General features: G+C 38.9%; 5 protein-coding genes across 5 annotated transcripts; 1 reads left to right on the plus strand and 4 right to left on the minus strand.

Moving 5' to 3' along the window:
• Nucleotides 1-1793: 1793 nt before the first annotated feature.
• On the minus strand, nt 1794-13286 carry LOC121523978 (major histocompatibility complex class I-related gene protein-like). The gene is made up of 6 exons (XM_041809111.1): nt 13136-13286; nt 12487-12750; nt 10200-10478; nt 9783-10091; nt 7497-7598; nt 1794-2810 (listed from the first exon to the last, which is right to left on the minus strand). The coding sequence occupies exons 1-6, from the start codon at nt 13182-13184 to the stop codon at nt 2266-2268; spliced, it is 1548 nt and encodes a 515-aa protein (XP_041665045.1). The 5' UTR covers nt 13185-13286; the 3' UTR covers nt 1794-2265.
• Nucleotides 13287-14450: 1164 nt separating this feature from the next.
• Nucleotides 14451-22727, minus strand: LOC121523961 (major histocompatibility complex class I-related gene protein-like). Its single transcript, XM_041809070.1, has 6 exons — nt 22621-22727; nt 21738-22001; nt 19854-20132; nt 19457-19753; nt 17220-17327; nt 14451-15411 (listed from the first exon to the last, which is right to left on the minus strand). The coding sequence occupies exons 1-6, from the start codon at nt 22667-22669 to the stop codon at nt 15368-15370; spliced, it is 1041 nt and encodes a 346-aa protein (XP_041665004.1). The 5' UTR covers nt 22670-22727; the 3' UTR covers nt 14451-15367.
• A 1501-nt stretch (nt 22728-24228) lies between these two features.
• LOC121523509 (major histocompatibility complex class I-related gene protein-like) lies at nt 24229-34467 on the minus strand. Its single transcript, XM_041808427.1, has 7 exons — nt 34419-34467; nt 29286-29549; nt 28707-28985; nt 28288-28599; nt 25080-25178; nt 24896-24913; nt 24229-24272 (listed from the first exon to the last, which is right to left on the minus strand). Exons 1-7 carry the CDS (start codon nt 34465-34467, stop codon nt 24229-24231), a joined length of 1065 nt encoding a protein of 354 aa, XP_041664361.1.
• A 3071-nt stretch (nt 34468-37538) lies between these two features.
• Nucleotides 37539-42851, minus strand: LOC121523510 (major histocompatibility complex class I-related gene protein-like). Its single transcript, XM_041808428.1, has 7 exons — nt 42830-42851; nt 42515-42778; nt 40455-40733; nt 40038-40343; nt 39253-39354; nt 38541-38558; nt 37539-37582 (listed from the first exon to the last, which is right to left on the minus strand). Exons 1-7 carry the CDS (start codon nt 42849-42851, stop codon nt 37539-37541), a joined length of 1035 nt encoding a protein of 344 aa, XP_041664362.1.
• Nucleotides 42852-44713: 1862 nt separating this feature from the next.
• On the plus strand, nt 44714-54787 carry slc39a7 (solute carrier family 39 member 7). The gene is made up of 8 exons (XM_041809755.1): nt 44714-44848; nt 47706-48273; nt 50725-50893; nt 51013-51084; nt 51659-51793; nt 51941-52051; nt 53643-53839; nt 53914-54787. The coding sequence occupies exons 2-8, from the start codon at nt 47713-47715 to the stop codon at nt 54166-54168; spliced, it is 1500 nt and encodes a 499-aa protein (XP_041665689.1). The 5' UTR covers nt 44714-44848; nt 47706-47712; the 3' UTR covers nt 54169-54787.
• The last annotated feature ends 16396 nt before the right edge of the window (nt 54788-71183 follow it).

Below are 71183 nucleotides of genomic sequence, written 5' to 3' on the forward strand. Positions count from 1 at the left end.
ATTTCACCGCATCAACCCCGTCCTACAGCAGCTCCACTGGCTCCTGGTTAAAATCAGAATAGAATTCAAAATCCTTCTGTATGCATTCTAGGCCACCCACAATCTCACCCTCCCTTATCTGTCTGATCTCTCCGTCTGATAGCCACCTCCTCCCGCTCCCTCAGATCCTCCTCCATCCACCACACTGTGCCTCCCGCCCGCCTCAGCACCATGGACAGCAGAGCTTTCAGCCGCTTTGCTCCCCAACTCTGAAACTCACTCCCACCAGACAACTGGGACATTGACTCTCTTCCTCTTTTCAAATCCAGACTTAAAGCCCACCTGTTCAGGTTAGCTTTTTTATTGCAGTTATTTTGTCCCATTTTATACTGTACAAAGCTTTTATGTCTTGTTTTATTGTAAATGTTTTTGTTAAATCTTTGGTGTTCTTGAGTGCTTAGAAAGGCACTTACATATAAAATGTATTTACATATAAAATGTATGCACACAAATGAGCCTGTGTACAGTTTCGAGCAACAATACGTTTTTACATGTACAAGAACAAAACCTGTGCAAAAACTTACAACTATGTAGCACTGTTTACAACAAGAACAAATGATTTGAATATGGCCCAAACAAACGCATAACTACTTCGTTACTGTTTTAGTATATACAGCTCTGTGGGTATTGATAGCATGGTTGTAAAAAGTGTAAAGAGTGCTAGAATGATGACTACACATGATATGAAGAATGCATTATGTAAGGGTCGAGGCACTTTTAGATGAGATAAGATCCTTCCATTTATTTTATTAGTGCAAAATGTGCATAAATGCGAGGGGGCCTTCTTACAGTGTTTGAGTGACAGTGAAAATATTCATTACTTCAACATCTGAGTCCAGCACTGTCTACAAGAGAAGATGAGTGAATATTTATAATAATATGATATAATTTATAAATAATAATATTTGGTGTTATTTCTAGTTTCACTTACGTGGTAATACTCACATTGAAAGTGTTTGGGAAGGTCAGGGCTTGTTAGAAAATCTACAGAGGGTGATTGAAGGAACATTCTGTGTCACATTCATGATGGGCTATCAGAACTACAACTGACATAGTGCACATGTGCTATGTTATTTGTCTTGTGCAGTCTACCGCTGCCTTAGATCATGAATGGTGGATTTTCAAGTAAAATGGATGCCAAGGCTGCTCAGGAGACGCACAGAAACAACTTCTGCACTAAGACAAGCTTTCGGTGCCTTTGATCTTGTTTTAAAAAGAAATGTAAGCCAGTTCCGATTAAACTGGCGCTTTTCTACAGCTACATCCGAGCTAATGGCTACCGCAGCGGCATCCCCTGGATACACCGGAAACCCCCACTGTAACAGTTGCAAACCCATGACAGAGTGGGAGAAGAGTGAAAACATCTCTTCTGTCATGGAAAGCTTTCAGTGTTGTCCAGTTCTGACAAAACTGCCTGTCTAATTCTGAGCTAATCATTCCACTAGCAGCCATTGTATACAACCACTCACAAGAACTAACCCTTTCCCCCATAACTAGCACACACTCATGCCCAAAAAGATCTGCAGAAGAGTGAAAACACCTTTCCCAACATGAAAAGCTTTTAGGGTTGTTTTTATCCTTTATCTTATACAGAAAAATGGTCCAGTTCTAGTAGTTCTAGTACGATTTTGGAAAATAATCTAATTGTGATTTTTTTCCCAATATTGCAATTTTGATTTGATATGCGATTATTCCGTACCTGTCTTTTATTCCTAAACAAGGGCTGAACAATTCTTTAAAAGTGTCTAGTTCTGATGATTTTGACTGGTATTGCAAATTGGATATGAGTTATTGCATTGAAGGGTTTTTGTCATTCTTTTATTTTATAAGAGTACAAAAATGAAGAAGGTTGGATTTTTGGAAGACTTTTCTAAATAAATGGCGCCTGAATGGTTGCATGATACATCATGCATAACATCTCTGCCAAAAAAAGAAAAAAGTTTAAAACTGGTATTTTGACACAAATTTCAGGTCAAAGAAATATTGCACCTTTTGCAATTTGAAAATTGCAGCTGGCCATATTACGTTTTAATTTTTGATTAATTGCCAAGCCCTAGTGCATCTCTGTGTGATATGGCTCTGAAAGTAGAGCAGGTCACTCAGTCAGTCAGTCAGTCAGTCAAACACAGACAGACCTATTTGTAGGGCCGACCTGAACGGTCAGCCAGAAGGGGACTACACCCATGGTGCTATAGCAACCTGGGGAGCACTCATGGGTGCAGACTGTCAGACTGTCAGATGTTGTGAGAAGCAGATCTCACGTAAAATATTTTCAGTCAACATTTGGCAAACCCACCTCTCACGACTAGCTGCATCAAGTAGGAATATAGATCCTTCATCCCAAGAAATATTGACATTGTTTACAAAAATAAATTTATAGGTGGTGCAAGCGATGCAGAGCTCGGTGTTTACGTGCGTCACCCATGCACTGCCGCTGAGTGCGGGTATGGGGCCTGAGATAAAAACAGTCTTTCCTGTGTCCTTTAAAACTTGAAAAAGCGAGTTTAAATTCATTGTAATTTCTTCTGTGCAGGTGGTGTCATCAGTTCCAGCATGAAGCACAATCCTGCTCACAGAGGGGGGTAGTGAGGGGAGAATTTTCAGGAGTTCTTCCTGGATCCTGGGGATGGTGGCTCCGGAGAAACCTTTAATGATGGCTTTCGAAAGATGGATCTTCTCTATTATTGAATCTCCGATGATTAAGGTGTTATCGAGGATGAGAAGGGGAGTAGATGACGGAGGCTCGGTCCGTGATGATGCCTGCGTCATCCCTGTTGAGGTGAGTAGAAAGGATGGAGGGAAGACATGAATCAAACAGTTCCAAGACTGGGAGCCAATCCCAAGACTAGTGTTGAGAAATACAAACTGTCTATGGGTACCTGCTCAGCCTACTGAGCTAACTAGCAATAGCTCAACTTAAACAATTTGTTTAGCTCATCAGGCATACTTACATTGGTAACTTTATAAGAAAAATGGCCAATAGCATTTTAAAAAGTGAGGGTTTCACTTTTTAAATGAGCTACAATTTTGTTAAGGCAACAATAAATTAAACTTTTATGCAATTTTTGATGTCCTTGCTAACCCCCATGAGCCCCCTGTGTACTAGGCCCTAGAAAGCTTTCCCTTTTTTGTCCCCTGTGGGGAGCCTTACTTTACATACATGAAGTCGTGTACCTCCGCACAGGCCTGCCCACAGAATTGGCCAGGCTCCTGAAAAACCCAGAGAATGGGCCCTTAACAGTTTTATTGATGATATCAGTGCATGTGTGTGTGAGACCATCAGCACTGGTGCTAGCATCATGGCTAACAGTTTCTTTATTTTGGAGCTGAAAAGTGTGTCAGGCTATTATTGGGTACTGATGTTCATGCTGCTTTTAGACCCCTTTTCATCACTGTCTCTGCCAGTTTTCCCCTTTTAATCATTTTTACAACCAACATTTGCCTCTTTGAACCTGTTTTTTATACTTTCTAACCCATTTTCACTGCTGTAAACACTGATTATTGGCCAGTCTCCGCACTGGAACCCATTTTTGCCACTTTTTGTGTTTTTTAGGACATTTTTTGCTGCTGTTATCCCATCTTTGTCTTTCTTAACCCATTGTTGCCTTAATTATTCCACTTTTAACCCATTTACATCCAAATTCAACCACTTAAACCTCTAGTTGCTACTTTTTAACCCCTTCACTACTTTGCACAATTCCTTTAGCCTTTCTTTGCCCCCTTAACTCAATTTTGTCACTTCTGACTTCCTGAGACCATTATTTGTGTCTGTAATCCCATTTTTTGTCTATTTTTTGCAGCTTTTTAAACCCCTTTTCACTGTCTTTTTCCTACTGATTATAATCCCTTTTTTTGCTTTTTAAGCCCATGTTCTTTACACTTTAATCCATTTTTCATAGTTTTTGTTACTATAATGCTACTTTCAATCAATTTAGCCTCTTTTTAACCGCTTTTATGCCAATTTTTACCCCTTTTTTGCTTTTCTTGGCCATTTTTGCCACACTTCCCTGTTTTAACCCATTGTTTCCTCTTAAACAACTTAATGCCAGTTTTACTCTATTTCTACTAATTTTAACCCATTTTCACTATCTTTAATGCTAAATTTTGGCATTTCTTTGCCATGTTTTACAATTCTTAGACCATTTTTTGCTGCTGTTGTCCTATATTTATCTATTTTAACCCCTTTTTGCCATTTATTTTTGTCAATTTTCTACCCCTTTTTGCTTTTTTAGTCTATTTTTGAAACATTTTCCCACTTTTGGCCCTTTTTAAGCCTCTTACAACCAAATTTTGTCACTTTTGATCTGTTTTGTGACTTTTTAACCCCTTTTCACTACTTTAAATTATGATTTTTGGTGTTATTCTGCCACAATTTTAAACTTAAAACATTTTTTTTTATTTTATAGGATAGGACAGGGGATAGAGTTGGAAACAGGGGAGAGAGCGGGGAGAGACATGCAGGAAATAGTGCCATGGGCCGGGTTTGAACCCGGGTCGCCTGCGTATGTGGCATGCGCCTTAACCACTCGACTACCGGCGCGCCAACTTAGAGCATTTTTTGCTGCCTTATCCCATTTTTGCCTTTCTTTGACCATTTTTGCTGCTGTTATGCTTTTTTTTTTCTTTTTTTGCTGAAAAACACTCCAATACTGGAGTTTCTATGTCTAAAAACCCCCTCTGTTTTAGCCCTGCTCAGAACAAGCTGTTTCTATGAAAACAGATCCATGTTTAGGTTTGTTATATGATAGGTCACTTTGTTATAAACCCCCAGGTCAAATAAAACATCTCTAAGTTTATAAATTTAAACTTCAAAATCATGAAGGCAGTAAAATCTGCTCCAGGATGGTGTGAGTGTGTCTATTAAATGAGCTGAAGCCACGCCCATTCAGAAGAAATATGATCCTCTCAAATAAAAAAAAAAAAATCTACAATCTGAATTGAGTAAAGCACTCACACCATTAGCCTGCCTCTTGACCATTTGTTGACCTTAGAAGGAGAGACAAAGTCTGTTTTCTGTCCCAAATCTCTGTTATGATTCTTTAAATGATCCCTAGGCCACTGTGGTCCAACATTTCTAGAGTGTTAAGACACAGATTTTGGGATTCACTTTACAGGGTCTTTAAACTTTCAAAGTCGATGAATCAGCCAGATTTCATGGCTGTAATCATCAGACAGATCCACCCTGCAAGACTTCAATAAGAAACACTTGTTCTTGGTCATCACCAGATTAATCAGTACCATGAGGAGAGAGAGGCAGTGGCTACAAGTGTGTTTTATCTGAAGCAACTCTATGCATGTAAGCATGGCGAGGATGCAGTTAGCAACTGTTTTAGACCTGAAAAAACATTTTTTTATTACAGATGAGCGAAGAACCTCACTTAAATACATACACACACACACACACATATATATATATATATATATATATATATATATTATTGAGTAATGCAAGAAAGAACATGACAAGTGAGGGACAATATATTTGCAATTAAAACAATACATACAGTGGAAATAATACAAGACAAAGACAAGCAGGAACTCATAATGATGTGATGCTTTAAATTTGAGGGTGTGAAAGGCTATGTACGTGTGAACATGTGTGTATGTTTGTGTGTATGTATGTGTGTATGTATGTAGGGGTGTGTGTGGGGGTGTGTATGTATGTGTGTATGTATGTATGTATGTATGTATGTACGTATGTACGTGTGTGTGGGGGGGGTATATGTATGTGTGTGTATGTATGTTTGTGTGTAGGGGTGTGGGTGGATGTGTTTCAGTGTGTGTAAACATTTTTGCACTATAACAAAGTTTACCTATGAGAATAACACATGAAACACAGAAAAAATGGTATGGTAAATGATTGTCATCAGAGTAGAGGACGGGTTGGGGGAGGGGGAGCTGTTTGTAGGGGTGAGCAGAGGGCTGTGTGTGTGTCTAGCTAATGAAGTAAAGAGAGAGTACAGGAGAACATGAGGGGGGTTAGAAGAGCCAGGGGGTTTTGTCCTTATCACGGTATAACTGTCCATCAATGTAAAGTTTGTCAAAGGAGATGACGGCCTTTTTCCCTTGCTGTATCATGTGTTTGCGGATGGGATGAAGTTGTTTACGGCGGAACATGATTTCTTTTGGAAACTGGTCGTTGAGTCCATAGTCTGTTCCTTTGAGCTGTCTGCCTTGTTGTTGTACCTGCTGTTTCTGTTTGAAATTATCGAATTTTGCAACAATTGGACGTGGACGGTTGTTGTTGGCATTTTTCTGACCCATACGGTGAACACGGTGGAATGTGATGTTTTTGACGGTGTCGGGGGAGAGTTTGAGCTGGAGAATCATGAAGTCCTTAACAGTTTTTTCCGGGTCGTCTGTGGGGTGTTCTGGAATGCCGGTGAAAACAAGATTATCCCGCATGCTGCGTGCCTGGAGGTCTAGAATGGCTTCTTTCATGCTTTTATTGTCGGCGGTGATGGAGTTGAGCTGGGTGGTGAGGGTATTGACTGACTTTTCGAGTGATTTGTTTTCGGTGGTGAGAGTGTCTATTTGTTTCCGACTGTATTCAAGGCTCTGGCGGAGTGACTGGAATTCGCGGTGCAGTACTTCAATGAGGGCGGTTCTATTGTCGTGTCCGGTGAGTTTTTGTTCTATGGATAGTAGAATGTCGCTTACCTCGGAGCAGCAGGGGTTTGGAGGTGAATCTGAGCTGGAGAGTGGAAATGGCCAAGATCGTTCCTTTTCATTACCTGAGGTGGAGGTGGAAGTGGAGGTGTAGTTGGGTAAGTTTTCATCCATTTTGCAAAGTCTGTAAAAGCACTCGTCAATGTAATCCTCAAGGAGCTCCAGGTCAATATTCAGGTTTTGTGAGAGGGAATGTACGGTAGGGACGGAGAGAGAAAAAAAAAAAGAAAAGATTTGAGTTCAAGGAGAAAGTTTGAGTCGCGTCGAGCAGCCGGTTGCCGCCATCTTTGGTCTCGTACTGTCTTGTGAGACTTGGAATCACAGCAGCATGAGCGCCCTCACAGCCTCATATCTACTTAACACGTTAATGTTTCTCTTTTAGCACAATATTAGGTTTATGCTGACATCTGATATATTGATATTTACAAAGTAATTTTAGCCAATACTGATATCAATATTTAAATGTAGTTCAGATTCAACCCTCCTGTTGTCCTTGGGTCAAATGACCACTGTGTTTAAAAGCAGTGAAAAATCTTCTAAATTGTATTTTTTCAACCTGAAATGTACTGTTCTTAGATTGACTCCTACATTAGAAAGTGAAGCGCTGCCTTTAATCATATTTCCATGTACGCTATGAAATATATGCATGTAGAATAGTTGATTTGGGGTGGAAGGTTACAGTATGATCACAGATTAATTCAGTTATTTGGAACACATAATTTCCAGTAGTTGAGTTCAAGACTGTGAAATTTTATATCAGAAGCTGCTAAGAAGGACGTGTTCCTCACCCTTTTTCTTTTTTCTCCAGATGAGAAATCCGAAGAGGCAGACTAGCAGGAGAACAGCAGCAAATCCAGGAGACACATACAACCAGTAGTCGAAACCTGCAACTAAAGAAAAAAGTTTTCTTCAAACACTGAGTTTATCGACAGCATTATAACCTATCTATAACCTTGCAAAGCAGATGGATATGCCCGTTTCCATTTTTCGAAGTGGTGAATCCATCTTGCAAAGCTCCTGTCTGAAAGTGACAGGACCAATTAGTGGTAGTGGGGCAGTACATTCAGGCGCGGCGGAGTCGTGACATAAGCAAGCAGCAACAAGAGGCCAGTGCAATTATGGCGTAATGCTGCTAAAGCGCCAGTTTTATCAGAACTTGATGACATTTCTTTGTTTAAAGAAGAACAGAGAACAGCAGTGAATTGTTTTCTTTTGAAAGACGACAAAAGTCGAGTACTGACATGTCTATAGTTGCCATGGTTTGCGATATGTAGTTCTCTATGGAATTTACTCTTCACTAGGGGCGCAGCTCAGTATCAGCTATGTCACGTAATTTGTTGCTCTGATTGGCCTGTAAAGATATGACAGACAGAATCCAATCACCCTCCAAGTTTTTTTTTTTTCTTTTTCAAATCTCCTGCCCTTTCCTAAACGCTGTCTATGGAAGGTTTACCTGATGAATGTGCGAAACAAATCCATCTGGCGTGTCAGATTAACCATCACACCATGCTGCATGATTCTAAATACAGGTACTTGAAATCTTGTTTAAATTTACTTTAATTTTATTGGTTATGAGCATTCAAGGTATAAACAGCACTGTTAGTTATACTTGATCAAAAAAATGGGCCGTAAATGACTTCAGTTGTTTTTGATCACAACCGAGCTACCCATTTGTGAGCACATCTAGAGCTGATGACGGAGTGTTTTGAGCCCTCCTCGATATCTCTACACTGTCTGATCTGATTTACTTTAGTTGATTTAAAGCAAAATCAAACTGTAGACAGACATCTCTGCACTATCTCTCTCTCTCTGTCTTTTTGTGATTAGTAGACAGTAATTCACACTTATCGTCAAAAGGATTCAGAGGACTTTCCCGCATGTACATTAAAGAACAGCATTGATTTGTGGGTCTCTAGAGAGCAGAAAATGAACACAATCATATTTTTGGATTGGGCGGTGAGAACAGCATTCTTTACTAGCACCAGTTAATAAACTAGAAAAGCACTCAGATAGCGCAGACCTCTGCCATTAGCCCTTCCTCCCAATAGTAAAGAATCCTTTACTATTGGATCCAGACGGTGATCCGGATCACTCCCAAAATCTAATCAGTTCTTCCTTACGCCATTTCTGACATTTCCTGAAAATTTCTTCAAAATCCGTCCAAGAGTTTTTGAGTTATGTTGCTAACAAACTAACAAACAAACCCTCCCAATCACAAAACCTCCTTGGAGGAGGTAATTAAAGATGGACTGTCATTGGCTAAATGATTCAAACATCTCAAGCATTTTATCTTTTAAAAAATCTATATATTTATTTGTCTATCAGAAGGGGAAAGGGTCAAGCTTTAGTTATTATTAGGTGCAGAAAAAGTTGTAATCCTGGATCTGCACCTGGTCCTTTCTGATTCAACTCATCAGTGTGGGAAGCCGCACCCAACTATCGGACCGTAGTATGAGCAGAAAAAATCAGGACATTGGACTTGTGTCATAAATGTTTAAGTCGTGCTGTGAGTGCTGTCGTTAGACTATTGCTGTAACAGAGTAATAGACAGCTGGAGCAGTGGCGGAATAAAACATCACGCTTGGAGGTTGGGCTGGCTTGCAGGGCCATCTGAGCGCGACACGGCCAAACAGGTGATGGAAAGCAAATCATCACGGGTTGGCTTGGCGCGGCAAAAAGGCGTATTGGAAAAGCCCCAGTAGTGGCATTAGCCTTCAGTGATTTCTGTGAAAGTTTCCCCCATGGTTCTTACGAGCTCAGAGAGATCTGAGGCATAGTGGCTGTAGATGGGATCGTTTAATTCACGTAGTTTAATGAGTTTTGCAGAGAAATGGGCCGAGAAAATACTTTGGCTAGCCTGTATGTTGTGTTGAAAACGTACAAAGCAGTTTGTTTGTAACTAATAAAGAAATAGTTCGAGCTGGCACAAATCGTGTATTTCATGTTGTAGAAACTTGATTTTTGATATGGGACCTAATGGGGATTGCTTTGTCTTTTTTAGAGCCAGCCTCAAATGGACACCTCTCTGTTTGAGTAGTTGAGTAGACTGAAGATAAATCTAACACTAGTCTTACTATTGGTATCAGTATTAGTGAGCGATGGTTTGTCCAGTCTGCTGATGATGTCCTCCTCTACTCCAGAGAGCTGAAACACACAGTCATACTTCTTCCAGTCTTTAGGTTTCACTGATGAAATGTTCAGGTCAGCACTCATCTGGAAGGTGTGATCATTGTTTGGGAGGATCTCTCCGTGCTCCATGCCCTTATAAATCTCCTCTCCATCTTTCCTCCAGAACATCACAGCTCTGTCAGGGTAGAAACCTGTGGCAAAGCAGCTGACTGGAGAGGAGGGAGACTTCTGGAGGAGAGACACTGAGGGAAGCACTGAAGGAGGGAAACAGAACAATTATTATATTGTAAATTTTCTATCATTTTCTTTTGAATCGTCTTGAGAGACAAAAAATCATCAGTGCATTGTGTCATCTAATTTACCTGTTCGCTGGATAAGCTTTCTCACATAGGGCACATACTTTTTCAGTTGAATGGGGCAGTCATTGATGTAGAAGCGTTTTATGTATTCTAATCGATGATTGTAAGTATCCCATACGAGTTTGGTAGACAGCGCCTCAGGTTTTAAAGCCCTCCATGTCAGCTGTTGTGGGTCCAGTGCCATGAAGTCCTCTCCATCATAACCATACGTCATAAAACTGGCAGTCTCTTCATTCTCCTCATCCCACTCACAGCCACCCCTCATCTGTAAAATGTGCACACCTGAGAGACAGAAGGACCAGAAATAAAGTTACATTTCAACAATGTATGCTGTTAACATTATGCCCTTTATTTATCAAAGTGGTGGAGAAACCAACAAAGGAAACATCTTCTAAAATTAGATATTTTTAATTAAAGGGAATCGGAAACACTGCAAGTGGAAAGATATCTCTGTCATCAGGCAAATCCATGTTGAAAAGCTAAAAAACCATTTGTGCCAAACCAAAGACTGTTCAAGCCAAACAGCATCATCGAAAAGAGAAAAGGTGGTATCTCTGGACGGGGTTAAGTTGTGCTCAAAGCAGTGGCTTCCTCCAGTGTGGTGATTCTCTTGGATGTAGCTTTAACGTAGCATCAGTTTTACTTGAACCAGACCATGTTTCTGTACAACATAAGGCATAAAATCAACACTAAAAGCTTTTAAGAAGAGGTTTTTGCTCTTCTCCCAGTCTGCTTCTCCATGAGTCTGAGATCGTTACAGGTGGGGTTTGCCAGTGTGTCTATTGGCTGCTGCCTAGACAGCTGTTAGCTCGGATATAGCATAACTTGTGCTAGTGCTAACAATGATAGCTGGACTTTTGACATGCTTATACAAACACATGAAGTTGCTTTTCCATTATGTTGAAGAATGCCAGTTGAGTCATCAGGTCAGTTTAGTGTGCTGGCCTTAATTGTGTCACTTTATGTGCAGTCTGAGTGATCAGATATTAACCCCCTCTAAGTATCTTGCGACCCCCAAGGGGGATCCTGACCCCACGTTGAGCACCATTGATCTACATACAGTGCTAAACAAATTTATTAGACCAGCTGGCATTTGGCAAATAACAAACTGAAACAACTAAATAGTCCTTTTTCACACAAAATAACCAACAAACTTCTTATTATGCTTGGCCTCCTTTGGCCTTGGTAACAGCTTGTATTCTTGCTGCCATTGTTTTTATGGACTTTTCCACAGTCTCTTTTGTTTTTGAGTTCCAAATAGTTTCTAGTTGTTCCCACAGACTTGCTTTGGATGAAACTTTTGTGCCATCAATCTTTGAATCTACTAAATCCCAAATTTGTTCAAGAGGATTCAAATCCGGACTTTGACGTGGCCAGTCCATCTGTTATGGTCAAATAGTCTCTGCACAGCTTTGAAGTATGCTTGGGCTCATTGTCTTGTTGGTATATGAACCCACGACCAGTCAGATTCAGTCCAGAAGGGATTCCATGAAGCACTAAGATGTTGTGGTAGACGTTCTTGTTCATGATACCGTCCATTTTCATTCATTTGCCCACGCCGTATCCACGAATGGAACCCCATACCATAATGGAATCTCCTGTTTCACTGCTGGTGCAGTGCATCTGGCATCAAAACGTTCTCCAGCTTTTCTGCGGACATAAACACGACCATGCTGACCCAAGAGTCCAAACTTTGACTCGTCCGTCCAGAGTACCTTCTTCCAGTCATCATCAGTCCAGTGTTTGTGCTCCCTGGCAAATCTGAGGTCTTTCTGGATGTTTGCAGGCCTCAATAATGGCTTCTTAGCAGCTGTTCTTCCCTTTAAGCCTTGTTCCGTTGTTTTTTTTGTAAATCAGTAAATTTGAAAATTCATGGCATGTCAGTTAGAGAAATTCTTCATATTGGTGTATTAACCATTGCAGAAACATAAAAAATGATTTTGGTAATTACCAATGCCGTTAATTTAGGGCAGCTGTGGCATAAACCTTACTTTGGGTGGTTGTCTAATAAATTTGTTAAGCACTGTACATGTGCAGGCTTACACACAAACACACAGCCACAAAACACACTCAATCACTCAGCAGTGATGTTAATGCAGGGTGTAAACAGGGTCACAGACATTTGCTGGTGAAACAGGTTAGGAGGGCGGGGGAAGTGTTGAGGCAGGATGATGGGGGGGATCAGAAGGATAAAGGATGTGTCAAAAAAGAGAGTATTTGTTTTGGTCTGTAAATCTAGAGAAATTAAAACAAAAATGAAAACCTTTTAAAGATTATAAACATAAAGTACCTTCACTTTGATTTAAGTGCTGCCTGATGTCGCCCATGAGAGATCTGAAGTCATACTGATTCTTCAAACACTCCCTTGAATACCACTGCAGGTGATCTGGGTTGTCTCTCATGAATTCTGTCATCCAGTCATCTGTCTTCACTGTCTTCCTGTTGCTGTCCCAGTATGAGAGCTGAACTCCATCAACCATCAGAGCACCAACAAACTCTGGAAATTCCCAGAGTCCATTGGAGGAGGTGAAAAGATATTCCAGGGAGTGTTTCACTGTAAGAAAAAGACACTTTCAGCTCGAATATTTCTCTTTTACTTTCTATGGAGGTTTCTTCAAGTGTAACAACAAAATGTAATAACCATATCATTTATCGATTACATGTATTTACTCTCAGAAGGCCTAGTTATGTAACACAAATGTGAGGCCTCCTTCAGTTCATGTTGAGTTGGCCCATATTTCATGGAGTCTTTGACAGACTCGTGTATCACCTTCTATTGTTAAGAATAGTTTGGATAAATCCAGATTTTAAAAACGGCTTTTTCCCAAGAACCGTTGTAACTTAACAAATTATTTAGCTTCACAAAATGAAATAACAGCCTGCAGGTTTTAACTACAAGACGTTTTACAGTAACAGAGAGTGTTTCAACACAGTCTTACCTGTAGATGCAACATGACAAAAAATAAGCAACAGAAAAACAGTCCTCATAGTGTTTCCATTTGTAGACCCTGGGCTTCAGAGCTGCAGTCACTGTCTGACTGGTGCCCCTAGCTCTAAAAGCTGTGTCTAGAGGCCAGGTACTCTCTATCACCTGTCATAGTATAATCAATTTTGGTTCAAAGGTTGTGGCTGAGATTAACTGCCATCAAGTTGTAGTGATCAAATAACCATAGAGAGCAGCTTTCCAAAATACACCGTACAATCTTTAGCATAAATACAAAAGCCCATTATTAATACAAATAGAAAACAAAAACTACTGCAGATAATTGTCTTCTAGCAGCAAAGACATCAGAGCTAAGTAGACCCTGGGCTTCAGAGCTGCAGTCCCTGTCTGACTCGTGTTCCTCGCTCTAAAAGGTGTGTCTACAGGACAGGTACTCACTATAAACTTTAATAGTGTTATCAACGTTCCAAAGGTTGTGGCGGATATGTACTGCCATCAAAAAAGGTCATAAAATAACACAGAAAGCAGCGTTATAAAATAGATCGGGCAATCTTTGGTTCATGAATATAACAGTTAACACAAACAGAGCAGAGAAACTACTGCTGAAAGTTGACCTCTAGCTGTAAGAGCTTTTACTAAAATATCCACTAAACACTGTACAGAGCAAGAATTCTGATTTAAAGCCAGATGTGTGATTTCCAGATGATTCCAACATGAATTTGACTAGAATGATTCACTGGGAAGTCAGGCTAACTTTCGGGGCATCTTTTATTGTATACAGAAAGGTTTGACAATCAACCATGATCAGCTGCTCCTGACTGGTCAGATGGATTTCTGTCATGTTTGATATATTGATCACACAACTGCAGAGCAGAGCCACGAGCAGATTCCCCAACTTTAGGGGCATTTTTCCTTGTAAACTGAAGGACAGTGCCTCGGATCACCATGACAACAGCAGGCATGCCTGTATGATGTGCATTCCCCTGCTATCATGACAGATAAACAGAATAGAAATACCTTGTTGTCATTGAAATCACCTCACAATAAAGAGTTGATCTAAACTTCACTCTCTTTGTCCATAGCATCGGCTTTGTCTCAGTAGTAAAAGATGTTTAGATAACAAAAAAAAAAAAAAAAAAAATGCAGTGTCTCCAAGCATTCAAATTCACTTCACTTTACTTGAAGTCTGATGAACCTGACTGTCTTTGGTTATGTTTGCTGACTTCATTCACTGACTGATATTTCCAAAATAACTCACTTGAATAACGGTCACCTGATGTTTTCAACAGATCAGAGAAAATGTTTCAGGATTTATTAAACTGAATTTATTGAAGGATAACAGAGCACATTAATAAACATAGAAACACATTTAATTGTTATCTTTGATGCAGATGCCAACAACAACAAACTGAAGACAGCACAGAAATGATCAAAGATTTAGTTTCAATCAAAACAGACATATATGTCACAATTTACAGACCCACTCTTATTACCCAGTGACCTCATTACTGCACATGAATTAGATAAAAAGAACTTTCAAAATAAAGCTCAGCTCAGTCTGAGTGAAGGAAATTGTATTAAAAACACAAAACAACAACAGTAATAATAACAGTAAACATGATGAAGACAGACATTTAAACAATAAACTGAAAATACCTTTCATAATATTTTCTTTATTTATGCTACGTAAAACAGTAAAATTCTTTTCTTTTTCAGACAGCTTATTTGTTTTCATAAATCTCTCTTCCTTTAAGAGCAGTGTTTTTATCATTGACCTGCTGCTGTCTAGAACAATAACACACCTGTTTAATCTGAGGAGGAAATGAACAGGTGAAAATAAGACTGACCTCTAATAGAGGAACTTTGATCCACAGATGTTGACGCCCTCCAGGGGAAATACTTTACAATAATGTGAGCTCTTTTGGTCTGCCAACAGAGGCTCAAAGACTAACAATAAAAGTTATTAAGAAAACATTTTTTGCAGTCATGGGGGTTGTCATCTAAAATCTACAATTAAAGTAACCTCATGTCTAACATGCTGCAGCTTCAGTCAGCTTTAATAAGTTGGTGCTTCTCGCTGACTTTTTGCTGTCGTCTCAGATCACTCCAGCTCCTGAACTTGACTTTTCTTTTATTCTGTAGAAACTTTCATAAAATAGTAATGGTTGTACTTAGATGTTATTTATAAAATGACTGTCTAAGACATCTCGATAGTTTTATTGACTCCTCACAGGCTGGAGTCCAGCACCATCTCTGGATTATTCTGTTCCCCTGTGAAGACAAGAAGCCAATAAAGGGGCATTTCACTCATACTGGTATCAACATTCAGCTCAGAGATACACTCCCCTCCAAAAGTATTTTAACACTGAGGCCAGTTCCTTTATTTTTGCTGGGTTTGACATCAAAAGATGAATGTGAGACAAGAGATCAACATTTCAGCTTTTATTCTGGTTCCAATACTTTTGCTCACCTAAAAATTTGGTGTTCTGTTACAAATGATGCTATCTTCTAAGTCAGGGGTTCTCAACATTTGGGTCGTGACCCCACTGGGGTCACAAGACACCGAGAGGGGTTTCATTATGTCTTTAAAAAACTTTGAATATTTTTTAAGTTACTGTTGCAACTTTACCCCAATTTTGCCAAATTTCAACCCATTTTCATCAACTTTCCCAACAATTTTAACACTTTTAGCACTTAAAACACATTTTTTGGTCAATTTTTAATCCTTTCCACCTCTGTTTTCTGCCTGTTGTTGTCACTTCTAAACCAAACCTTGCCACTCTCCGCCTATTGTTGGCTCTGTTGACCCTTTATTGCCACTGTTAACGCCTCTTTACCACTTTTTACATCACATTTCATAATTTGATATGCCCATTTTGACCAGTTTCTGCCATAGCTGACCTTTTTTTTTTCCAGTTAATCAATTTTTCATTCCATTTTACCAAATGTCCATCTATTTTTGCCAGTTTAACACCATTTCAGTCACTTTCTAATCCCTTTTACCAGTTAATATGCCTGTTTTTACCACTTTAACCCATTTTTTCCATTTTTTGGTTATTTTTTGCCACTTTTATTATTGTTGGCACGTCCATTGCTGCTACTTTTAAAATCCAATTTCAACACCTTTTCCACCATTTTTTGCCATTATTAACCCATTTAGTTATTTCAACGTATTTTAATCCTGTTTTTACATTTTTAAGAGGGCTACTTACAACACAAATGAATTAAAAAGATATTAGTTTCGTTGATAAGAGTGGTAATTACTCAGGTTAAACATAAGATACCACAGCTTAACTTTACAATGGACCATGACTTTACTGACCCGTAGTTTGGCTGGGCCCCAGAAAGCTCGTCCATTTTACCCCCTAATGGTCTAAACATGACTATTCTTGAATGTACATGGCTGTGGTCAGCCACCTTCAGGCGCAGTGGGGGTTCGTGGTCTCTGGCACCTTTATTTTGGGGGTCCCAGGCTGAAAAGGTTGAGAACCACTGTTCTAAGTTGTCTATCAGATTTAGATGTAAACTCCTGGAAATCAAAGCTGAAATGTTGATCTCTTGTCTCATATTCATCTTTTGATGTCAGACCCAAAAGTTTTCAGTCTACAGCAAAAATAAAGGATTCAGCCTCAATATTCAACACTTTTGGAGAGGAGTGTAGGCACAGGTCCATTTGTCTTTTAATGAATAACAATCAGCATTATTTATTTGTTCTATTAATTTTCACAAGCAGAAACGATGCATGAATGAAATGATTATTTTCAACACTGCTGAAGAAAACTTTGATTAATTTAGAAGAGAAAAAAACAAGATAAAGCTTTTTTATTAGATTAACACAGTGTTTGTGTAACTGTCATGTTAGACATCCAGACTTGATATTAAACATAATTTTATTTATGTTGAACAGCCTTGATCCCTGAAATAAAAATGAGAAATCCCAAAAAGATTTATGACAGGAGGACAAAAATAAGGACTGAGAGCCTCATGATCTCTAATCAACTTATCTAACAGAAAACATAATCACTGTGGCAGATTTTTGTCTTTGAACCAGAAGCTGCTAGAAAGGATGTGTTCCTTACCATTTTTCTTTTTTCTCCACATGATGAATCCAGCGATGGAGACTGACAGGAGCAGCAGTCCTGGAACAACACCACTAACAACAGGAACCCAAGGAGGAGAACCTGGAACTAAAACAAAGGTTTCTCAAACACTGTGAGTTTATTCACTATTATTATCTTTACCTGAGTTTCTGTTAGGCAGTATTTGTCAGTTTTTAGTGAGTTTCACAGGCAGAAATCTTGTAGATAAAAATTTACAGTCAAAATGTCCAGCTGAAAAATATGCCAATGACCAGATCAGTAGTGAATAATTACATGTTGGGTTGCCTTTAAGATACAGTGCTTAACAAATTTATTAGACCACCTGTCATATTTGTCTCAGAGACCATCCAGCATCATGAAGTGCTTTAATGTGGACTCTTCATTTTCAGTGAGCTCTCCACGTTTTACCATTTTGAACAGGAATGAGGGATTTCAAACTAAATTCACCCAAATCTGAGCCGGCTCACTGGGCTTCTCTGAGAAGTCAGAAAGGAATCAAGCATAACATTCAACCACTAAAACTCATTTTTCTGTTCAGGAATGCAAGTAAATAACTATAATTTGACAAATTAATCAAGAAATTTTAATGTGCTTTATTATTTTTTCTTTTTTTTTTTTTTGTAAATCAGTAAATTTGAAAATTCATGGATAACAATAATAATTCTATTTTAGCATCAAAAATATCATTTGGGTTAAAGAGCTTCTACATATTGGTGTATTAACCATTGCAGAAACATAAGAAACGATTCTGGTAATCACCAATCCTGTTAATGTAGGGCAGCTGTGGCATAAACCTTACTTTGGTTAGGGTTCGAGTGGTCTAATAAATTTGTTAAGCACTGTATATTGTCAAAAATCCTTTATTAAAAACTCAAAAGTAGTTTTTCTACAACCCACCCTCCCAGCCTTGCTCAGTTGTTTATCTACTTAAAACATCACATGGCTACATTACGTGCTGAATATTCATTAGATCAATGGCGATAACATCAAACAAAGCCCATCTCTGACAGACTTTAGAAACTAGAAAAGCACTCAGAAAGTGCAGACCTCTGCCATCAGTCCTATCTCCCAATAGTGAAGAATCCTTTAAAAAATGTCTGGATCTGTCCCCATGTGCCCCCCACCACGGCATTCGCCGATTACTCCCTTCCCAGTGGGGTGGAAACACAGTGAGGCAAAGCATTGGCTTTGCTACAGGTGGACTGTCATGGCAGAGGCATTGCCAAAATGGCACAGCCAAAATGATGCTAGGATTAAAGTTACTCATGTCTGCCATCTCCTGGTGTAAAGTGGTAACAGCGCAGAGCTCCTATCTCCCAGTAGTACAGAATCCTTAAAATAATTCCTGGATCCAAACAGTGATCCAGATCACTCCCAAAATCTAATCAGTTCTTCCTTATGCCATTTCTGACATTTCCTGAAAATTTCATCAAAATCCGTCCACAACTGTTTGAGTTATGTTGCTAACAAACAAACGAACGGACCTGATCACATAACCTCCTTGGCAGAGGTAATTATGGAGGAAATTTTTGCCAGGACACTCTTGACAAAGAGATTTTTATTCCCAGTGAGGATTTCCTGGTTAAATAAAGGTTAAAGATAATTGACGGTATGGGAGGATTTTGAATTAGTCATGGCTACAGGTAATAAAGAAACAAAGGGAACAGCAGATACCTGAGCAACATAAGCACCGATGCAGAGACAAGGACAAGTACATTTGTGGTGGACTTGGATGTGTGGGTGAATCTACCTTTGACCAGTTCTGCAGTGTGGGAAGATCCACCACTGAGAGGAGGACTGGACTGAACTATCCACAGTGGAAGCTTTTGCCTTTCTTCAGGACTACTCCAGATAAACAAAGATGTTTGGATTTACTGTTTTAGTGGAGGTTACAGTTGAGATCATCAGTACCTGAGAACTGATATGGGACAACTGACAGAAAGACTAAATTTTCATTTGTATTGTGGAGTTTTAACGTGGTATCTACTTAGCACTGGCTAGTCATTTGCTGGGACAATTTGTTGATTTCCTGTTGTCTTTTGATTTTGGAGCCAGTCTCAGGTGGGCAGAGGAACTGCAGTTATTCTGCGTTAACTTTACTTTTCCACACCAGAGGTGGTCACTTCTTAATATGAGAAAGGATACACTGAGTCAGTGGTTTAGCCCTGACTGCCTTCATCAGTAATGACCAGAACTAACTGTAACACCAGTCTTACCATAAGGGATCACTGATTTGTCCAGTCTGGTAACGATGTCCTCCATCACTCCAGAGAGCTGAAACACACACTCGTACTTCTCCCAGTCCTCAAGTTTCACTGATGAAATGTTCAGGTCAACACTCATCTGGAAGGTGTCATCATTGTTTGGGAGGATCTCTCTGTGGTCCACACCCTCATGAAGCTCCTCTCCATCTTTCCTCCAGAACATCACAGCTCTGTCAGGGTAGAAACCTGAGGCGAAGCAGCTGACTGGAGAGGAGGGAGACTTCTGGAGGAGAGATATCGATGGAAGCACTGAAAGAGGGAAACAGAAACACAATGTTCTAAATTTTCATGTTCATTTTCTTTTGAATCTTTCTTGAGAAAGATAAAACCCATCAGTGCATTTATTTACCTTTTTGCTGCAGATACTTTCTCCCATTGGCCACCGTCTGCTTCAGCCAAAAGGGGCAGTACTGGTTGAAGAAGGTATTTAAGTATTGTAAATTACCTTTGTCAGATTGCCCTCTGAATTTGGAAGTCAGTGCCTCAGGATTTAGAACAGTCCATGTCAGTGTCTGTGGGTTGAATGATACTAAGTCCTTTCCATCATAACCCACCCTGCAAAAACTTCCAGTCTCTCCAGTCTCTTCATCCCACTCACAGCCACTAACTGACTGCAAAATGTGCACACCTGAGAGACAGAAGAACCAGAGAGGAGGCATTCAAGAACAGTTGACTATTAACAATTATCATTATCTTTTTCTTGCATGCCTAAGCTAAACTATAAATTTGACAACAGGTTTTGATTGTCACAGTATTAATTTTTATTCCTCAAAATTGCAAGTTTAAATAATATACAAAGAAAACCGAAGTGTCAAACAATACAGCATACATCTTCAAACAAAAATAACCTTTAAACAAATGATTTTTAAATAAAATGTTCAAATATAGACAGTATCAGCATTAAAATATATGAACCAGGTGGTGCAAAGAGACTCCTTGGAGGGCAAATAGAAAATCATTTCAAACAGCAAATGAATATCAACTAGGTAATGTAAAATGGTCCAATGCAGATAACAATTTGTAGTGAAAAAAAAATATATATATAAAAAAATCAATAAGAGTACTAAGAAAGTTAAATAAAGTGCGATGAGCACAAAAGGCTTAATAAGTGCAAGATAAGACAAAGGAGAGCTGTGACTGCTGAGTGGTCATCAGGGTGACTCTGTGACTGTTGAGTGGTCATCAGAGTGACTCTGTGACTGTTGAGTGGTCATCAGGGTGACTCTGTGACTGTTGAATGGTCATCAGAGTGACTCTGTGACTGTTGAATGGTCATCAGAGTGACTCTGTGACTGTTGAGTGGTCATCAGGGTGACTCTGTGACTGTTGAGTGGTCATCAGAGTGACTCTGTGACTGTTGAGTGGTCATCAGAGTGATTCTGTGACTGTTGAATGGTCACCAGAGTAACTCTGTGACTGTTGAATGGTCATCAGAGTCACTCTGTGACTGTTGAGTGGTCATCAGAGTCACTCTGTGACTGTTGAATGGTCATCAGAGTCACTCTGTGACTGTTGAGTGGTCATCAGAGTCACTCTGTGACTGTTGAATGGTCATCAGAGTCACTCTGTGACTGTTGAGTGGTCATCAGAGTGATTCTGTGACTGTTTAATGGTCATCAGAGTCACTCTGTGACTGTTGAATGGTCATCAGAGTAACTCTGTGACTGTTGAGTGGTCATCAGAGTGACTCCCTTACTTTTCAGTTATCAAGAAGAGCTATTGGATATCAGAGAATTAGAAAGCACAGATATGCAAGCCCTCATCTAATATCACTTATGACTAAACACCACACCTGATGAAATTAAGATAATATCCTACAGCTTCAGCAAAATGAAATAATTAATGTGACTGAGATACCCTTGTACTTCAATATACAGATTTTGCCTCCCAGTATGCACAATAAGGTGCACTTTTTTGACAAAGGAATAAAATTAATAGAGGGTGGAGTTGTTGTAGATTTGTGAAATTCTGTGAGCAGATGCGTCTTGTGAGGACGTATAAAAATAGGGGGGACCATGTCTCTCCAACGGCATATCTATAATTTTTAATACATTTTGTAATTTTCGGATCTGCCTAAAGGTGTAGTTTGCATTCTGAGCTATCAGATATTAAGTTGGCAACAGTTTGCTTTCAGGGACATTCAAAACCTGCATTCAGGAAAACACTTGATGGCCAAATACTTGGCAGGGATGTTTATTTAAGGTGTAAACAGGGTCATAGATGGATACAGTACCTTCACTTTGGTTGAACACTTTCATGACGTCCACAGTGACAGAGCTGAAAACATTCTGATGAATCAAACACACCACTGAATACGAACTCCAGTACTCTGGGTAGTTGTCTGTGAATTCTCTTGTCCATTCATGAAATTTTAGTATCTTTGTCTTGCTGTCACAGGTCGCAAACTCAACTCCATCAACCACAGCTGCAGCCACAAACTCTGGAAAATCTGGAAGTCCATGAGATGCCGTGATGAAAAATTCCACGGAGTGTCCCACTGTAAGAAAAAGATGCTTTTAGCTTGAAAGTTTCTCTTGTGCTTACTGTGAATGTTTGCTTATGTGTAAGCGGCAAAAATGTAAAAATATAACAACACAAACATGCGGCCTCCCTCTGCCTGCTTGAGTTGACCTGTATTTCTATATTTATCTTTAAATCTTTAGAGTAAATGAAAAGTCAGCCCCTATTCTGACTTTAATCTCAGAGTTCTGATGTTAATCTCAGAAATCCAGCTAATATCTCAGAATTCTGACTTTTTTCTAAACCTGACTTTAATATCAGAATTCTGACATTAATCGTAGCATTCTGACATTTTAGTCAGGATTCTGAATTTTGCCAAAGAATTCTGATGTTAATTTTATAAATTAGATTGTGATCTTCACTTTTACAGTAAACTTTAAGGAAACAGAGCACAGGATCAGTGAGTTCAAAAAGTAAAATCAGAAAAGACAGTTTCACTGAACACATCATTACTTTCCTTTTACATTCTACAAGCTTCACTGGACACTAGTGTAAACTCATCACTTCATAACACTTAAATACAATTATATCAGTAAATAATAAATACATTTAGAAATTTAGTCATGAGATTACCAAGGTGTGATGTATTGTTTTACCTGTAGATGAAACACGACAGAAAAGGAGCAGGACAGAGAACGTCTTCATGTTCTCATGAGTCACCTCAGGTCTGAAGAGCTGCAGTGAATTGATTCAACAAGTTCCCTCTGGCTTTATATAGAATGTAATGGGATATGTCTATTCCTCACAACTTCCTCATACTGATACATTAATACTTTCCAGAGGTTTAACCCCTTAACACCAGTCACATATTTGATACATACTTTTATGATACCTCTATCTAATAAATATACTTAAAAACATCCTCAAAAAAAAAACAACTTCTGAATACAATCTGATAAATGATAAAAATGCCATCAAGTGGATTATCACTTACCAAAAACACCTAATAAATGAAATGAGATACTAAAAATATATTTGTTAAATTCTATGGAAATTTGGATTTTAAAAAATTTCAGTAGAAAGTTAATTGAACATTTCAGTCCCAAAAAATAAAAAATTTCTGGCTCTTATTTGTGTTTTCAGGCTCTAAGGGGTTGAACAATAAGTTTCAGTGATAAAAAAAGCACCTACATCAATAATTCCTAAAAACATGAGTCACAAACAGGTGTGATAATCTTCTTCCATTTCTGTTCTTTCATTCTGTCATTTGAGCGCTGTATTGTTGTTTTTAAAAGTATTTACAGAAGACTTAAAGAATCTCGAACACAAAATTGAATTAAAAAAAGATAAAGTGTCAAAAGTCTTCTTCTTCTCAGCTATCCATCTGATCTCCTGATCATGTGGTATTGTGAAGTTAAGTTCCCGAATACTTGGGACAGGGGGAAGAAAAGACTGGGAAGGTTGTGGGATGCTTAAGAAACACCTGAAACTTTGCATAGATTCATAGGTGATTTTTCGACAGGTGATAAACTGGGTTTAAAAAGATCACTCATGAAAAGCTCTGTTCATGATATCGTCACCAGATTATTAAAATCTGCACATAAGAGGCAAGACTGAAAACCAGCAATAAATGCCTGTGACCTTCGTCATTGCGATAACAATATAGTACATACATAGTATGTCACTGCATCAACAAATGTCATTTAACCCTTTGAGGAGCAAGAAACCATGTAAGGGCACTTGGTTGTTATTGATTTTTAGCATTTTTACCAAAAAATAAATAATACACTGTAGGTGACAGTAGTAAAAACAGTCATGGGATGTCCACAATAATATTCTATGGTTTAAAATTTGGATTTTCAAGTATTTCAATGAATGTCCTGTAAGGGGTTAAGTTTAGCACGTTAAACTGATGCCTGTTATCAGTCCAGACCTGTCTCCTGGGAAAATGTAAAACAGAAGTTCTGCTCTGTTGAGCAACTTTGGTTGACGTACATGAAGACAGAATGAGGAAATGAATGTCTGTTTTGTGTTCTTTCTCCTTCATCATTAATAGGAAATATCTGTGGATGATGTGTCATATATAAAATCAACCAGAAAAAAAATCATCATAATTTCCAACATGCTGATTCAAAGTCAGCTTTTATTACATTGTCTCTTAAAGTTAGTGCCTCTAGCTGTGGTTTTGGTGACATCTGGTGGTTGTGCTTAGATTTTATGTACAAGATGACTGTCCCAGACATCTGAGAAATTTGACTGACTCCTCACATGCTGGAGTCGAGCGCCATCCCTTCATTATCCTGTTCCCCTATAAAGACAAAAAGCAAATAGAGACCTTTTACTCGTACTGGTGTCAGCAGTCACAGAGCTGGGCACACATCCATTAATCTGTTAATGAACAATCATCAGCAGCAAGTTAGAATAAGATTTGAATGTGCACTAAATTTGGAAGATGATTGAAAGCCTCAACATTAGTAAAATTTTCTGAGCATGAGCATAGAGCCAACTATACTGCAAGCTTATTGAATAATCAGTCAAAATGCCTCTATCTCATCCTGTTTCTTTCATATTTGAATCTGTGGGTTCATCTTTAGCTGGATTTGATCCCTGATGCAGCAGAGGTGTGATGGATGTGTAGATTGTGGCTGCAGCATTGATTGGATCTTAAAATGGTCAAAATCCCAAGAATCAGAGCTGTATAGAAATGTATGGCATGATACTTCAACATGGCATTGGTTATGTTCTGCCTCTGCATCAACACCTGAATCTGCATCACTATGTATCGTGAAAACACCACTTAGGTTAACTTCCATTCATTTAGAACAGAGAGAACAGAGGTTAGGGTCTTTATTAATAGATTAACAGAGTTTTTGCGCCCACCTCTGGTTATGTAAGACATGTAGGCTTTATACTTAACAAGATTTTACTTACATTGAATAACCTGAAGCCCTGAAATAAAAAAGAGAAATCACAAAGATTTATGACAGGAGGACAAAAATAAGGAATGTGGGCCTCATGATCTTTAATCTACTTATTTATCAGAACAGAAAACGTAAAGGCATTAACAGGTGTTCGTCTTTAATCCAGAAGCTGCTAGAAAGGATGTGTTCCTCACCATTTTTCTTTTTTCTCCACACGATGAATCCAGCGATGCAGACTGACAGGAGCAGCAGTCCTGCAGCAACTCCAATAACAGCAGGAACCCGAGGAGTATCTGGAACTAAATCAAAGGTTTCTTCAAATACTGTGAGTGTATTCGCATTGATAATTTGTTCCTGAGTTTTTTGTTAGGCATGCATTTGTCGGTCTTTGGTGGGTTTTCCAGGCGGAAATCCTGTACGGCTGAAAAATATGCCAGTTACCAGATAAATGATTAATAATTACATCCTGTACATTGGGTTACCTTAAAGATATGTTGTCAAAAATCCTTTATTATATAATACAATTTAATTTAATATAATTGTAGTTTTCTATGACAAACTCTCTATGCTGTGTGAGCAACATAAATGCTGATACAGCGACCAGGACAAGTAGAGTTGTAGTGGATTTCGATGTGAGGGTAAATCTACCTTTGACCAGTTCTACAGTGTGGGAGGAACTATCAAAGACAGGAGGACTGGACTGAACTATCCACAGTGGACACATTTGTCTCTCTTCAGGACTACTCCAGATAAACAAAGATGTTTGGATTTACTGTTTTAGCGGAGGTTACAGTTGAGATCATCAGTACATATGGGACAACTTACAGTAATATGGGAAAACTGACAGTAAGACTCAATGTTAATTTGTTTTGTGGAGTTTTAACGTGGGGGGTATTGCACAAAAGTAGGATAAAGACATCCAGGATAAATGAGCAGGTTCAGCTTGACCAAGCTTGTTGGCGCTTTCTTGGATTAATTGGTTGCACGTTTGCCGAGCCAGGATGAAAAGACACAGCTTAGTCAAGTCAGGTGAGGATCTTTGGGATAACTGTGTTTTCATGGCATTCTTGAGAACACCGCGAGATCGATCACAGAATCACTGATGGAAAAATGGAACACGGATGCGCGTCGTTCTTCACAGCTGCTGAACAAGAGCTGCTTCTTCAGCAATATAAAGAAATGAAAGCCATAATATGAAAAAAGGCAACACAAGAGCTGTAAAAAAGGAGAGGGAAAAGCCTGGCAGACAATAGCGGACCGGCTTAATGTGTAAGTAGCCAAAATATGTACAATTAATGAACTGTACTCCACAGGAGCTGTCATAATTACAGTTAAAGGATGCGGAGCTGATGACTTTTCAAGTCCACTAATCAACAGTTGTGTTTTTTTTTTTTCTGCTACATGTGGCCCATAGAAGTACATGTTACTCAGGTTATGTAAAGGATAATTAAGTTCAAAGAAATGATCTACTCTGTCAGTTTTATCTGTTGAATCAATTTTTCCCATGTTGTGTTCTCTTTCATCCATCATTCTTCATAAAGAACAAACTTGAAAAGGACCTGGCAACAGGTGAAAACCAAATATAAAAACATTCTGCAGTCTGGTAAGTTACTTTAGTGCAGCCTAAAGAGCAATTATCAAATGAAGTGATAGATTTGTTGTCTGGTGACAATGAATTTCTGTACGATTTTAGCGGTCAAGATAAAAGCACATAGAACTAGCACAGGGGGTGGCCCACCAAGCCAGGACCTGAACCCAGCAGAGGAGCTGGCCATTGATTTAAATAAAGGGAGGCCAGTGATAGAGGGGATCCAGGGAGGGACCATGATGGACTCAGTCCTTGCAACTGAAAGGTGCAGCTTCTTACAAGGTACATATTGCAGTTCCACTGCAGATTAAACACATTTGACGATATTATACTGTCTGGCTTTGAATTTGCTTGCAGCGTCTGGGGACACAGTTGTGCTTTTGGAGCCACCAGAAGACGATCCAGTTAATACTGTACATTTAATTAATATTACAGGCTTGGCATGTCTTTTCAAATGTGAATATGAGTTTTCTTAATTCGTGTATGTATATGGCAGGGGGAAGGCACATCTGCAGCTGTGGAGTGTACCTCTGCAGATGAGGAGACACTGTCACTGGACTCCAGAAGGCTTGAGGTATCATGTCAAATTTGTGGAGATATACTCTGTTTAGTCCAAAATGAATAGAAAGTCAGTGATGTGGTGCTAATAAAAATGTGTTGCAGGACCTAGAGACTGCACCGCCTCAAAAGCCAGCTGGTAGCATTGTGAGTAAACTGTCTGCTGAAGTAAATCTACATGAGGCACAAATCCTGTTGTGCTAATTGACAATTCTTCTACAGAATTCACAAACCATCAGAATCATGTATGCCAAACAACTGCAGTAACAGGCAGAGCTGGCAGAACTCCAAATCCAGAGAGGGAAACGAAACCCGACTGAGCTGGACATTGGTATCAAAAGCAGGAAGCAAAGGAAACTGGAATTAGAGGTTCCAGAAATTGGAGCAGGAGGTGAGTATTGCAGTGCACACTGTAACCATATTTGTGATTGAGTGTGTTAATCCTTGTGACTTTTGCTCTCTCCACTCCAGACTCAAAGCTAAGAAACAGCAATTGCAAAATAAACAAAAATTCCAAATAAACCGTCTGACCTCTTACTATTGCTCAAATATTTTTTTCTTTTTATATGTGCTTTTTGTCTTTATATAATCTATGCAAATAATACTAAAAGTAAACCGCCAAATGAACTGACTACAGTTATAAAATTTGGATGCAAGATGATTAAATGATGTAACGTGTAGAAAAACCATGGAAATACTGTCAGTCACACTCATTTCTCACAGTACTGACAGCAGAGCCACCACAGGATTAATCTTAGCCTGGTTGTTAGCCTGGTCTGGAGCAGGCTAGCTGCAGAGAATAAATCACCATGGTTACTTGCAGGATAAACTTGACCTGCTTTCGTGCAACCGACTTGAGGCTAAGTTCATCCAGGATAGCCAATATTTACAGGCTTAATCCCTTATCCTGGTTTTGTGCAATATCCCTGTGGTGTCAAGTTAACTGAACACTGGTTTGTTATTTGTTTTGACAATTTGTTGATTTCCTGTTGTTGAAACTGGCAGACTAATATGGGCCCTAACTGGGCTTCTTTTGTTTTTGGAGCTGGTCTCGAGTGGACTCGAGGAACAGCTATTCAGCATTAGCTTCATTTTTACACACCAGAGGCGGTCAGTTGCTGATGTCAGAAAGGTTACTCTGAGTCAGTGGTTTAGCTTTGAGGACTCTCTCTTCATCAGTAAAGACCAAAACTAACTCTAACACTAACAGTCTTTTTGTTAGTAATGCCACATCTGACCAGATTTATCCCTGATACCAGATTTGCCGTTGTTGCTTCTGATCACTGATTTGTCCAGTTTGGTGATGATGTCCTCCTCCACCCCAGAGAGCTGAAACACACACTCGTACTTCTCCCAGTCCTCAAGTTTCACTGATGAAATGTTCAGGTCAGCCCTCATCTGGAAGGTGTCATCATTGTTTGGGAGGATCTCTCCATGGTCCACGCCCTCATAAAGCTCCTCTCCATCTTTCCTCCAGAACATCGCAGCTCTGTCCGGGTAGAAACCTGTGGCGAAGCAGCTGACTGGAGAGGAGGAAGACTTCTGGAGGAGAGACACTGAGGGAAGCACTGATGGAGGGAAACAGAAACACAATATTTTAAATTTTCTTTCATTTTCTTTTGAATCATCTTGAGAGAAATAAAATGCATCAAAGCATTTTCTTGTGTAAATGTACCTGTTTGCCCCAGATATTTTCTCCCATAGAGCAAATACTTCTTTAGCCAAAAGGAGCATTCATAGTTGTAGAAGCTAGTATCGTCATGTAATGCAAGTTTGTCAGCATCCCATTTGAGTTTAGCAGTGAGGGCCTCAGGTTTTAGAGCAGTCCATGTTGATGCCTGCAGGTCCAGAGCCATGAAGTCCTCTCCATCATAACCAAGCTTCAGAAAACTAGCAGTCTCTGCGATCTCTTCATCCCACTCACAGCCACTAATTCTCTGTAAAATGTGCATACCTAAGAGACAGAAGGACCAGAAAGGTAACATTTGATTTAGCAATTGACTGCAAGTAAGTAGGCATGTTCACACTTTCCAGTAATATTTACAGTAAAGGCCTGAGCTCCAAACTCCCTCACCTACTTTATGTAACTAACAAACCCACATTTTCATACTTAGGTTTTGCAACTGTTGCACATATACAGGAAAATGTCCTGGGGGGGTGGGGTGAAGGAGTTCTGTCCAAAGAGAGAGTTTTGGTTTGCAAATCAAAAGTAAAACGCCTTTAAAAGAATAATATACATATAAAGATACAGTACCTTCACTTTGATTTAAGCCTTGCATGACATCCACAATGAGAGCCTTTAAGGAGTACTGATTCAACAAACACATCTCTGAATACAACTGCAGGTAGTCTGGGTTATCGCTCATGAATTCTCTTGTCCAGTCATGAAGTTTTAGCGTCTTGGTGTCGCTGTCACAGTACCCCAACTCAACTCCATCAACCAACAGTACGTACTCAAACTCCGGAAAGTCTGGAAATCCATGAAATCCAGTGGCAAAAAATTCCAGGGAGTGTTCCACTGCAAAACAAAGACACTTTTAGACTGAAAGTTTCTCATGTGTGCACTATGGAGGTTTGCTTATGTGTTATGTGAAAATTAACACTGTCACTGGGAAATTGTCTATTATATGAGCTGCCATAAGTACTTAGGAGTGAATTTTTATTAGTATTACAGCGAGCTGATAATATAATCTGAATTTGTAGAGAGTTTTCAGCCTGATACATTGGGAATATATATATATATTGATCACTGAAAATGGCTTCATTTTCTGAATTCCTTTTAGGAAATTCAACATGCCAGGCTTACTATTGACCTGAGGCTTTTTCGTAGGTCCCGTTATGCTATGTGGTGGGGGAGCTAATTTTTGACATTTTATAGGGGATGCCACTGAGCTATTAAGCTGCACCCACTAACTTGGCCAACGTACATTGACATTGAGGCCGGTATGATCTATTTATTTTATTCCATTATGCATCATCACAGCTTTTTACAAGGCACCAAATCCCTGTAGGAAATGACAATCCCTCCATCATCCATGTGTGTTGGCTCTGTGCCTTTCAAAAAAATAACCCAAGAAAACAATAAAAACACTTGAGAAGTACCTGCCTATGCTGATCCTGCTCTGTCTGACAGCAGCATAAACATCTTGGACTTTTTTTGTGCCAGAAATCAAAACATCTCATCGCTGATCTTGTACTCTCAAATAAATAACATTTCAAACTCACCACTGCTCTACAAATACTTCAGCTCATTTTCTGTTTGAATGTGTTTTTGTTTTTTTCCTAACAAAATAATTTATTTCTGATAGGAGGTAAGAGGCTCACATGGCAGCAGAGTCAGGTATTTGGCATGATGTATTTAATTTCTAAACGTGTTTTATTCTGAAGTAGCTCATAATGAAGTCCTACCGGATCCACGGCACATTGTTGTTAACCCCTTAAAGCCTGTTGTAACATATTTGATTTACTTTTATGATACCTCTATCTACTCAATATGATCAATAAATTACTCAAAAAAAAACTTATGAATAAAATCTGATGAATGCTAAAAATGCCTTTAAGAGGATTATCAGTTACCAAAAAAACACCTAATATATCAAATGAGACACACACACACACACACACATATATATATATATATATATATATATAATTTTATGGAAATTTTGAGCTTTTTGGATTTCAGTATAATGTTCAATAATCATTTTACAGTCATGGACGAAAGTATTGGCACCCCTGGAATTTTTCCAGAAAATACACCATTTCTTCCAGAAATTGTTGAAATTACAAATGTTTTGGTATACATGTGTTTACTGCCTTTATGTGCATTGGAGCAACACAAAAAATCTGAAGAAAAAAGATAAAATTGACACAATTTTACACAAAACTCAAAAAATGGGCCGCACAAAATGATTGTCACCCTTTTAAAATTGTGGGTAAATCATATCATTTCAAGCATGTGATGCTTATTCAAACTGACCTGTGGCAGTAACAGGTGCCGACAATCTAGAAATCACACCTTAAGCCAGTTAGAAAGTATAAACGTTTTGTGTTGTGTGCCTGTGTGTGTCACACCATGCATGGAGAAGAGAAAGAAGGGCTGAGATTGTCTGAGGACTTAAGAAGCAAAATTATGGAAAAATATGAACAATCTCAAGGTTACAAGACCATCTCCAGAGATCTTGAAATTCCTTTGTCCACTGTGCGTAATATAATCAAGAAGTTTATAATCCATGGAACTGTGGCTAATCTCCCTGGATGTGGACGGAAGAGAAAAATTGACAAAAGAATGCAACGCAGGATAGTTGGAATGGTGGATAAACATCCTCAGTCAACTTCCACACAAATTCAGGCTGTCCTGCAGACTCAGGGTGCGAAAGTGTCAGCTTGGACCATACGTCGTAATCTGAACCAGATGAAGCGCTATGGCAGGAGACCGAGGAGAACCCCACTGCTGACAAAGAGACATAAAAAAGCCAGACTGGAGTTTGCAAAAATGTACCTGAGTAAGCCTCAATCCTTCTGGGAGAACATTTTGTGGACAGATGAGACTAAGGTAGAGCTTTCTGGAAAAGCACGTCATTCTACTGTTTACAGAAAATGGAATGAGGCCTACAAAGAAAAGAACACAGTACCTACAGTCAAACATGGTGGAGGTTCAAGGATGCTTTGGGGTTATTTTGCTGCCTCTGGCACTGGGTGCTTTGACTGTGTGAAAGGAATTATGAAATCTGGAGACTATCAAAAGATTTTGGGCCAAGTGTCAGAAAGCTGGTTCTGCATCAGAGGTCATGGGTGTTCCAGCAGGACAATGACCTAAAACATACCTCAAAAAGCACCAAGAAATGGTTTGAGACAAAGCACTGGAGAGTTCTGAAGTGGCCAGCAATGAGTCCGGATCAAAATCCCATTAAACACCTATGGAGAGATCTCAAAACTGCTGTTGCAAGAAGCACCCTTCAAATCTGAGAGACCTGGAGCAGTTTGCAAAAGAGGAGTGGTTCAAAATTCCAGTTGAGAGGTGTAAGAAGCTTGTTGATGGTTATAGGAAGTGATTGGTTTCAGTTATTTTTTCCAAGGGTGTGCAATCAAATATTAAGTTGAGGGTGCCAACAATTTTGTCCGGTCCATTTTTTTAACATTTGGGTAAAATTATGTCAATTTTGTCTTTTTTCTTCTGATTTTTTGTGTTGCTCCAATGCACATAAAGAAAATAAACACATGTATACCAAAAATATTTGTTGATTGCAACAATTTCTGGGAGAAATGGTGTATTTTCTGGAAAAAAATTCCAGGGGTGCCAATACTTTCTTATTGGTAGTCCCCAAAAATTAGAATTTTCTGGCTTTAATTTGTGTTTTCAGGCTTTAAGGGGTTAATATTCTGGGATACCCACTAAGGACTGACTGGGGTGAAAAGAGGAGAAATGAGAGATGTAGAGAGAAATAGCACCAGTTTAATACCTGGTTTCATTTGGTGTTAAAATGAAGCACTTTTACTGCCTGTTGCAGTTAAACCCTGGCTTTTACGGATTACTGTCTGTTTGTAATGAAGCTGATTTACATCCTCCTCTTCCTCATTTAGATACAGTGCATATAAATGGGACAGGGTGCTGATTGCTTGGCTGAGCAGTTTGCATGCATTTTATATGAAGTTAGCGTGGGTTTTCGTTTTGAGTCTGCTCTGGGATAAGACAATATGTTTTGAAATTTTCACAGCTAAAACTGATGCAAAAATGCTGCGCTGTTCTTTAGTGGATCTACCCCATAATTCTTGGGAAATCTAAACCAGCAACAGACTTTTTCCACCTTTTTTTAATTAAAATTTAATTGATTTTGCCTCTTATTAAACCAATTTTATCCTCTTCACAGACACTAAAATTATGAATGCATTAACTTTTCCTGTAGAATCACATCTCAGGACTTGTGCTGACTCTGTACGGTGAAGGAGTTAAACTCCACATGGTGGCCTTTCTGGAGTCAGTTAGATTCTTGTTGAGTAAACAATCCCTCATGCCGTCACCACACACAGTATTTTAAATTCACTCAATAATGCTGCTGTAGCTCACTGAATCAGACTATTCTCACCTTTACCCAGGAACTATGAGTGATTGTGTTTTCAGGTTTGTGAACACTCACTTTTAACATTTTAGTCTACTAGGACTTTGATTTCTACTGTCGTGCCTCATTACACTATGTTTTGTCTTGTTTCAATATTGCCTTGAATTTTCATTTTTATATTTTATGTTAAGTAGATTCAACTATTTTCAGCTGACTGAACCACACTGAACCAGGGAAATTTAATGGAGAAGTCTAATCTAAGAAGTCCAACTTAGAAATGACAGAGTTTCCTGAATGCAGTACTACTGTCCATTTAAACTCTCTAAGCTTTACTGGCATGAACATAACAAGGATTACACTGTAGACTCATAATTTCATAACACTACAATACAATAATATCCATAAATTAGTAAAAGCATTTAAAAATAAGCTATGAGATTAAGGATGTGTGGTTTTACCTGCAGATGAAACACGACAGAGAAGGAGCAGGACAGATAAAATCTTCATGTTCTGATGATTTACCTTCGGCCTGAAGAGCTGGAGTGAACTGATTCAACAAGTTCTTTTAGTTTTATGCAGTGTGCTGTGGGAGATATTTATTTATCACAATTTCCTCATACAAGCAGACTATCTATCAGATGGTTAAACAACAAGCCTCCAAATAAAAAAATGTGTTGTGCTCAGAAATGTATAGCAGTACTTGATCTCAGCGAAAATATAAATGCAGCTAGTGAAAAAGGTTGTTATGGTATTGGCGTTTTCCTGGACTTATCTAAGGCGTTCCTCCCAGATCCTATTTTGAGATCCTATCCCTTTTCCATGAGATGCAACGACTAAAACTTCCCCAGAGAGAGAAGAAAGAGAAACTTTCAAACTAAAAGTGTTCCTCTGTCACACTTTTAGTTTGAAAGTTTCTCTTGTGCTGATTGTGGAGGCATGCTTATGTGTAAGTGGTAAAAATGTGATAAAGATATTTTGTTATTTAGAAGTCTCAGTCCTGCAAACATGAGGCCTCCCTCAGATTACTAATGATGGCCTGTGTTTCTACATTTATCATTCAATTTTTAAAGCAAATGAAGAGTCAGTCCTTCATCAGCTGGCCATCCTGAGAGGGAGCAGTGCTGAACGAAGTCATGACAGAGAAATAAAACATCTGAACATGAGTACACATGGAAAATGAAGGAAAAGGGACAAACACTTTGGTTTATCATCTTACTGTGTCCCAGATCACCAGTGAATAATGCAAACAGCACTGAAGAATGGATAAATGCATTAATAAATTCAGAAATGAGATTACTAAGAAGTGACAGAAGGATTTGTGGTTTTACCTGTAGATGACACATGACAGAAAATGAGCAGGAAGGATAAAATCTTCATATTTTTCTTAGAAGTTACCTCAGGCTTCAAGAGCTGCAACAGAGATTTAACAAGATCTTTATGCAGTGTGCCATGTGATTTGTTTATTTTACAGACGTGCTGGGTTATGATGTAACCCTGGTTCTCTGAGACATTTACCCCCAAGGATTACCAATCTACATGTTGGAACCCTGGGCTTCAGAGATCACTGGTGGTAGCCATGAGACATGGACAGGTTATCCATGTGTCCACTCCAAAGGCTAACTAGGTTAAAGTCTGAACCTTAGGCTGCTGTGGCTCAGATATTTATCTGCCCAGAGCCCCTAATGTATCAGGGTCTCCTTCAAGCCCTTGCAGTAGTGACCATCCAGAGCCTGCTGCAATGGAAAAGAGCCGAACACGCTCCAAATATAGCCAAGGGGTAAACTGGTATCATAAGCAAGCAATCTTGATCATCCTGGCCAGGGAGGGTTTGAGACAAACACTGTCCATGGTGTTTTACAACCAAAAAGGAAGCACATGTTTCTGTGCTGCCATAGTGGAGGACCAGTCATCTTTTACCCTGCCGTACCTGCAGGGTACGGCAGGTGGCTTGATAGCCAGGATAAAGGGGCACCTGCACCGCCTTATGGGTGTGCCTACTTATCTGCCTCTGGTCTTGATGAAAGGTCCAGAGGAGGGACAAATCCAACCCTGGTTGCCCTACCCATCATCACTGCCGGTTAGTATGCCAATAAGGTGCTAGCCGGCAGCCGTTGCTCCCTGTGCACACCATGATCTGTAGAGGAAAAGATCCGTTTGGCATCATCTTCTGCCTCGTCATCCTCCTCTCTGACCCCAGAGCAGGGTGACATATTGACCACTTGTGTGCTGCAACCAAGCATCTTAAATCAGGTAGTAGGGGCGCCTGCACCGCTGCTGGGGGAGAAGCCATATCTGTTCCCATGGGCCCCAGATCCTAACCCACTGCATTTTGTACACTTTTCAAATGTCTGTTTTCATTATATTCTAACATATGACATCATATTAACTAGAACATGTAAGCGATGGGTATAACCCTACACAATTACTGACATAGGGATCATTTTGAATTCAATCAAAGAGTCTTTGTGAAAAATATAGAAATCTAAGGTGACTTGTGGTATTTCTCAGGGGTCCTGATTAAGGCAGATATATTAGCCACCAAAGCACCTGTGACTACTCTGAAAGAGCTACAAGCTTCAGCAGCTGAGATGTGACTCTGCATACAACAACTGTTGATCTTCATCAGTCATAACTTTATGCAAGAGTGGCAAAGAGGAAGCAACTGTTACAGAAAACTCAGATTAAATCTGGACTAGAGTTCACAAAAAGACACGTGAGGAACCTCATGGTCAGGCGGAAGAAAGATCTTTGGTCTGATGAGACCAACAGGGTGCTTTTTGGCCATCAGACAAAACGCTGTGTTAAAAACGGCACATCACTACAAGCACACTGTCCCCACTGTGAAGCATGGTGGTGGCAGCATCATACTGCAGGGATGATCCTCAGAAGTTGGCCCTGAAAAGCATATAATACTAGAGGGTAAAATGAATGTGTCAAAATGAAGGAAAATCCTGGAAGATAATCTTATTCAGTCTGCCAGAGAACTACATCTTGGGAGAAGATTTATTTTCCAGCCCCACCATGACCCTGAGGCATACAGAGAAAGCTACACATAGTTTAAAGATGACAGGGTGAATGTTCTGGAGTCACCCAGACCTCAATCCAGTAGAGAATTTGTGGCTGGACTTGAAAAAGGCTGTTCACACCTGATCCCTAGGCATCCTGACACAGCTTGATCTAGAATGGAGTAAAAATACAGATGTGAGGCCTGATTGAGACCTATCCACACAGACTCAGTGCTGTGATTGCAGCCAAAGGTGACTCTACTAAACACTGACTGGATGGGGTGAATCTCCATGCAGTCACTTATTTTACACTACATATTTATATTTCACTGACACTGCTTTGTAGAAATATGTTTTTACACTGATATTTAAGAGTTTTTTTTTGTTTTTGGTCACAAAAGCAAAATTATATTGACTATGATAAATTTAAAAAATCACTTAAAGGGTTAAACATCCAGGAACTATGTCGTGGTTTACATCCTTTTGGATGGCTACGCCTTTTTGTTCAGAAGCATTCAGACTCAGTTCACTATACTGCCAGTCTGATAAACATATAGCTCAGGTTATATTCACTAATGTAATGCATTTAATGAATGTTTAACATTTCTAAAATCTCTTTCTTCAATAATGATCACCTGAGGGTTTTAACAGATCAGAGAAAAGGTTTCAAGACTCATTCAAATGATTTTATTGAAGGACAACCGAGCACATCAACCAACCAGTAAAACAACAATTATTTCTACTTAAAATTTCATCCTCATTCTTAATGCAAAAGCTTAAAAACACAAAAGTCAGAAAATAAAATTTCACTGTTAGCTTTAGTTATAAACAAAACACATTTGTTACATTTAACAAACCCACTGTTTCTAACCGGTGACATCATTACTGATAAAAAGCACTTTCAAAATAAAGCTCAGCTCAGTCTGAGTGTAAAGAAATCCAGTTACAAACAACAACAATAACAACAGTAAACATGATATAGGATGACACATTTAAAAGAAAACAAACTGATAGATAAATGTGTTACCCAACGTGTTATTTTCTATATGCCTTCTTCAAAACTGTAAAATAATTATTTTCAGACAGCTTATTGTTAAGAGCAGTTCTAATAGAGAAACTTTTATCCACAGATGTTGATGCCCTCTATTGGTGATACTTAAAAGTTATTAAGAAACTCACATACTGTACAGTCACGGGGGTTGTCATCTAAAATCAACCATCCAAACAGCCTCCTATCCAACATGCTGATTCAGTCAGCTTTTACTAACGTTGGTGCTTCAGCTGACTTTTTGGTGTCATCTCAGATCATTCCACCCCCTGGACCTGACTTCTCTATTATCTGTGTAGTTTTAATGCCTGAAGAAAAGTTTTACATGATTATAGTGGTGGTTGTGGTTAGATTTTATTTACTTAATGATTGTTCTTGGCAGCTGTGCTGACTCCTCATGTGGTGGAGCTTGGCTCTGTCTCTGGTTTATCCTGTTCTCCTGTGGAGACAAGCAGCAATAAAGAGACATTTACTCACACTGGTATCAACATTATAGACAGAGACACATTCATTTGTCTGTTAATCTTTAATGATCTGCATCAAGTTATTCAGAAGTTTGTGACTTAAACAAACAAGCAAACAAATTCAGCTTCAGTTAAAGTCATTTTCTGAGCAAGAACACACAGAAGCGTAGATTGTGGCTGCAGCATTGGCTGGTATTTTAAAATGGTCAGAATCACTACTTTCTAAGTATAGGGTATGATGCTTGATCATGCTGGATGATCATTGGTGGCTCAGGGTCAGACTTTCAAAAGGTTTAACTAGGGTTGTCAGCATTAATGCATTAACTCCAATTAACTAAGGTCCATAATTAGTGCACTAATTTGTTTAATGGTAATTAATCCCATGATTCAATGCCCCTGTCAGCACACTTTGGTTTAGTTACTGCAGCGTCTCCCTACAGTCACAGTGATGTAAAATAAGTCCTCCTTAATGTTTCATTAAACTTTACTATTTCCTTAACAATCCATAACAAGTTCCTTTTTCTGTGGTTAAGTTCACAACAAACTTTCCACTCTACCTGAGGTTCCTTGTTTTCTTTCAAAATAAAAGCAGGTATATATCCAAACAGGAAGTCGATTACCCTTAGCTTAGGAAAGTACAAAAATGCAAAATGAAACAAAACTATTTTAAGTACAAAACAGTCAGATTTCAAAATGCACCAAAAATGGAGATTAATCGCAAGTCACTTCAGGAATTCGGAGAATAATCACCATAAAAAACTGAAGTGTTTGACCAGACTTATTCTATCCTGTACATTAACTTCTGATAATTTTCAACTGAAGTAACAGAAGTTGGTTTCTCTGCTAATGAGCTAACAGACTTAATTGTTTAACTGTGTTCACCTGTGATTATGTGACACATGCAGGCTTTATATTGAACAGGATATCTCTTACCTTTAACAGCCTGGAAATCTGAAATAAAAATGAGAAATGACAAAGTTAAAAACTGAAAAACTTTCAAATTTATGACAGGGGAAACACATGGATATGCGCTTCACAATTACCGGCACTGAAAGCTTTTCTTGTTTGGAAATATGTTGTCGCTGTTCTCCTGGCAAGCTTGTTTAACTGCTGCAGCATCAGGAGAACCCAAAATAGATCTCTCATTCAATGTAAACTTAGCACAAAACGTCAGGAAATTTGTGTTTGGTACATTATTCTTTGTTGTAACAATGTTTCTTGGCAGTAAATCTTGTACTGTTGGAAAGCCTGTTTATTTCCCTTTCAAATGGTGCCAGTAAGGCTGAGATGATGAGCAGCAGAGCTGAGTATGTGGGTTGCGCCCATGAAAATATTTGCCAAATCTTCTCTGCCAATGCCTTTTCACCTGTGTTAGCAACTGCTGTAACCGTTGTTCTGATTGGCCCATGACAGAACATTAGTCCAATCATCCTCTGAGCTTTGGTTAAAGATTCTGCCCTTCCTAGAGACAGATTGTGGGGTGTTGCCCAAATGGATCTGAAATAAATCCCATACTATGGAGATATGAAGCGGTCTTTAAGATCATTTACACAAGAACTGGAACACAACATTTTTAGTTATTAAGTTCAAAACTGTGACAAACTATAATTTTTGAATCAGAAGCTAAAAAGGATGTGTTCCTCACCATTTTTGTTTTTTCTCCTGATGACAAATCCAGCGATGCAAACAGACAGGAGCAGCAGTCCTGCAAAAACTCCAAGACCAACGGGAAACCAGGAGGGCAAACCTGGAACCACAACAAAGGTTTATTCAAACACTTTGAGTTTATTCAGTTTAATCACATCATGCTGTGTGGTTCTGAAATGTTGCCCATTGTGGTACGCAATTATTGTTTTAATATACTCTTATTTCATCAGGTATGAATATTCAAGATGATACTGTCATGACGAGGGGAGTTAGGACACACTTGCGGTTAAGGCAGGGGTACTTTAAGTTATCCTGAGAGGATAACCACTAAGATCACCAGCGATCAATAGGAAGAGGGGAAAGAAAGCAAAAGCTACATGCTGGTACATAATGGCCTAAAAGCTCCCGTTCTAAATATGAACAAGAAACTAAACCACTGCTGCCAAGCAGCTGACATACAACTTGGGAGAAAACTCAAATGGCAGGCAAAGGCAACTAGATCAGCTTAAAGAAGGAAACCAAAAATGGCCGAGTAAAAAACCCTCAGCACTGGTACTCAATGATCTTTCAGTGACTAGTGCATTGAGACTTCGAATTTTAGAAATGAAATGAAAACTCATGTCACGCAAACACACACAAGAAAACCCAGAGAGATGCCCTCAGTATCTCTCGTTGCCTCACCTGCCCCAATGAAGCAGCAGGAGTGCACGCTAATATCCCCGTGACTGTTATAGGCTTGGTTGCCAAAACCCTAAAATCTAACACAAAATCTGAATCTAACACTGGTCTTACCATCAGGGATCAGTGATTTATCCAGTCTGGTGATGATGTCCTCCTTCACTCCATCAAGCTGAAACACACATTCGTACCTCTCCCAGTCCTCAAGTTTCACTGATGAAATGTTCAGGTCAACACTCATCTGGAAGGTGTGATCATGGTTTGGGAGGATCTCTCTGTAATCCACATCTTCATGAATTTCCTCTCCATCTTTCCTCCAGAACATCACAGCTCTGTCAGGGTAGAAACCTGTGGTGAAGCAGCTGACTGAAGGGGCCAGATACTTCTGGATGAGAGATACCGTAGGAAGCGCTGATGGAGGGAAACAGAAACACAACAATATGTTTAAATAATCTTTCATTTTCTTTTGAATCATCTGAAGAGAGATGAAATGCATCAATGCATTTTCTTGTTTAGATGTACCTGTTCTCTGCAGATACTTTCTCCCATGGGGCAAATACTGCTTCAGCCGAGAGGGGCAGTCGTAGTTGTATAAGCCTTTTATGAACTCTAATCTACTTTTCTGAGTATCCCATATGAGTTTGGTCATGAATGCCTCAGGTTTTAGAACAGTCCATGTCCATGCCTGAAGGTCCAAATTCATGAAAACTTGTCCATCATAACTGAACTTCATAAAACTAACAGTCTTGTCAGTCTCCTCATCCCACTCACAGCCAGCATTCATCTGCAAAACGTGCACACCTGAGAGAGACAGGACCAATTCAATTCAGCACAGTTGAACACATTGTCATTATTAAATCTCACATGCACAAGAACAACATCATAATAACAGTTAACAACAGTCACAGTAATTCTGATTCTTAGTGTTTCTTCTCTTTCCATTGCCTTTCTGATGTCCTGTGTGTTATTAATTGTCATCAAGTTCTCTGCTCTCTCCTGTTGTATTTTCCCTCCTTATGTTTCTTGTGTATTTTTGAACTATTTTTCTATAGTTCTCCTGTTTCCTATTTTTTATTTTGTCATGTAACTCATCTTGTGTTCCTGTTTCCTTTTGTACGTCTTGGTTTAGTTTCTAGTGTCCCCTCTGGACCCCCCACCCACAGGGGTGGGCATGGTGGCAGGGTGCAGTGCACACCGGGTAACAGGCAAAGGTGGCAGCCTTGGCATGCTGGCCCCTTTGCCAGAGTTAGTGCAGGAGGTGGAGCGATACCGACTGCCAATGCCAAACGGCTTGTGTGAGGTGCCAGGCCGAATTCGGGATACTCAAAATCCCCTAGCTGAGTGCCGCAATGTTGTTCTTCCCAGTGAACAAGAAGGTCATCTCCCTGAGACTGACAGCGTTAAGGATAAGGCTCTGACCGAACAGCAGTTCGGAGTATGCAGCTTTCTTTGTGTCTCTGGTTGGGGTCCTGGAAGGGTCTGTCCTGGGGACTCCATAGTTCTACTAGGTGGCTTCAACGCTCACGTGGGCATTGATGCTAGTCATGGAGTGTCTATAACAAACACCATAGTCAAATAGAGATGCTCATAAGTGTACCTGGTACCAGTGAACCCTAGACTAAAGATCTATGAAGGTCGTTGTTGTCATTTCATCAGATCTGTGGCCATATGTCTTCAACACGGAGTTGAAGAGGGTAGCGTGATCACCACGTGTACAAATGTGTAGTGTGTGTGAACTGGGAATGGCTGGTAGAGGCCCTGTGAGGTCTTCAACTCCTACCTCCAGAAGAACTTCTTGTGCATCATAGGGGAGGCTGGAGACATGGAATCTGAGTGGTCCATGTTTTAAAGCCTCCATTATGGAAGCAACAGTTAAGAGTTGAGGCTTGAGGACCGTCGGTGACTGTCGTGATGGGGAACCTGCTGGTGGACACCAGCTGTGAAGGAGGCCGTCAAGCTGAAGAAAGAGGCTTTTTGGGCATGGTTAGCCAAGGGGGTCTCAGGAGGGGAAAGCAGGGCTCTTCTCGAGCTGTTTTTAGCAGGAGTGGGGAACTGCTGACCTGGATGGGGTCATATTGATGATGTTGGATATATAAAACCAATAACAGGGTAAAATACCTAAGGGGGTGAATACTTTTTATAAGCACTGTAGTTTCTGTGCTTCTGCTCCTTTGTGCTAATCCATCATAGTTTTTTCTTATGATTTTTAACTCTTTATAGTAGTTTTTCCTCCCTTTTTATGGATTTACTGGAGGGTCTAAAGCCAAGTCAACATGTAGGTAGTACTTAGGAAAGTTAAAGGTTTTTTCTGTGTGTTTTGGCCTTTTGTAATCATGCAAACATTGTTTTGGGTGACTGAAAATGTACCTTTTGCAAAAGTCTTCCAGGGAGAAGATTTTTAAATACTCTGTTTATAGCTTTGATGTGTAAAATGAGTATTGGGCTTTCAATGTCACACTGTGTGCAACTTTCTCATCTGGTTGATGTGATTGATGTGTGAAGTTACACTTTATTTTACATGGCAATGGCAGAAAACAAACATGTGCTGGTGTTAACAATAAATATGAAAACACATACAGTACCTCTACTTTGGTTTAAGCTCTGCATGATTCCTGAAATGTGAGCCCTGATGCGGTTCTGATCTCCCAAACATATCTCTGAATACCACTTCAGGTGGTCTTGGTTGTTTCTTAAGAATTCTCTTGTCCAATCAGATGGTTTTGCTGTCTTCATGTTGCTGTCATAGTATCCAATCTGAACTCCATCAACCATCCCTGCAGCAAAATACTCTGGAAAGTCTGGAAGTCCATAGGATGCGGTGATGAAATATTCCAGGGAGTGTTTCACTGTGAGATAAAAAGAGATGCTTGTAGCTTGAAAGTTTCTCATGTACTTACTATAGATGTCAGTGTTAATCATGATATAATATTATTTAGAGGTCCTAGTTCTGTAACACAAACATGCAAGGTCCCTACAGCTCACCTTGAGATGTCTGGTATCAGTATAATTTTACATTTTAGAGGCAAATAAAATGTTGGCCTTTCGTCAGGTGGCAAACCTAGCTATATAGAGATAGAGTGATGCCGACCAAAGTCATGACACAGAAAAATAAAACCATGCTACACATGATTACACATGAAAAATGAAGAAAAAGGGACAAACAAGTTAGACTTTTGAGGTAGGTGAGACTGTAGAGGAGGGTTAGGCAACGCTGCCAGTCGGTGTCCTTGCTTAGTGGAGTCACACAGAGAGACTTGTAGGTCTTCATACAAGGTTGGCTGATGCTTCAGTGCAGTCTGTGTGCTTATATACCCAGAAATGCCACACTTTTGCACAACTTAGTTGACTTCGTAAGTTGATACCGCCCCAGCTGTTTTCACTGTAGAAATCAATAAAGGGAGTGACCTGCATCAACTGCCTCTCCAATTGATGCAGAGAGAGTGAAACTTAGGTGCTCAGCCAGAACAAAACCTGACAACGATTCTTTTCCAACAGTAATAATTCAAAGCAGTTTCACTTGTCTATTAGCTTCACCTTTCCTATCTCAAAGATCAGAGCTTGTTCTGTCTTGTTCTGTCTGTCTCAAATTCAAGGATCATCAGAGGGAATTATCATTGCTCTGTTCATTATAAACTATCAAGTGGTCATAGGTCTCGTCTTTGTGAACCTTCTCTTGAATGTGCCTGTATATGATGTAGAATTTCCCTGATCACAGCATCACTGCCATGTCAAATCAACATACTTCATTAGTACGAAAACAAGAGTCATCCTTCCATAACACCATATTAAATAACACAAATAAACAATAATTTCAGTCAAATTATAAATGCATTAATAAATTCAGCAATCAGATTACCAAGAAGTAACAGAAGGATTTGTTGTTTTACCTGTAGATGAAACACGACAGAGAAGGAACAAAACAGATAAAATCTTCATGTTGCTCTGATAAGTTATGCCAGCTTTACATGCAGCAGTGAACTGATTCTATGAGTTCTTTTGGTTCCAAGCTCTGTGGCTTTGGGGTGTGTTTATTTATCACTGCCATCTGTAATTTTTCACTTCCTCATAGAACGACATTCCAACTTTCCAAAGCTATACAACAACACTTCTGAGAATAAAAAAGATGGCACCTACAGAAATAGTCTCTACTAAACAAGATCAACTCAGTCTAAAGCAGCTGTGATAATGTATTTCTTTAATTGTCTTTCTAAAAAGGCCAGAAAAAAGTCCTTCAAAAATTACAAAATTAGAGTTCAAGTGACCTACTCGCTCATTTCATACAATCGAAATGAGAGTAAAAATAAATTAATATCATCATTGTCATTATTATTCTTGTTATAATAATAATAATAATAATAATAATAATAATAATATAATTTTTACTACTTTATTCTGTACACATACATCTTTCTTACACAGTTCAAACCTGTCTAACACTCCCTAATCTCTGAGTGCAGTTGTTGACCTACATCCTGCTCTCGTCCAGGATGCTCCTTTTCCCAACTCCTTAAGTGATGATTCAAAGTATAAGCCTAGTATCGCGATATTTCAGATCGACCCTCATCATTCCTTGTTTGTATCCTTCACGAAAACTCGGATGAATTATTTAAAAGAATAGACGCACATTTCTTTCACTTTGCAACATTTATATTTGTTTTAACACATTTAAAATAACTTGATGTGTAACTGAAAGACATTTTTTGATGTACTTGAGAAAGACAAGGGGGCACTGAAGGAGACACACATTCGGAATGGAATGAGTTCCCGCGAGATTTCATTGAGTTTACTTGAGCAAATGCCACGTCTTACCAGGAGCATCAACGCAGACAGATAAATTAGCTGTTAAACCATCACAGCACACACGGGACGGGGAGTTATCCAGCGAACGGACTGGTGGAAATATCTTAAACAATCCGGTAAGAGTTATTCTTTTATCTCTTGTTGTAAATCGTTGTTAACGGTGATGCTCCTGCTGCAGCAACATGTTAGCATGTTGGCTAATAGCTAGCTAGCAGGCTAGCAGGCTTTCTTTCCATCACAGTGAAGCTGCTGATTAGAGGCTATTGTTTGATGAGCGGGTATTTCTCTGTTGACACGGAGATTACAGTCGACACTCTAAAAAGATGACAGATTATCTGTATCACTTTCTCAGGTCCTGATAGAAAATAAACACAAACAAAGTCAAACTAAAACTGCTGTGAGTGTTGAGTTAGTTATCATGGATTAATTCATCTCATTCATATCTTTAAAACACAATATCTACTTATTTACATATTTAAACAGTTTGATAGTAAAGCTAGGCAGCTAACTGAATAGCATGGACGTTTAATGACACTTAGTAAAGCCTAGTTTCGCTTTATAGTCATCACATGATGTTTTATGGAGATGGCTCTACAGTAAATTTCCACAGTGGCCAAAATGAATACCTGATCTGCTTAGATTATATTGCAAATGAGGAGGTCATGAAAAACTTTGGTCCCACTGAAGATGAGGGTTTTTTGTAGTTCAGTGCATGGTCTCTGGTTTAAAGCAAGGACAGGGCTCGAGTATTTAAGAAACAGCTGTTCTTATAAGACATTTAGTAAGATAAAACCCTTATTTACACACAGTTGATTCTGCCTTGAAAAAATGTTACACATTTGCAATATCATTTAGCCGCTGGTGAGTGCTATGTTGAATGAAATGATTTAAACTGTACATAAATCATTGCTTAGCTTTCTCTAAGATTAGGATGGCAGCCTGACACCACAATAGGACCTTGCTGCTCCAAATTATAGGTACAAGTTATGGCTGCTCGGTTATGACTGAAACCATAAGCCCGGGGATTTTGATCGGTTTAGGTTCTTTGTAGATGATGGCAGACAGCAGCAGAGGACACCCTTGGGGGGGCGATCAGTGATTTCTGCATATAAATTAAACCTTGACTTCCAGCCCCATATTCTGCTGGCTTTCTTTAAGATAATTTTCTGAAATACTTATGGCACAGCTTTTAGTCACTCTCCAACTTTTTCTATTTTCATTTACATGCCAAAATAAAGCCTGCTGCTCCTGTGGTTTAAATAGTTTAGATAATCTAGACAGGCTATTCAGCTGGAGGTGCTGGGGCCAGGTCAAGGTCATTTTAGTGGCCCTTTAAGTAGACTCCTTATGCTTGAAGATGATCCACATATGATTTTTTAATAAAATAGTTTACATTTAATAATAATAATAATAATACATTTTATTTATAAGTGCCTTTCTGAACACTCAAGGTCGCTTGATAAAAATGAATAAAATAATAACAATAGATAAAAGCAAACACAACATAAAATTTATTATATTTCAGTGTTCAACAGTCACCTTTATTTCCTAAATTGTTTGTCCCGGCTCACAGTTTTGCAGTTATCCTTGTGTACGTCCGTTCCTGCCTGACACTTGCTGTGCTTTCCTCTGTGCTCGAAGCGAAGGCATTTTAAAACAACTCGCCCTAACTTTGACACCACTTGGCTCTGATGTCACATTGAGAGCAAAGACATGGACCCTTTTTTCTGTACCTGGTGTGAATTTTAGCCCCAAAGACAAGGTTTTTACAACTGCACAGACCATCAAGGCATAAATAAGCCTGATTGTTGGTTGAAGAGATTTTTACAGATGAGGGAGTCTAAAAAAGTTCATCACTTGATTGAAGCTGTAAAAAATGAGTATAATACTGTTTTCCTGCAAGATCTCTCACACCCTTGGTATGAGACCCTTCTTTCAGGAACTGGGCCCCATTCCAAACTATTTGGTGTAGACCAATACATCCAGTATCATAAAACTGTAATTTGGATTCTGTCTTTGAAAAAAAAAACCCTCTTTTTAAAGATCTGGATGGATTCCTACTTGTTTGTGTTCATAGCAGATGGGGTTTCTGCTTTTAATGAGAGACAGAAAGCAGCATGCTGTTGCCGTGACAAAGGAAATCTGTTTTTATTCTTGGGTTTTACCAGGATAAAGGTTGTGTTTCCGACTGTCCCTTTAGTTACTTCCTCTCTCCCATCAGCATAACATGTTGTCCTGAAGCTAGCTAAAGGAAATAATGTACAGGTACCTGCAGGGCCAGATCCAGACTTTATGACCAGGGTCTCCAACCAAGGCCCTGGCTTAGGCAGTGGTGGCATAAAGTTTGTGTACACAAACACATTCTTTATTTTTTTACCCTAACTATCCCAACTAATCATAAATATTTCTTGTAGTATCAGAACTGTTGGGCTGGAGCTTAATTTTAAATTTCATAATGTAAACTAGATGTTCTTCTAAAACAAAACCTAAAGTCTGTAATTAAAGTTCTTCATTTGTTAAAGTTAAGCAAAAATATGAAATTTTGAAACCTGTTTCAATGACACAGTAACTAAAATAGGAGACTAAAATTGTGAACTTTGTTTTTTAATTTCCAGTAAAGCAGTCCTGCGCTCTGTCTATATTGCACACATTTCTGACGATACAGAGCCGGCATATTAGAGTGATTTAAACAGCGCTTTTCTTTAACTGTGGCAGCTTTTTGTGAAATTACTACCTAAACAAGATTTTTTTCCTTTGTGGGGTAACTTTTGACTTAATCTATAATTTTAATCCCCATTTCTGCCTCAATCCATTGCCAAACATAACATCACTGCATATCAGTTCTGTCCTCCTTAAACCAACCTGCCAGTTTTTTTTTTTACATCCCTGACTTTGTGCAGGTTATTGTAGATAAAATATCCTGAAGCTTAGTCTTCGTTATGACTCAAAATTTTCACTTTTTCTTCATCATAGGGTTAAAATGGGCTGTCTACGACTGCTGGCACTGACCGTGGTCACATCTGCACTACTACTGTTGGCCTCGCAGCCAACCGCGTCTCACAGCCACTCTCACGGTGACCATGGACACGCCCATTCCCACGGCCACCACCATGGCCACCATCATCACGGCCACTCCCACGGCGAGGATGATAATGTCAGGATGTTTCATGGAGCAAGCAAGTGGAGCGCCGAGGCTAACCAGCCTTTAGAAGAGGACGAGGAGGAGGAGCATCATGGACACGCCCATTCACATGATCACGGACACGCACACTCTCATGACCACGGGCACGCACACTCTCATGACCACGGGCACGCACACTCTCATGACCACGGCCACGCACACTCTCATGACCACGGCCACGCACACTCTCATGACCATGGGCATGCACACTCTCATGATCACGGTCACGCCCACGAAGACGCAGATCATGAAGATGTCGTTCGGGTGCACAAAGAGGAGGCCGCTCATGGACACTCACATGGAGGAGAGAGAGTGAAGAGGGACGTGGAGAAGAGGGACGTGGTGGAGCTCTGGACACAGGTGAGGTCAAGGATCGAGCAAGGCTGAGCTCTTCATTCATATATGTACACAAGATAACTGGCAACTGATATTTTGAACCGATATGCATTTATCACAATGTGCAAAATGTATTTTTATTGGCAAAAGTCAAATTACATGAGGAATTAAAGGAAAATAAACAATAAGCCATATCTCTATCAGCCTGAGCAACAGCACAGAGCAGCACAGTAAGAGCAGGACAACGTGAAGTGATGCCCTATGCTCACTGTGTCAGTGGCACCCAGGCTTCTGATTGGCTGGTACTCTTTTAAATTCTAGCCAGTCAGATTGTGTTGTATACAGGACATTTGGTGAGACTCTGGAGAAAGAAAATAATGCACTTTGCAGTGGAATAAAAGTAGCACACTTTTTGATTACTTAATTTACAGATTTTTGGTAAAAATGCCAATTAGGGCTGAACGACTTGGGAAAATCATCTAATTATGATTTTTTTCCCCAGGTTTGTGATTGCAATTTGATATGTAGTTATTTCTTTAGTTCCTCATCTCATGTATTTCCCAACAAACACAAGCAATAAATAAATTTATATTATAACCAGCACAATATTAGATGAAACTAAGGCTGAACAATTTAAAAAAAAAAAAAAAAAAAAAGCTAATTGTGACAGTTTTTACCCGTACTGCAAATTGGAAATTAATTGTTGTATTGAAGAGAGTGGGTATTTTTATTCATTCTCATATTTGATAAGAAAAATGTACAAAAATGAAGAAACTAGTATTTTTTGTAGACTATTCTAAAGGAAAATGGCACTGGAATGATTGCATGATACATTATCAATGACAGCTGCAAAAAAAGTTTTAAACTGGGATTTTGACACACATTTCCTGTAGATGAAATATTGCTGCAGTCCTTTTGAAATTTAATGAATTTTTTGGTTAATTGACCAGCTCTAACACCAGTACCAATCATCTGCATCAATAATCGTCCAGGCCGATGATCAGTCTGCCCCTAATAACAGGTTTTGTTTTTAAAACATGACTTGTTTTTCCTTTTTTCTTTGGTAGCTTCGATTATTTCTTTCCTAACAAAAGTACAACAATAACTTTTGTGTTGTTTAAGTATAAATTTCATTTTTAAAAAATTATATCAAGTATATTAACAACCTTTGAAGAAAGTACCTTCCTTAATGCACATTTTATAAAATTTTCATGCTTAGTTTCAATGTCTGTTCAATCAAAAAGTGTGAAGTGCTCTATGCTTGTAATTTTATTAAGTAAAACTTGGTGAGATGATTTCATCAGAACATTTTCAGCAATTCTGACAATACCATCATAATACTAAAAAAAACACAAATGTAGGTCTCTTTAATGTGATACGAAATTTTAATATCATTACATGTCTATACGTGAGGAAGAGTCAATTTAGGGCTTGAATTCACAAGCCTCCTTTTTTTGCACCATTAACGCCCACAGATCTGTTTCAGCATTTATTGTCTCAAGGCAATGACAGTGGACTTCTGCTTTCCAACAAAATCACCAATAAAACATAAAATAATGTAAAAGAATCCTGTCCTGAAACTTGTAGCAGCTGTACACCTGGAAACTTTACCCCCAAAATGATGGCTCTGCTGGGTTTCTCCTCCAACATTACTGTTGATAAAGCTGCTACTGTATGTCCTGCCTTTACTTTCACTGGTCAGTGACATTGACAAGTGCAGCACTGCCCCAGAGCTGAACTTTGTGTGCTGTTTTTTTTAGCTCAGAACTCTGAGTGCTAAAAACGCTGGATCACATTGGTTTGACATGAAAACTGAGTGCTACTGAAACAGATTGTCGATCAGAAATTCTCCAGCTCTGAATTTTATTTAAATAAATCAAAGGTACTGTTATACATATTTGGAACTATACTTATTTCCTCCGGAGTTTAATGAGACTAAAAACACTTTCATATAATGTTCTCTAACCTTTAACATGCTCAGGGTTGCATTTGTTTCTGTCAAATGTGGAGCAGATTCACACAGACTGGATTGTGCCTACTAAAAGCTGAGTCTGCAGAAAGATTTGACGATTATGACTTTCAGTTTCACATCTGTAAAGTGGCACTTCCCCAGAGCATGCCAGTGAAAACAAACCTCTCAAACCAGTAGAGCTGGATTTTCCCACAGCCAGAATGAAGTCAGTGTGCTGGAGTTTGCCTGCATTTTTCCAGTAATGAAAAACAAAGAAGTCATCCAAAACTGGGCACCCTGGACTTTGTGTTTGTGGCATGAAGATGGGTCTCAGGATCATGACGACTCTGACTAAAATTGACATGTACTCATTGATCAAAGCTCCTTCTGCTTTGTTTGGTCCCCACACAGATCTCTGCCTCTTGTCCCCTCTCTTCTTTTGTTGTCATGTTGTATTTGTTGAAGTTTATTCTGACTCAGAGGACCGTTATGAAAAGCTAACTCTGTTCCCTCCCTGTCCCCAGGCTATCGGAGCGACTCTGCTGATCAGCGCAGCTCCTTTCCTCATCCTGTTTCTGATCCCCGTTCAGTCCAACAGCGACCAGCACCAGAACCTGCTCAAGGTGCTGCTCAGCTTCGCCTCTGGAGGACTGCTGGGGGACGCCTTCCTCCACCTCATACCTCACGCTCTGGGTGGGTAGTGGGTATAAAATGAGCAAGAAGCAGGACATAAAGAAAACCATACACTGCAGAAAAGTACTCCCTCCGTCTTTGAGTTTAAAGTCACTTTTCTCTTGTGTGAATTTTTTCAGAGCCGCACTCACACCACGAAGAAGATCACGGACACTCGCATGCAAGTGAAGCTTCCCACGGACACTCCCATGGTACCGTTACTTTTTATCCTAGATGATGGCTTCAGTTTCTGCATGATTTTATCGTTTGATATATGAGCAGTGGCTTTATTACCTTGACATGCTTCATCTACTATCGCAGAAGAGTGACGTGATGTTGCTTTGAAATGTCTTATTAGCTGCTCTGGTACAGGTCTGTAGCATCCTAGGTGTGGGGCAACATGTAGCCCTTGGTGGGAGGGCAGCCGTCCTGTCAAGTATGACAGGATGACTTAAAATCGGTGTAAGATGACCTGACAGGACATGTCACAGCAACATCACGTCACTCTGCTGAGAAAGACAGCAGGACGTTCACAGTCCAAACAGTATCTCTGCATGAGAAAAGTCAAAAGTTTTTTGGGGATGGTATGAACATCTCTGGACTACATTTCTTGCATATTTTTATCTGTTCAAAGTCTAACACCAAACACCAACTATAACCTTAATAAAACAGTTCTCTTCATCTGCTTTATACATGCTTTGTTTGTCTCTCATCCCTTCTATGTGAAACAAAAGTAAAAGTTTAAGGTTTTATTTCACAGCTCTCTCTATCCTCTTTTGTGCACAGGAGCTGCTCACGGTCACATGATGTCCGTGGGTCTATGGGTGCTCGGGGGGATCATTGCCTTCCTGATTGTGGAGAAATTTGTGCGTCTTCTGAAGGGAGGACACGGTCATGGACACTCACACGGACACTCACATGGTACGCTTAAATGCTTTCCTATACAAAATATTCATCAGCACCATAGAAGAGTTTTAATTGAGTCTTAAATTCAAAGATGTATTGTTTAAATAATAAAATTCAGTAAAACCTAACGGGCCTCTGTTTGAATTTTAACCCCAATCACAGATGCTCCCAAAGCGAAGGACAGCGACGGAGAAGAAGAAACAGAGGAGAAGAAAAAGGAGGAAAGCAAAGACGAGAAGAAGGGACCAAAGAAAGAGGAGCAGCAGGTCACAGGTGAGAATTTAGTGCTTTTTCTACAGACTCACCTGGAAAGTTAGCAGATGAACCAACAGCTCCCTCTGCTGGTCAGTTCAATAATAGTTTGTCAACATATCAGTAAGGCAGATGATGAGCTTTCAATTTGATTTTTTTTTTTCAGCTGAAACTGGGGTGTAAGTCTGCTTACCTGTGTTTAAGACTTATTGTGTTTTTTTTTTTTACTCAAATAGGAGGCCTGTCAGTGTGATAGAGCAGCAAAGAAACAGTTTTAGTTGGGCTCAACCTTTTTCCCCAAGCAAAAAGAGCTATTATATTAATATTATGTAGATATATATCAATATATATTAATACTTATTATTTCTACCCATTCTAACTTTTCAGTTGTATACATGTTTTACTGTTGTAAGGTCATGCTGTCATTGATTTCTTTTCACTGCTGGAATTTGTAGACAATTTTACAAATAAAACAAAAATAAAAGTCGCAGATGGCCATAAATGGGACCAGGAAGCATCCTGTTCAGATGCCCGAAACACTTCAACTGACTCCTTTTTATGTGAAGTAGCAGTGGTTCTACTCTGAGCCGCCTCCTGCATGTTTGAGCCCCTCGCCCTTCATCAAAAGCTGCGTTTCTATCCAATGGTCTAGTTTGATCAAGTACATTTTGTATAGTAAACAGTCTGCGTTTCCATTGAACATGTACCATCACTTGGTGGGTGAACTGGAGAGGGCATGCATGTGATGTCCCAGGCAGTGCGAGTCTGCCGTTCCAGCTGCTGAGCAGCAGAAAGGGTGAAGTGGTGACAGAAATCAGGAGGGAGTAAGCAGGAATTGGCTTTATTTTAGCTGAAAAATGCCGTCTATTTTATACTCACATGTTGATGATGTTCGCTGAGGTCAGTACGGACCCTCAGCAGATGTTCATGGAAATGTTTGGAGCCGTAATGGCAGGTTGATAAAGACACAAGATGAGGCAACATGCAGTCAGACCTTAAATTTCAGCAGAACAACTACACAGTAAAATAATTTCTAAGGTGACAGGAACTTAATGAAACAGATTATGTTTATATCCCTACTTATCGTCCCACGATGTCTGATTAGCATGACTTTACAGGGTCAAATAGTTATGAAGTCAACACTTTGACATTACAAATAAAAAGGTTTAATTGGGGTTAAAATAAAACTAGATAAAATAAGACAGCTGGGGTACATCACCCTTATGTTTTAGATTAAACAACCAAAAAGTGTTGTTTTTTTTTTTGGCTAGTTTTTACCCATTTCTGCCAGTTTCAACCATTTTTTCTTCCCATTTTCGCCACTTTAAATCCATTTCAGCTGCTTTTTAATCCCCTTTACTACTTATTATGGCCTTTTTTTTAACCATTTAAACCCAATTTTTTAAAAGGTTGAGAAAGAAAACTTTGACCATTATTCCAGTTTCACATCCATCACTGATGAACCAGGCTGATGTGTTCCTTCACTTCCTTGATTTTTGAAATGAAATATTTTCTGTTTTTATTTCTTCTCTGATGTTTTGGATTCCCAGATTCCCCGTCAGTCTAAAAAATCTAGACTTAGGTTTCTTCTCCATTTTCTCCTCTCACACAGACATCAAGGTATCTGGTTACCTGAACCTGGCGGCCGACTTCACACATAATTTCACCGACGGCCTTGCAATTGGAGCATCATTCCTGGTTGGTCCGGCAGTTGGTGCCGTCACCACCCTCACCATCCTGTTGCATGAGGTCCCACATGAGATCGGAGACTTCGCCATCCTCGTCCAGTCCGGCTGCACCAAAAGAAAGGTATCAGATACGACTCTAGCTGTCTGAATTTTGTTTTTAAAACCCGTTTTAATCTTTTTCCTCTTTCCCATCAGGCCATGTGTCTACAGCTGCTGACGGCTCTGGGAGCTCTAGCCGGCACAGCTTGCTCCTTATTGGCTGAGGGCGTTGGGGCGGCAGCGACCGCCTGGATCCTGCCGTTCACTGCCGGCGGGTTTGTTTACATCGCTACGGTGACAGTGCTCCCTGAACTGCTGGCGGGCCGCTCCAGTTTTGGCCAGAGTCTGATGGAGATTCTGGCTCTGCTGTTTGGAGTCGGCATGATGGTGCTGATCGCCGAGTACGAGTGAGATGCAGCATAAAACTTGTGAAATCAGATGGATGAGAAGGGCAAAGGTAAAGGGCAAAAACGGTTCAAAACGGTTTGATAGAAGGCGCTTTATAGTGAGGTTCAGCTGGATTCTTGTTTGTCAGGGTGTGTTTCTTCTTTGTTTTTTTATTAATTGTGTTTTGGGACAAACACCACAGAATGATGACCAACGGATGATCTTTGTCGTCTTGTTTTTAGCCGCTTACATCCTGCATTTGTGGGGTTTTTTTTTCGGCCTCTTAAAAACTGTTTAGCAGGAGAGACTTGAAAGAAATGAACTGTGGCTGAAGTTTTTCAAGGACTGCTGTGTTAACTGAGCGCCCCCTTCAGGCCAGGAGCTGAAATCTTCACTCACTGCCCTCACTACATGGATCATCCTGCTACAGTGCCACTGCAGCTTCAACTGACAGCCAGTCCCACGCAAAATTGGCTGCAAGCCTCAGCCATTACTGAATATTTTGTATCATTTTTGTTTGATTCTTTAAAAATACATTTCAGAGACCAAAACCGTCACTGACCTGCTGGTTACTTATGTCTAAAGTGTAATTCTGATTATTTTAAACCTTGGCCGTTTTTTTAATAAAAGGTCCAAAAAGTCAGAGTTACTCCAATGGATTTCCTCCAGCTGCCACTGCAAAACAGGATCTGAATGCTGCAATAAAATCCTCAAATTAAAGTACTTTTTGTCCAATAGAATCAGACCAAGGATCCCTGAAGAGACAAGTGTTTCTTCTTGAAAATAAAGATGTTTCCAACCTAAAAAAGCCACTGCTTTGGTGTCTTCATAGCTGCCACACTTTATCTTTGTAACTCAACCTTCCAGAACAGTGGAGTTTCTGGTCTACAGCTGCCTTTATTGTTTTTTTTTTTTTTTTTTTAATTCTCTCTACCATAAAAACTTACATCAGGAAGTTAATGGTTTAGGTTTTCTGGGAAGGATATGTGGCGTCATTTAAAATCTTGTCATTTTACACCTTTAAAATCAGCTGTCTCTGTTGTCCATGGCTTTGAAATACCTCTGTGACCCTCTGACAGACTGATACTTGTGGCTTGTGCCACAGCGTGGGACAAAATGCTGATAGAAAATGTTTAATAAAGCAGAGTAAATGGTGTGTTTACAGGAAAAACCCTAACTCTCCATGAAAACACTAACGCAGCAATTATAGCTTATGTGGCTCTGTAGTTGTGTAAGCTATGTAGGTAATTAAGCTAAAGCTATATATCTATGTAGCTAAATTAGCTCAAGCTTAGTTTGCTAAAGCTCATGTTGCTGAAGCCAACTTAGCTATAGATAGCATAGCTACATAGCAAAACAGATCAAACAAAGCTCAAAAAATAGCTATGTAGCTATATTGTCTTTATGGCTGTTTCTCTGTTTGCTAACGCACACGCTACTAAAGATAACTTAAATATAGATAATGTAGCTACATAGCCAAAGCTAAGCTATAAAGTATATAAGCTATGTTGAGACATTACATAGACATATGTAGACGCTGCATTGGCCAGTGGGCCGTACGTCAATGCAACAGCCATTTTGCCAGAGGCATCCCTGGGAAAAATGTCTCAGTCCTGTGCTGCGTGGAATAACATTTCAAACAATAACAAAACCCTTTATCTCCTACATACTTGCATTTGTTTATGGAATGGTCTTGCCCCTGGCAATATGGCTGACACGTTGGTGTATAGCTGCAGCGGGCAAACACAGTCAATGAGGCCATTACGTATATAATGTCTATGGACACATTATGTGCAAAGCTATAGTAGCTTTAGCCTTGTTTGCCGACATTGCTAAAGCTAATTTAGCTATTAACAAAACAGCTATCTAAGCTATTTAGATGTTATCTGCATAGCTATATTAGCTTTAGCTACAATTGCTAAAGCTCACATTACTAAAAGCTCACATTGCTATAGATAACCTGACCATGTTGCTAATGTAGCTTAAGCTATTCTCACAAAGCAGCTATGTGAGCTACATATAAAGTGTAGCTATATTAGCTTTAGTGGCATTTGCTAAAGCTCACTAGCTAAAGCTAACTACCTACATTGGTTTTTGCAGTAACACCAAGTATGTAGCTAATGTAGCTATGTTTTAGCTGGAGCATGTTAAAGCGAGCCACCGTTTGTGTAACTACTTCTAAAATGTGTGTATTACTAGTTTAATCCTGGATTAGGCCTTTTCTTTTTTAATGAAATATTTCTTAGTCTGCGATGTTTGAATGTACTAATTTCATGAATGTTCATGAATATGGTTGAATTAAAATAAAAACATCCTAAAAGTGGAAATACTAAAACCTGCAAACTAGGGTGCTTCCTTTCTGAGATATATGGTGTCTCAGATGAACTGTCTGTGAGAGTGGCTGTCTTTTTAAACAGCCTAGGAACCAGATGTGCTCGTGGTCCTGCGTTTGCTCATGATGTTACAGAACATGATTGGCTGCACAACTGAAAGTTTACAGAAGTGGTTTTAACTCAAATTTTTTGCAGATGTTTTGATTCAGTCTGTGGTTTAGATGAGAACAACCGAAACCAGCAGTGAGAACTCTCACTGCTAAACAGAAAGTTATGATTACTTAAAATGACCTCTCACCAGATGTGCTGCAGAAAATATGCACAGGCTGTGATAAACAATACCAGTACCAATGTGTAGCCAATTACCAATACCAGTTTAGTCACGTCTTTTGGTGCAACGGCCAAAATGATATTTCTCTCAGGTTTGACCATGAAGATCAGAGTTTGGTTTAGAGGGGACTTCTTCTGCCTGATTAAAAAACTACTCTTAGAACAGAAGCCAGAAATAAATTGATACCACACAATTCAGACAGATAATTTTTCTGAAATGCTCTCTGTCTGCTTTTATTTGACATTTACTTTTATAATTTGGCTTTAATAACTTCTTCACCCCTGTGCCATTAAAAAGCCCCTCAAAAATATAGACTTTTCTCATTTAAGGTCTGCATTAATGTCTGAATTGTGGGAGTTGTGTTAGACCATCAGAGCTAATGTTTATGTCTACATCTTTCTATTCTGTAAACTCTAATGAAGCCAGTCATACTTCAGAACAAAAGCAGGACCCTGAGCAGATCTGGTACCTACACTGGTGTCACCACCCTCTGACTGAACAAATGCACTTTATTACATTGCAGTTGCACTCAGTGGCCTTCAGTGGGCGCCAAAGTTCACCAAACTAAATTCCTCCTTTGTTTTGTATCATAGCATCAAAACAACTGAAGGCAGATGTAGGCCAGAAACTCCTGCTCTCTGTCAGGCTTTTGTCAGTGGCTTGTGTAGGTTTTGAAGAAGAATTATCAGCTTTTACTGTTTTAAAAAAGGGAACTTTTCCTTTAATAAAAGTGTCTGTGGTTACAGTGGTTTGATAAGTAGTAAAACTAAATCATATTTGGCTAAATCTCTTCTTGAAATGCTGCCGTCTGGACCAATATACCGGAGGAACTTCAACACTTTAACCACATTCAGTCTCTGACAAACAGGGCCATGGTTAAAAAATAAAAGACCTCACCTTTCATGTCTGTTTTAGGAGTTATAATAAATGTTTGTATTGTTATATTCCACAGAATAAAAGTTTAATGTTGTGGCCTCAATTAATGTCACAAAAACAGCTCCATGTTCAGACTTAAATCATTAAAATCTCTTTAAAGGGAAAATATACTTTAATTTCTAACAATGCAATAAAAATGATTTTTTATATTTTTCTGCTTTTGTAGGTCATAAAGAATCAAAATCCAAACAGCTGAGATGTTGTTTTTTTTTTTACAGTTTTATGTAATGATTTTTTGCACACTCTTCAGTTAAAGACAGAAATCTGCTTCGTTAAATAACCTTCAACGGTCAAATCAGTTTTCCTTATTGATTCTAAATGATCCAAGCTGGAAGCAGGGAGCTTGTCTGAGCTGTAACATCACCACTAGAGGGAGCCAGTGCTCCCTGTAGTTGGTGTTTGACCTCTCTCTGGGTTCGGGAGTCGCTGTGAAAGTTGAATTATTTAGTTACTGAACAATGACACCTGTGATTATTCCTGTCACGCAAACAAATGTCAAACCAACAATTATGTTTTATGCTTCAGTTTCACTCCTACCGACGTCAGCGCTCACTGCAAACTTTATTACTCTGTTCAGACAAAATAAAATGTTCAATAAACCACAAGAGACACCTGACTCTAAAACTCAATGAGTTTCTGAGGGAAAACTTTCATTTTAATGTTAAACTTGTTTTGGAGATTGTAAATAGAGATTCATTATGTTGTAACTCAAGGATATTAAAGCGACTACTTAGGTTTTATTTAACTGGTAAAGAGTCCACCAAGTCTTACATCATGCTTTACTCTCAGGGGCCATTTTTCTTTTTTCTTAAGGGAAATCTTTTTTTCCTTTCTGATTATTTTGACTGTTAATGCTGACACCATATATCTTAAAGGGTAAATCTTTTTAACAGATAAAAATATTATTTTGGGACCTTTTGCCTGTATTATGACAGGACGGCTGAAGAGAAAGAAGGAAACATGAGGAGAGAGCATGGAGGGAATCATGCACCACGGAGCTCTGAGACCAGGAATCGATCCCACAACCAGAGTGTTGACTCCACCCAAACCAGCACCCAGAAGTTTGAAAATTTTAATATTTTCACCCTGTAACAAGCTCCTCAGCTTTGTATACGTTCAGGTTGTTGGTGAACAAAAATGCCCATTGAAACCCACTGAAAACACAAACTTTGATCCTCCATCTGTCACAGTGAGAAACATTCAACATTATATGAGGCTTTTATTCTGGAGCCAGGGCTATAAATTTTCTGTTTTTTTCCTGTTCGTCATCAAAAGTAGAGTAGAAATAACCGCCTTTTTTAATGGTTTCCTAAAGCAGCTCTTTAGTAACAATTTATTAAAATCTTAAAGTAAAAATGCATAAAAGTCAAAGTTTTTGTTCATTATTATGATATCCAAGGTTGTTTTAATTTCCTTCAAGGAAATCCGATTCGCGTGTAACATAAGAAAAACATTTCTGTTTTTTGTTTTTTTGTTTGTTTTTTTTTATTTACATTTCAAACATCAAGGGTTTTGTACCTAAACTGGCTCTGAAAGGATTAAATTCTTAAAAAAAAAAAAAAAAAAATCGATTTTTATTATTGGATCTTATCTTGATTTTAAAAATAATATAATTATTTTCACGTGTAGTATGGTATCATTTTTATTAATGTATGTTGCCCATTTTTGACCTACAATACCCTGAGTGCAACCATTTATTCAAATCTTAAAATAAAAAAAATAAAAATCTAATTGTTGCTAATTATTTACAAACTCAATACTGAGCTCATCCTTTTCAAGGAAATTCACATTGCACGTGTCATTTTTAATGTTAAACAAATATCAAAGTTTTTGTAATTAAATTGGCATGTAAAGGGTTAAATTCCCAAGAATCCGTAAAAACTTGATATTTTAATTCAGTCTTTTCTCAATGAAAAAAATGCAAAAACAAAAGTGGATTTTTTAAAATGTTTCAAATGTTGTAATGCTGTTTTTTTAATGGTTATTATTATATAGCGTTCATTGTTGGCCACCTACACCCTGGGAATAACAATTTATAAAGATTTTAAAATTTTAAAAAATCTATTGCATTAAAGTCAAATTGCTGCTTATTATTATCAAAATCAAAGCTGTGATAATCCCCTTCAAGAAATCCAATTTGAATTACATAAATACAAATATTTCTCATTATCTACACTCAATATTTATGATCAGGTCTGATCTTGATTAAATAAATAATGCAAAAAAAAAAGAACATTTCCTGTGTGACACTTACGATATTAATTTTTAAAAAATAATATAAGAAAAATAAAAATCAAAGCTGTTGTTAAGTATTATCATATTTTAAGCTGTGATAATCCTCATCAAGGAAATTCAGTTTTCATGTAGTATTAGAATATTATTAAATATTATGGGGTTTTTTTTCCATTACAAACAGGGTTTTTCGCACTTTAACTGGCATTCAAAGTCAAAATCTGTTTATTTTTATATTCATGATCAAGTCTGATCTTAATTTTAAAAGTTGTGTAAATACATTTTGGGGGAAATTAATTATTAAATTATTTTACTTTTTGTATATGTCTGCTGCCTTTTTTTGGTCATGAACTCCCTCAGTCTAATGATTCTTTTTTCACCCTTTGAGAGTAAAATGTCCTGTAAATTTAAGGCAAGAAGTGCTGATTTAATAAAGATAAAAACAATAAAAAACAATATGCTTCAGGCATAAACAGTGGATTGAAAAGGATTAAATGAGAAAATATAAAACAAGATTTGAACAGTTCCTTTAAAATAATCTAAAAAATGTAAAAAAAACCAAACAAAAAAAAACAGCAAGATAAAATATGTTATCATTAAAACAGATCATATCTCATTAAAGACTCTCTTTGAAAGACAGAACTGACTGTTCCAGTCTTTGGAGCACCTGATGATCTCGGAGCTTCTCGGTTTCTCTTCACGTCTGTTATGTAACTCTCCTCCAGATCAAAATGTTCTTTAAAACCATCGGTGGCACCTGATAGCTCACGTGGAGCCACAGAAACACACACCTGACACCAGATCCTGAAAACTGAGAGTTTGGGAGGGATGAAGAGATGAAACATAAGCACTGACGGTTTATTACGTCTCGGTTTGATGGATGGCCGTAACATAGACAGAGGGTTTATGGTTTGTTCGAGTCTCAGTTCTGGCTGCAGCGACTCCTCAGGTCAAAAACATCAACAGATTACTCATGAATATTAGAAACACTTTATAAGAACTACACACTAATAATGATTTATAAAGCATTTTCACATCTTCACACAATTATAAAGGAGTCACCGATGCATTAGAAAAGCATTAGTACTGAACTCATTTATAAGGCAGTGACCGCTACATGTCTGTCATTTCTACACAGAGCTTTAAGTGCTGTATTCATGCATTAGTGGAGAGGTTTGGTTAGCAGTAGAGGTAAGGGTTATTCCACTAATATAATCAATAAAGCATCAACTGGCAGCCCGGGGGCCACATCAGGCCCCACACACACATCACTATCTGGCCCCTAGAAGACAAAAAAAAAAAAAACACTGCATCATATTGTTTGACATTTTCAGGTCTTAAAGTCAAAATAACAACCTCCAGCATAAGTAATGTACCAAAACCTGCATGAGAAACACAGACAAATCCGTCCATTCTTGATTAAAACTGCCGGGGTTTTCCATCAACTTTCTTCCTCAGGCTCCTGTAGAGTGCATCTTTCCCTGCCTTATATTCAAATCAGTGCATCTTATTCCTACACGTGTTTCAGCCAATCGTAACATAGCAGACTAGCGTTAAACTCACTGATGTACATGACAGCCATAGAAACAGCTAAAGTATCTCAATCGCCCCTTTGTAGCTGCAGTAGAGGTTATAGGGACTCATTTTACTATTAAAGGCAATAAATTAACATTTTGGAAAAACACACACACACACACACACACCCCCCCACACACACACATATATGAAAAATTAGTTAATTAGCCTAAATTAAAAAAGAATGCTCATTTGAAAGTCCAACCCCAACCTCAAGAAAAAGCCAGCCCTTAGACAAGTGTAGTTTTTGTCCCTTGCAATGAAGCTTTTATGACATATAAACAACGCTTTATAGGTTCTTGGTTCTCAAAAGTGGGTCACAAAGCCATTTCAGTGGGCCTCAGATGTGTGCCTAGAAAAAAACTATGTGAATAAAGTGTATGGTGTGCTTTATTTTAAAGAGCACGTCTTCATCACTCATGGGGATTTTCCACTTTCACTTTTGACTGTGCCCATCCAAACTAGTGCCGCGATCCTGTTCTACGCCAAGCCGGGCCAGAATGGTCCTGCTCTGGAACAGGGCCCAAGCGCCCACCCAGCCTCCAAGCGAGTTGTGGTGACATCACAGTGGTTCATTATCATTCAGGGACGCCTTGCAGACATGCTTGAGTTGCAAGTAGTGCACCGAACTATGAACCAGACTACCAACAGAAGAAGCAGCACTGGCTGCGTCTTAATGCTGATACTTGTGGTTAAATTAATGTTTTAATAAAGAAAAGTTAATACCATGTGATCATTTAACATAATTTTTAAAACAGGGTCTTTTTTCTCACATGCTGAGACTAGAAGATTAAAAAAATAAACACTTTGGTTTCAAGTCATATGTCTTTCTGTCAGGTTTTTAAAATCTTTTTGGTAGATAATGCTTTTAAACACACTTTTAAATAAAGGTACTGAATTTGAAAAAGCACTGAAATTAAGAAAAAGAGTAAAAGTAGTTAAACTACAGGTAGCAAAACGGACAAATTAAACAAAAGAAGTCAAATGAAAATATCAAGTGAATAATGTTCCTTGCACTTGAGGTCAATGACTTCTCCCACACCCTAAAGTTTGTCCTATAAAAATAAATGTGCTTGACTGATCCTCATCTGTGCCAAACGGCTGGCCTGACAAACTATGTAGAACAGCTACTGGGGTTTTTCCCTCTCAGAAGCGAACTTCCTCCTGAGCCTACAGAGGGAACCCAGGGATTAATTACACCAGCGTCGGCCTACCTGAGATCAGACTCAGAAATGAGGAACAGAGGCATTAATCATGTGGGTGTTTTCTTTATTTTGACTGTAGTAAATTCAACAGATCTGCCGTGACACTCCTTTTTCAATAGAAAACTTCCTTCTGTTAGAAACATGACAAAACAAACTTTAGAGGAATGATGAGGGTAACTGTGTCAGAGTAAATGTGAGCTGTGACCTTCTTAATGAGTGCATTATTAAACCAAAGTTTAACCCTTCAGTATCGCTTTGATTTTGAAGGTGAAGGTCATTGAGGACAAAAATGGCCACTCACAAAAACACTTTTTAAAAAAATTTATTTACAAATTTTTATCAAATCCTAATTGGTTAACGTCTTCCTTTTTCTACTTGCTTAAAATATTTGACTCCTTGTCTAGAAATAGACCTTTTACATGTAGATAGAAGATTATGACATGAATTTAATCATGGAAAAAGAAATTGTAATGGATTAAAAACGAAATCCATCCATGTTCTTACGCTTATCCAGGGCCGAATTGCTGTGGTAACAGGCTAAGCAAGTCAACCCCAACATCCTTCTCCCCAGCGACACTTTCCAACTCCCTCTGTGAGGATACGGTGTACATTTTAGGACATCCTCAGGTCTCAGAATGAGGCATCAGTCATCAGGAAAACCTCTGTCATTTATCAGACCAAATTTGTCAAACTAAACGGCCTCATAACTCAGGAAAACCTCCGTCAGATTAAACGGCCTCACTTGTCAAACCAAACACCGTCAGATTAAACGGCGTCATTTCTCAAACCAAACGCCATCACATGAAATGGCCTCAGGTTTCAAAATAAAAAGTCACAGAACAATTTTCCATTTTGCCTCTCTCAGAGCATTGGCCCAGAGAGGACAGCAGTGATTCTGGGTCATGTTCTCTGTATGAACCTCTGCCCATCTTTACTTCTGAACACCCTGTCTCTCTAAAATGCTCCTTTTATACCCATTTATATTATTCTTGTTGGCCTGTCCCTACTTTTTTGAGATGTGCTGCTGTAATCGAATTTAAAATGAGCTAACATTTTTCATTAAATGCTAAAATATCTCAGTTTCAATATCCAATGCGTTATTTATGCTCTAATTTGAATTAAATGTGGGTTTATTAGATTTGCAAATTATTTCATTGTGTTGTTAACATTTTACTCAGTTACCCAACTTTTTTGGAATTGAGGTTGTGACGCTCCTGTGTTTCTGCAGAATCTCCCTCTAACAAAAGGAAGGGAGTAGACTGTTTTAATAGTGAGTAATATGTGTTCAAAAATGCCCCCATGTGGCACTCCCATGTTTGTGAAGAAGCCTTCATCCTCTTTTAGTGATAAAACATGCTCTGATCACGTCTGTCCTGCTCTATAAAAATAATAATAACAATAAAAACAAATTTTGTTTGTATAGCACCTTTAGAAACAGAGGTTTAAAAAGTGCTTTGACAACAGCAGAACCAGTTACAAAGCAAAACACAAACAGCAAAACGCTACAAGAAAGACAAAACCCCCACAACAGAAGAACCCATGATAAACCCAGCCAGCAAAGCAATTAAACCATCATCATAACTAGCAGAACATTTGAAAGACAAAAAAGGTGTCCGTTTAGACATCATAAAAACCCAAATATGTAAGATTCTGTAATAAAAATGAAGACCAAGAATAAAAATAAAAGATAAAAACCCAGAATAACCTAGACCAACCCAGCAACACAGGAACCAAATACATAAAAGAGAATTAAAGACCAGAAATGTAAAAGCATTTTAAAATAATAGAAAGAGACAAAATAAATATAAATCAAAATCATAAGAAGGAGAATTAAAACAATTAAAATGTGTAGAGATTAACAAGTCAGCACACGAAGTTAAAAGTCTAGACAGTAAAAGATGTTAATCATAATCATGATAATGATAATAGTCTGGTAAAATGGACATAGCAGCAAGAAGAGGGGGACACAATAGAAGCAGGGGGGGCTCTAAAAAGCAAGTAAGAGAGGTGGAGATATTGCATGAGAATCAATAAGCATAAAATACAAGTGGCGAAGAGCAGATATAGAGGTTTTAAGGTTAAAATTGACAGTAAAGTAGAAGAACTAGAGAGGAAGAGAATAAGAGACATTAGACAACATCACATAAAAGCAAGTCTATAAAAATCAGTTTTAAGAAGTGATTTAAAAGATGTCACTGATTCTGCATACCTTATCTCCTCGGGCAGGTCATTCCAAAGTCGAGGCACCCTGACAGAGAAGGTCCTGTCACCTTTAGTCTTAAACCTCGACCTTGGAACAACCAGGAGGCCCCCGCCCGAGGATCTAAGGCTGCAGCCTGGCTCGTAAGGGGTTAAAAGTTCTGTTAAATAGCTTGGAGCCAGGCCCTTCAGTGCTTTAAAAGTAATTAGTAAAGTTTAAAATCACTTCTAAAACTTACAGGGAGCCAGTGTAAGGATGCTAAAATGGGAGTGACGTGATGCTGTCTGGTAAAACCGGTTAGAAGTCTAGCTGCTGCGTTCTGGACTAACTGTAGGTGAGAGAGTGATTTTTGAGTGATTCCGGAGAGAAGAGAGTCACAGTAAAAAGCCCTCATGATGGTGAAATATAAAAACATGACAGTCAAACGGTGGCATGCTTACATGTTCTCCTCAGGTATTTCAGCAGCCTACTCTTCTGTTGATCTCATCAGCTGCTTTCAATGTGATTTCTTTTTTTTCCTTCTTCTCATAAACAACAGCTCTTCTAGTAAACTGAAGAAAAAACAAACAGGCAACAGCTCAAGCATGTAAAGTTTAAGTCTGCTCAATGGTTTCTGAGAATGAAGGAAGTTTTATTCAGAAAACCCTGGAAGGTTGGTAACTTGTATTGTGATCGTGCTAAAAGCCTTTCTACCATGGGCTTTTTCAATTAAAGCTGGCTAGATGATTTTCACATTTAAGGACAGTATAAAACCATTTTAGACACCATAATCTGTGGAGATTTTAGACCCTTTTGAGGCATGCTGAAGCCCTCTGAATTTCATCTCAGCACCCCCAAAAAATAACGGGGGCAACCCACTTTTTAAAAACCTGACAGGTATTTTAAATTCCTTTTTAATTCCAAGCTTTTATATTGAATAAAGTGCAGTAATAAGTCTGATCCTGACCCTTCATCGTATGCTGACGTCAGGCATGTCCACAGATTTAGCTGGGCCCCTGAAGAACCAGGGAACGGGCCCTCCTCAGCTGGGATTTATTTATAGTATCAATGCTTGTACTGGATCAGTAGCACTGGTGCTAGCGTCCTGGCAAACAGTGGCTTCACTTTAAAGTTGTGACAAACTATTATAAGGTTCAAATGTTGAAAACAACTTTAAACCCTGTTTAAGCTCCTTTTTGCCTATTTTGCCACTTTTATTTGCCATTTTCCATCAATTGTGTGCTTAAAAACCCTTTCAACCACTTTTTCTGGCCATTTTTCCACCTTTGTTTGCCATTCCACATCAGTTTGCACACCTTTTACCATATCTTGCTGCTTTTTGAAACTTCAAGTCTCTTTTGCCTCCATTAATCAAATTTTCTAAACCATTTTTTGTCACACTGAATCAATTTTTTCATTTATCAACATATTTTTCCACTTTATTTCCAACTTTTCTGCCCATTTTTGCTGCTTTTAAGCCATTTTGCCACTTTCAGCCCCCTTTCCAGCACTTTTGTTGCCCATTTTTGTTAGTATTTTTCAATTTTGCCATGTTTTGCCTGTTGTTGCCTTTGTTAACCAATTTTCAAAACATTTTTCACAATTTTTTCTGTTTTTTTGCCTCCTTTAACCCATTTTGCCTCTTTAGAACCATATTTACTGCTTCTAGCCCGTTTTGCCACTGTTAATTCTATTTCGCTACCTTTTCTGCCCACTGTTATGCAAGTTTTGCCAGTGTAAACCAGCGAGCTATCCAGCCACCAAGTTTTGTCCTTAAAAAGTAGTAAAAATGGGTTAAAGGTGAAAAAAGTGTTGAAATAGGATTAAAAGGGGCAAAAGTGGGTTTAAGGAGAGAAATGTTGGATTTTAGTTACAAAAAAATGGATGAAAAGTGACAGAAAGAGGCAGAAAAAGTGATGAAGGGTTTTAAAGTAGATTAGCAAAGGCAAAATGGCTTAAAAGTTAGCAACAATAGGAAGAAAAGGTGGTGAAATAGGTTCAAAAGTTTTAAAAATGTGGTTTTAAAAAAGACAAAATGGCTTAAAAGTAGCAACAATAGGAAGAAAAGTTGGTGAAATAGGTTCAAAAGTTTTAAAAATGTGGTTTTAAAAAAACAAAATGGCTTAAAAGTTGCAATAATGGGCAAAAAGTGGTGAGATAGAGTTAAACAAGTGGTAAAATTGGGTCAAAAGTGACAAAAACAGGCAGTAAAAGTGGATGAGTGTTTTAAAATGGGTTAACAAAGGCAATTTTATGGAGCAAAAATGGTATAAAAAACACTGTAAAATGGGTTAAAGGAGGGAATAAGTTGGTATAAAGTCACAAAAAAGGCAGAAAAATGTTGTCTAAATGGTTTAGAACTGACAAAATTGCTGAAAAGTGGCCATAATAGGAAGAAAGGTAGTGAGAATGAGTAAAAGAGTGGCAAAAATGGGTCAAAAGTGACAAAAACAGGCAGAAAAGTCAGTGAAATAGGATCAAAAGTTGCAAAAATTGATTTTAAAGAGCTAAAATGGGTTTTTACATAGGAAAAATTGTTGAAAGATGACCAAAATGTGTGGTAAAGGTGGTGAATATTATTTAGAGTAGCAAAACAGGTTAAAGGGGAGAAAGTTTGTTTTTCTAGTGGCAGAATGGGCCAAAAGTGACAACAGGCTAAAAAAGGGGTGAAAAGAATTTTTAAAAATGAATTTACAAAGGCAACAGTAGGCAGAAAGTGGCCAAAAAAAAAAGTATTTCTGAACCTAAAAGGAAGAGCCATTCAGTATACACTGATACCACTGCTTTTCTATGCCACCTGCAAAAGCAAATCACTTCTTAACTAAGCCTATGATTTACTGTCCCTGGCAGCAGTTTCCATCACTGAGGTTTCAACAATCCTGGACCTTTGTTTATTTTTGCCTCCACTCACTTTCCCTGAGAGTTATAAAAGACCACTTAAAGGAAGCAGATTTATCCTTACAGCAAACGTGTACGTGCAGAGCCAAGATGCTACAGATGACAAATACTGTAGCTTATGTAATTCACACAGAATTTTCAAGTATGGCCATTGCATTATCTGTAGTTTTGCATCATAATGTGCCATTTACCCAATCAGTAAATTAAAATAAAACCCCAATAATACAATAAAGGAGCATTCACCGGAACTTTTCATGTCCATGACTGCATGTTGTCCTGTCACTCTGATTGGCCCGCCTGGACCAACCCACCAGGTCCTGGGTACCCAGTGTGAGGTGAGCTGGATCAGGCCTGTGAAAGCACACCGGGTACCCAGTCTTACCACACGGTCTTGCCAACAATACCCAAAAATGTTCTAAAGAGAAGTTGTCACAAAGGAGTCCAGCTGATGCCTCTGGCCACTGAGCAGCCAGAGTGACCATCAGTGCAGTGACAGTGGGGCTCCTCCGTGCAGCTTGCCGGGGCATTTGAGCAGACAGAGCGACAGCTCAGCTAGGTCATTGACAACGGAGTCAACATGCAGCTGCAGGAGCTTGATGTCAGGTTAAAGCAGCTGGAAGACAGGGTGGAGAAAATAAGGACCACATAGCCAGAGCCGCCCAGCAGCATTCCACGAAAACCACCTCTCTGCCCAGAAAAGGGATCGTTTATTTGAATAGGTCACCAATGAAATGAAGTTTCGCCTCAGGGCACAAACAGAAGGAAAAGATAGTGAAAATGCGAGACAGACTAGTGATGGGAGTTCCAGCTCTTTTCAGTGATCTGGGTCAGCAAAAAGAGTTCAAGTGCCAGGTTGGTTTCATTCAACCTTCCAATTTTAGCAATGTCATAACATATGACTGATATTTGGGCATGTATTCTACTCCAGCTTTGCTCAGTTTTTAAAATTGATTAATTATTTTTAAAAATGTGCTGTCTCCTGATAACACCTTGTGGATCAGATGAAATCTGCTCATTGGCTGGGCTGTGTCACCTGAAACATGGTGTAACATTACTGCTACACCATCAAACACAAGTCCATACTAAATGGTGTCTGTCTTAGTGATTGGTCGTTTGTGAACGAGCCAGTTCTAAGACTTGGCTCTTTACATTAACAATATGAGCCAGATCCCATTTAAGAACCATTTCATATCTTTTTTAATATCACCAATTTTATTTTTAGATAGATTGTGTGCATCAATGTTTTATTTGATTGATTAGTAGGACTGATCTTTTATCCTTTACTACAGGCACATCAAGTCACGCTATCAGATTCTCTCTACATGGCTGCCGACCTCCTGACCAGTGCTGTCTGCAATGACCTGAGATTCCTGTATCTGGCCAGGACACCTGACTGAAAAGGGTACGCTTAACGACAATAAAAAAAAAAGCATGATAAACAATGTTATCTTGTTTTTCAAACATGCTGAAAACGCCTGTCAAAGAGCCAGTAAGCTGTAGCAAAAGGACTTCACTCTGATCCATCATGAGCTGAAGAAGATGTTATCAGATGCCCACAATTTGGTGGTCCATCACCAGAAGGTCCTTCGGAATAAAAACAAAGGACTAGCTTCTTTCATGTGACCAACAGATATTCATGATGGCCACCAGGGACCAAATCCCTGAGCTGTTGGAACACTTGGCCCAAAGTGGAAATGACCAGGAGTCACATTCTCAGGTGATGAGGTAAATAATGGGCTACCTGTTTCCTGTTGGCTGGACACAGATTGGCTAGTCCCAACCAACGTGACAAAAGAAAATGTCATCAACTTTGAGACGTGGAATCATGGCGAAGGGTTCCATATACTGGAAACCATTTAGTTGCTTGGCTCATTGTAGAGGATTCACTAAGGAGGTGTATGTGCAAAATCACAAGTGTAGTGGGAAGACAGAAACAAAACAAAATCAAACAATATTCAAAGGATAAGATACTGGAAAATGTCACCTTTAAAACATGCAGAAATTTTTTTTCAAAAAGTTTTACACACTTGTGTTATTTTGTGTTAATTATTGTTTGAATACATTTACTTGCTGTTGTTGTGAAACGTAAGTCATGTATTTACCAGTTGTTTCTTTGTTAAATGACCCTAACTTGGCCAGGCTGCACTGTCCCTTAATGATGAGGAGTCTTCTTGGCTTGAAGCACTGACAGATGAAGAGTGCTGTGAAGGCAAGTTTGTGTTCCACATAACCCTTGGCAGACAGATTTTGAAGCCTATCAACTTCCTCGGTCTGGCTTGGGATGATGCGGGAATGCAGGGGACCATCACATTCGCAAAGATCAGCAGCAGGGTTTCTACTCAAGCCATCAAACACTTGTCAGAAGAGGAGCAAATAAAAGATGGCGTCCGAGACTCGGAAGATGTGACTCAGAGCCCTTAGCATGGCTGTTATTGATTGCTCTGGAGAAGGTGAGGAAAATGCGATGAAGATGCAAACATCCTCAGCCAATCAACTGAGACCAGCAGGAGACGAGGAACCCGTTTATGATGAGGAGCCAGAGTCAGGATCTTCAGCATCATCAGAGCTACTGCAGGAGACTCTTTGTCTTGGAGAGCTGGTCTTTCTAAATCTTTTTAAAAGTAGATTGAAGGCATTGGAGGATGATGCCTTAGGTTGTAGATGTTTTGACCAATAACTTTGTGCTCTGTGATTCGGGATTTGTTCGTGTTTTAACTGTTACATTTCATGTCTGTTTATTGTGCTGCTGTCTTTCTTGGCCAGGACACTCTTGTAAATGTGATTATTGAGGTTTTCCTGGTTAATAAAATTAAATAAATAAACAAATGAAATCAGAGGAGTCGAGGTTTATGAGAGATTTCTTCTCTGCTTTTTTCAGTAAGGTGGTTCAGTGGAGGAGAGCAGAAACTCTAAAGTCTACTTCCACATCAAAGGGTGCTGATAAAATATGAAAATTTTCTCTGTCTACAGCTCACCCATTTCTCTGTGAATCTCTCCTTTAGGGCCCTTTGAAATCCGTTTTATTTCTTGCCAAATTCCATTTGAATTTTTTTGGAATTCCATTATTTAACCTTTCCACTAAGTTTACTATAAAAAAAGAGTGTCCTGTTTATGTAAATAATTGAAATGTTCACTAATTAAATAGCAATAACCTTAAATTTATTGAAAAGGGGCCACAGTTGGCCCAGGAGCCACAGTTAGGATAACTCTGATATAAAATAATTATAACCAGTGTAACAGTCAGATATGTCCAACATTTTGACACATTCACGAGTATAATCACATCTGAACTGATGTTTATGTTTTACTTTATTTCCAACTTTTCTGCCCATTTTTGCTGTTTTTAAGCC

This window comes from Cheilinus undulatus, linkage group 16 (assembly GCF_018320785.1).
Source record: "Cheilinus undulatus linkage group 16, ASM1832078v1, whole genome shotgun sequence".
Classification (NCBI taxonomy): Eukaryota; Metazoa; Chordata; class Actinopteri; order Labriformes; family Labridae; genus Cheilinus; species Cheilinus undulatus.

Bases quoted from the DNA above. Each gene is read 5' to 3' on its own strand.
- LOC121523961 (XM_041809070.1), bottom strand. From the start codon at position 22,669: ATGAAGACGTTCTCTGTCCTGCTCCTTTTCTGTCGTGTTTCATCTACA. The intron at 19,754-19,853 runs GTAAATAAATGC...TCCCTCTTTCAG, and splicing joins AAAGTATCTGCAGCAAAAAG to TGCTTCCATCGATATCTCTC. The intron at 17,328-19,456 runs GTAAGACTGGTG...CCTTTGTTTTAG, and splicing joins CAAATCAGTGATCCCTTATG to TTCCAGGTTCTCCTCCTTGG.
- slc39a7 (XM_041809755.1), top strand. From the start codon at position 47,713: ATGGGCTGTCTACGACTGCTGGCACTGACCGTGGTCACATCTGCACTA. The intron at 48,274-50,724 runs GTGAGGTCAAGG...CCCTGTCCCCAG, and splicing joins TGGTGGAGCTCTGGACACAG to GCTATCGGAGCGACTCTGCT. The intron at 50,894-51,012 runs GTGGGTAGTGGG...GAATTTTTTCAG, and splicing joins CCTCATACCTCACGCTCTGG to AGCCGCACTCACACCACGAA.
- LOC121523510 (XM_041808428.1), bottom strand. From the start codon at position 42,851: ATGATTAACACTGACATCTATA. The intron at 42,779-42,829 runs GTAAGTACATGA...TTTATCTCACAG, and splicing joins GATTAACACTGACATCTATA to TGAAACACTCCCTGGAATAT. The intron at 40,344-40,454 runs GTACATCTAAAC...TCCCTCCATCAG, and splicing joins AAAGTATCTGCAGAGAACAG to CGCTTCCTACGGTATCTCTC.
- LOC121523978 (XM_041809111.1), bottom strand. From the start codon at position 13,184: ATGAGGACTGTTTTTCTGTTGCTTATTTTTTGTCATGTTGCATCTACA. The intron at 12,751-13,135 runs GTAAGACTGTGT...TTTTTCTTACAG, and splicing joins TTGTCATGTTGCATCTACAG to TGAAACACTCCCTGGAATAT. The intron at 10,092-10,199 runs GTAAATTAGATG...TCCCTCCTTCAG, and splicing joins AAAGCTTATCCAGCGAACAG to TGCTTCCCTCAGTGTCTCTC.
- LOC121523509 (XM_041808427.1), bottom strand. From the start codon at position 34,467: ATGAAGATTTTATCCTTCCTGCTCATTTTCTGTCATGTGTCATCTACA. The intron at 29,550-34,418 runs GTAAAACCACAA...TTTGTTTTGCAG, and splicing joins CTGTCATGTGTCATCTACAG to TGGAACACTCCCTGGAATTT. The intron at 25,179-28,287 runs GTATCAGGGATA...ATTTAGTTCCAG, and splicing joins AAGCAACAACGGCAAATCTG to ATACTCCTCGGGTTCCTGCT.